At 42.3% G+C, this 72,089-nt stretch overlaps 3 protein-coding genes across 8 annotated transcripts in view; 2 read left to right on the plus strand and 1 right to left on the minus strand.

Annotated features, from left to right (window-relative positions):
• LOC121306699 (phospholipid-transporting ATPase ID-like) overlaps positions 1-1,686 on the plus strand; it is a 44,608-nt gene extending 42,922 nt beyond the window's left edge. For all 3 annotated transcript variants that reach the window (XM_041238566.1, XM_041238576.1, XM_041238556.1), the window contains exon 28: positions 1-1,686. This exon is cut by the window's left edge and continues 190 nt beyond it. In XM_041238566.1, coding sequence (XP_041094500.1) covers positions 1-71 — 71 coding nt within the window. In that variant the 3' untranslated portion in view covers positions 72-1,686.
• A 2,358-nt stretch (positions 1,687-4,044) lies between these two features.
• Positions 4,045-48,596, plus strand: LOC121306709 (iporin-like). Of its 4 annotated transcripts, none has more exons than XM_041238598.1 (12): positions 4,045-4,203; positions 32,309-34,472; positions 37,453-38,136; positions 38,901-39,104; positions 39,733-39,876; positions 40,454-40,530; positions 41,175-41,349; positions 44,115-44,220; positions 45,289-45,335; positions 45,959-47,051; positions 47,503-47,676; positions 48,287-48,596. In XM_041238598.1, the coding sequence occupies exons 2-12, from the start codon at positions 32,429-32,431 to the stop codon at positions 48,465-48,467; spliced, it is 4,929 nt and encodes a 1,642-aa protein (XP_041094532.1). In that variant the 5' UTR covers positions 4,045-4,203; positions 32,309-32,428; the 3' UTR covers positions 48,468-48,596. The 4 variants fall into 4 exon arrangements, with proteins under 4 accessions (XP_041094532.1, XP_041094523.1, XP_041094540.1 ...); XM_041238589.1 differs by lacking the exon at positions 4,045-4,203 and adding an exon at positions 28,083-28,312; XM_041238606.1 differs by lacking the exons at positions 4,045-4,203; positions 38,901-39,104 and adding an exon at positions 28,085-28,312.
• Positions 48,597-51,071: 2,475 nt separating this feature from the next.
• Positions 51,072-56,760, minus strand: LOC121327391 (protein FAM166B-like). Its single transcript, XM_041271417.1, has 5 exons — positions 56,391-56,760; positions 54,642-54,838; positions 53,858-54,178; positions 53,364-53,585; positions 51,072-52,886 (listed from the first exon to the last, which is right to left on the minus strand). Exons 1-5 carry the CDS (start codon positions 56,456-56,458, stop codon positions 52,795-52,797), a joined length of 900 nt encoding a protein of 299 aa, XP_041127351.1. The 5' UTR covers positions 56,459-56,760; the 3' UTR covers positions 51,072-52,794.
• Positions 56,761-72,089: the final 15,329 nt, after the last annotated feature.

Below are 72,089 nucleotides of genomic sequence, written 5' to 3' on the forward strand. Positions count from 1 at the left end.
CCAAGCAGCCAGGAACTGTCCTGAAAACTTATAGGGCCGTTAAGGATACCGCCCTTGACAAAACACTCTAAGCATGCTGCCTCAGCATTTGGACAAGCCACTTTACATTGGGCATGGGAGGCCTTAATTGCTACTAAGCACTCGCATTCCAGTCAACTGTGTAGCGTGTATCTTGTACAATTTTAATAGAAGTTCAGATTACTCTGCCTGTTTGGTAGCTTTTGATGTTATCATGCAGCAGTCCTTGATGACAGCTTTTGAGCCAAATCTGCAGTACAAGTGAACCAATTGTTTTCATTTTGTGAGAGCTATATCGAACAGACACAATACATCTAATCTGAACTCATGCAAACGTTTGGCCAAACCTTCAGATTGACACGTAGATGTTGTGTAGCCTAATTGTATGATCCATAAAATGTTGGGAACAGTTTTTTTAAGCTTTTTACCCCAAAGATTAATTTGCACTGATAATTACAACATAATTAAATGGAATGTACAGGAAGTATTTGTATTTGTTAATTTCAGTTAGCTAATAATAAATTGTACTTTTGGGAAATAAATATAGAGAATTACACAAAGCACCTTGGTCTTATTAGCAGGAAGGCCGATCACTTAAATACTGTATCACTAATTCCTTTTTAGAAACTTGATTGTGTGCCACTCAGTATCATCACATACTACACTGGATTGTATTTACATAATTAAAATGTTCTTTTGCTTTCTGATAGCTATCAGAGAAGGGTTTACAGATAATGTAAAAGGGTAACTGTATGGTTGAACTTCTGTATGTTTGTTTCTTGTAAACAACTGCAGTGGGAGGGAAAACTATTTGCAATTCACTGCTTGAGCCTGGAATACACTGACCTTACCTAGAGTAACCAAAAGACTGTGTATTGAAATGTGTTTCCATTTAACCAAAACTTTAAGTACATAAAAACGCTGAAAAGATACATCACGTTTAAAGTGTAGATTCTCTTTGGGAAATTACAATTTAAAACTATGTAATTTATGGGTTTTTTAGATAAAAGAAAGTGCACAAAAAAAAAAAAAAAAAAATCTGCTTTCAGTTATTATTTTGGCTATTTGCCTGACTTCAGGAGGGGCTACTGAAAAAAGATGACATTTCATTGTCTGTATTGGTTGTGAAATATCAACATTATGTATCGTTTGTCAAATATCAACATTATGTATCGTTTGTCAAATATCAACATTATGTATCGTTTGTCAAATATCAACATTATGTATCGTTTGTCAAATATCAACATTATGGGTTGCTACCTGGTTGCATCAAAAGTTGATCGGAGATACTGGTGGTCAGGCAACTAGCTTCTAACAGACTAGAGGCCAGGCAGAGGGACAGAATCTCATGGCATCACTTCTGATAGTATCAACACAACAGTGGTATCAACAATCCTTCTGTACGTTTACAGACGTCCAAAGAATACTCATAGTTCCTCAAGAGAAACCTGTTTTTGTATCTTTACCAATATTGTTCCGTAAATGTGTAGTAATGTCACAGTGAATGGTGACAGCAATAACTGTGTGTTTGTTTTTTTCATATTAATAAAAAAATGGCTATTTAGATGTCCATCGAAAACTCCCAAGTAATCTGTTTAATTAAGTGACTGTGTATACTGTTTTATAAAACAAGCAGCCAAAATAAATGTTTGATATTTTTTTATGCAACATCTTTGCCAGTACTATTATTTAATAATTGTCCACTAGGGGGTTAAACAGAAAATGTGCATTGTGTTTACAGTCAGCTACTGTACTTTGAAAGATAATGAAGCACACTTTAAGGTTACGAGGGATTTGCTGTTTACATGTGTATAACTTCAGTTTGTCTATGTTATTGCGTAGCCACAAAAAATGATAATTTTGTAGGGAGTGGCAATTAAGTATGTCAGTGTTGTAACTGTACAGCTTGGGGAAGCTTTAGAACCAGCAGAGGAAGACAGGTGACATGCTTTTCATTCATTCTGGAGTCATGTATTAGATAAACTGCAGCCACATCCACCGATCCACCTCCTCATTAACAGTGATGTAGCCTCAGAGATGTTCATTCTGAGTTGAGCTTGTTAAAGTGCAAGGCCCTCTGTCCTCTATGGTATTGTACAACAGAGAAGACTGTCACATAGAACACAAAAGACATCAAGGCCAAACAGCAAGGCAGAGGCTGAGCTTTGAGTCTGAAACCTTGATCTCTGCGATTGTCTTGTCACGCTCTAGCCACTGAGCATATTCTACCAGTATCAGTGGTTTGTGGTTTTATTTATTGATCTCGTGCACATGTTGGAATACACCAGTGACAATACAATATGTTTTTTTCAGTAAAGTATGTATGCAAAATGGATCAATTACACTAATACATTAGTTTTACAATGACATTTAAAAAAATAAAATAAATCATTGAGCATCAAGCCGTTGAAAAATGATATTTTGCCTGTGTCGTTCCATCTGTGGATACATAACACAGCACTGGTACCTATCCTAAAATAGCGCTTTGTTCTTTATATGTGCAGTGTTTAACACAGATAAGTAGGGTGTGGTGTTTGGCATTAGCAATGTGTAGAATGGCCCTATGCAATGATTGAGCATGATCTAAATAACCGTGAAACTGGACTGCCAGAGGCTGTGCCAGTGCAAATTGACACAAGCTACAGTAATAAAATAAAATCTGAATGGCTGTCTTGAGCCAATGTAATGCTCTAGCAGTATTGCAGTCAAATGCAGCTTCTGAGATAGGCCTAGATTTACACTGCAGCTCGTGTAGTTCAGCAGTGTAGTGTATATATATATATATAGTGCCTTGCAAAAGTATTCAGACCCCTGACCAATTCTCTCATATTACTGAATTACAAATGGTATATTGAAATTTCGTTCTGTTCGATGTTTTATTTCAACTCAGAATCAGTTATTGTAAGGTGACATTGGTTTTATGTTGGGAAATATTTTTTAACCCCACACATTAATATTTGGTAGAGCCACCTTTCGCTGCAATAACAGCTTTAAGTCTTTTGGGGTAAGTATGTACCAGCTTTGCACACAGTGTCGGAGTGATTTTGGTCCATTCTTCTTGGCAGATTTGCTCCAGGTTGTTCAGGTTGGTTGGACGACGCTTGTGGACTGCAATTTTCAGCAGATTTTCAATGGGATTGAGATCAGGACTTTGACTGGGCCACTGTAGGACATTCACCTTTTTGTTCTTGAGCCACTCCAATGTTGCTTTGGCCTTTGGATCATTGTCCTGCTGAAAGGTGAATTTCCTCCCAAGCTTCAGTTTTTTAGCGGACTGAAGCAGATTCTCTTGCAGTATTTTCCTGTATTTTGCTCCATCCATTCTTTCTTCAATTGTAACAAGATGCCCAGTCCCTGCTGATGAGAAGCATCCCCACAGCATGATGCTGCCACCACCATACTTCACTGTAGGGACGGTGTGTCTTGAGGCATGGGCAGTGTTAGGTTTGCGCCACACATAGCGCTTTGAGTTTTGACCAAAAAGCTCTATCTTGGTCTCATCTGACCACAAAACCTTTTCCCACATCGCAGCTGGGTCACTCTCATGCTTTCTGGCAAACTCCAGACGTGCTTTCAGAAGATACTTTTTGAGTAACGGCTTCTTTCTTGCCACCCTCCCATACAGGCCAGTGTTATGCAGAGCTCTTGATATGGTAGACACACACACACACACATGTATATATACACACACACACACACACACACACACACACACACATATATATATATATATATATATATATATATATATATATATATATATATATATATATATATATATATATATATATATGCGCTACAGTTACCATTTTCCGGGAGACAGCCCAACAACTACACCACTCTTTGCTCAAATGATATGCCTGTTACTGATACAAGCACTGCTCGATTTGTACGGTCTGCAAAATAAAATCTCCCCCAGCCCCCCACGACATGTAGTACAGCAGCAGCTGTGTGAAGCCCACGGCCAGGCCAGGGTGGGGTGGAGTCGCTCAGTTCTGCTTGTGACGTCACGACGGCCAGCCCAGCAGCAGGTCTACGTTTGTTTCAGTCTGACAGCCGCTGACAGGACAGAAAAGCAAACGTAGCCTCTCATTCCGTGACGGATTATTATTATCGTGAAATAAAACGTGGACGGGAATCGTGCACAATATGCGAGACTAAACGCGGTCTGCTGATGCCTGTACTGTAAGTCTGTTGTTTTAAATGCGTGTTGCTGTCACAATAATACCGTTTTTTTGGTTGGGTATCTGCCTTATTTTCCATCTTACATTAAAAAAAAAAATTGTGACATTGGGCAATATATTTAATATTGTGTCTGTGTATGCTGTATAGACAGTGCTGTATGTTTTGGTATACGCGCACGCAGTTCCCTAATAAAATAACCCGTATTGCATTCAAATCAGCGGTCAATGCTCGCGATTTAGGGGGTGCAGAATGATGTAAACCCTCCTTCATGGATACAGCATACCCAGTGGCTTCAGTTCAATGACAAAGAACAGGCACCTTGTGATCGCATTGCAATTTGCTGAAGGGTGTGATGAGCGTTTGAACAGTGCGGCTGTATGTTCTGTTTTTGTGAATTGGGTTCATGTTAACGCATTGTTCGGGCGAGTCAGGGTGAGCGCAGAACAGGGCGGTTTGTTTTTATTTCATGACATTGTGATGTATTGATTCTTCTGGTGACAGTTTGGCCCGGTCCTTGGCAGCTGTGTTATTTGAGGGTCCTTGGCAGCTGTGTTATTTGAGGGTCCTTGGCAGCTGTGTTATTTGAGGGTCCTTGGCAGCTGTGTTATTTGAGGGTCCTTGGCAGCTGTGTTATTTGAGGGTCCTTGGCAGCTGTGTTATTTGAGGTTCCTTGGCAGCTGTGTTATTTGAGGTTCCTTGGCAGCTGTGTTATTTGAGGGTCCTTGGCAGCTGTGTTATTTGAGGGTCCTTGGCAGCTGTGTTATTTGAGGGCCCTTGGCAGCTGTGTTATTTGAGGGTCCTTGGCAGCTGTGTTATTTGACGTTCCCTATCGTTGTTTAAAGGTCTCGCTTGTTATTTTGTGACCTTGCCACATCAGTAACGCCATGAATAATACATTCAACCTGTATTTTCAGCATGGTGTGGTGGAATACAGTGTGTCAGGGCAGCATGCGGCAGACCTGCTACATTGCAGGAGCATGTTTGGGTTCATTGTCTGGGTGTTGTTGTTGTTATTATTATTATTATTATTATTATTTATTATTATTAGTATAGATAAAATTAAAAAAAAAAAAATTAAATGACATTTTTGTAGTTTTTAAAGTCATGTTGTGTTGGATTTGTGGAAAGGTAAATGAGGTGTGATGATTTGGAGTGACAGCCAGCAGAGCGCACCTGACAGTAGTGATGCTGTCCGTCCAGCGCAGTCTCTATTGAAGGGATGGGTGCGTTACTGTGGACTACCTGCACTCACATCAAAATATCCAGCACCAGACTTTGGAGCATATTTTCAAAGCGTTTCCTCCATTCTTTCATTAACGCCTGTTTTGTGAAAGGAGAAAAAATAATGTTGATACAAATTGAAAAACAAAACACATTTGGAGTCCTTAAGAGAATGTCTAACTTAGTTGTCTTGTTCAGGTTTTGTAAAATTGACAGGTGTTTTACGTCTTTCAGAAATGAGGAGTTCATTAAAGACGGGAGTAAACACTGCAAATATAAAAGTGCCTGTCTCATTCCCACCCTACACATTCCAGATCAATTGAACAAGGTGTTCAGAATTTATAGAAACAAACATCAAAACAAGAACCACAGAAAGCAGTGCACACGTAGCTCGCAGTCACAGATAGTGTCCTAGCCTGAGGACAGCGTCAGTCTGCTCTATTGAAAGCAGCTTGAGTGGACCCAAGTTCAAGCAGCAAGCCTGGCCGCTAATCTGGTGGTGTTCTGAAAGCAATTCTGGAAAGGGCGGGGAGAGCTATGCTACAGTAACTACCACACACAGGCTGAATGACTCAGATGAAATATCAGGTTTCAACATGCCTGAACAACAATTCCTAGCGGTTCAGTTTTTCCAGCACAGGGCTCTCTTTAAGTCATGTGAGCACTGAATTCCAGGCAGAAGGCGTATCATTGTAAAGCACAGCACCGTCTATCCTAATATAACATGTGTAGAGCAGCTTGGCATCACAGACATGTTGAACCGTCACTGCTGCAGGTTGAGGGTCTGCTTTTCTGCTTATTCATTGAAGCAGTCAGTAGCCTCAGCAATGGAAAAAGACACATTCTGCAAAGACCTGGTGAGATCCTGTCCTGATGAATACCTGATTTAGCTTTGTTCATTGTACAGTATTACAATTAGCTTCCTAACCTGCAAGAGTCCCTCAATATAACGAACAAGCTTGTATCAGGATTGGGGCAACAGCAGCGGACCCCCGCCCCTATCTTCTGGAGCTTTTTCCCTTAGGAAGTTTGGGTTGCAGTCCTGCTGAGATTCCAAGTGACGTGACTGTCTCACAGATTGTAAGACACACCCCTGAATTCATCACAGGTTATCATTGCTTGAGAGTGATCACATGGTTTTGTAATAGCCAAGTTAGATACTTCGTAGACACACGTATTGCACAGTAGAGTTGCCATCCCAGTTTCATTCTACTCCAGGGTGGATAATGGTGCATAGGGTTGTAACAATAATTGAGAATATCGATAATCATGATCATTTTTTTGTAAATTTACAGTGTAATCGTAAATCTCGAAAAACTACTCACTTCTAAATCTTTTGTAGTCATTTTTGTATTACTTTTGTAGTCATTTTTGTATTACTTAAGTATAAATACATGTTAATTTGGATTCATATGTTGTTTTTTTCTGACTTTATGTGAACGAAAAGACACAAATTTGCCTGTTTTCTCATTGGAAATAGTGATATTTTGAAATTTACCTGTCCTGGTCACAAATGCAAAGTTTGTGGGGAATAATAGCCATTTTCTATACTTTTGAAGAATAAGCAATTAGGAAATAACACTTACACTGTGTTATTATTGCTACTCATAATTATCCCCTGTATCCAGTGAAGAAGGAAGCAGCACTGCACTGTCTGTGTGAGGCGTAAAGCATGGTCTGTGTGAGCACTGCCTGCACTGGGGGCATGGTCTGTGTGAGCACTGCCTACACTGGGGGCATGGTCTGTGTGAGCACTGCCTACACTGAGAGCATGGTCTGTGTGAGCACTGCCTGCACTGGGGGCATGGTCTGTGTGTCACTGCCTGCACTGGGAGCATGGTCTGTGTGAGCACTGCCTGCACTGGGGGCATGGTATGTGTGAGCACTGCCTGCACTGGGGGCATGGTCTGTGTGAGCACTGCCTGCACTGGGAGCATGGTCTGTGTGAGCACTGCCTACACTGGGAGCATGGTCTGTGTGAGCACTGCCTACACTGGGAGCATGGTCTGTGTGAGCACTGCCTGCACTGGGAGCATGGTCTGTGTGAGCACTGCCTACACTGGGAGCATGGTCTGTGTGAGCACTGCCTGCACTGGGAGCATGGTCTGTGTGAGCACTGCCTACACTGGGAGCATGGTCTGTGTGAGCACTGCCTACACTGGGAGCATGGTCTGTGTGAGCACTGCCTACACTGGGAGCATGGTCTGTGTGAGCACTGCCTACACTGGGAGCATGGTCTGTGTGAGCACTGCCTACACTGGGAGCATGGTCTGTGTGAGCACTGCCTACACTGGGAGCATGGTCTGTGTGAGCACTGCCTACACTGGGAGCATGGTCTGTGTGAGCACTGCCTACACTGGGAGCATGGTCTGTGTGAGCACTGCCTACACTGGGAGCATGGTCTGTGTGAGCACTGCCTACACTGGGAGCATGGTCTGTGTGAGCACTGCCTACACTGGGAGCATGGTCTGTGTGAGCACTGCCTACACTGGGAGCATGGTCTGTGTGAGCACTGCCTACACTGGGAGCATGGTCTGTGTGAGCACTGCCTACACTGGGAGCATGGTCTGTGTGAGCACTGCCTACACTGGGGGCATGGTCTGTGTGAGCACTGCCTACACTGGGAGCATGGTCTGTGTGAGCACTGCCTACACTGGGAGCATGGTCTGTGTGAGCACTGCCTACACTGGGAGCATGGTCTGTGTGAGCACTGCCTACACTGGGAGCATGGTCTGTGTGAGCACTGCCTACACTGGGAGCATGGTCTGTGTGAGCACTGCCTGCACTGGGAGCATGGTCTGTGTGAGCACTGCCTGCACTGGGAGCATGGTCTGTGTGAGCACTGCCTACACTGGGAGCATGGTCTGTGTGAGCACGGCCTACACTGGGATAAAGGGTTGATTTTAAACAATATGCTTAGGCTTTTAACTTTACATCAGGGTTTCAACTGTCTGCAGACAACAAGCAGCGATGTGCAAAACTCAGCATGTGCCTTTACAACTGTATATACAGACACACACACACACACACACACACACACACACACACACACACACACACACACACACACACACACACACACACACACACACACACACACACACACACACACACACACACACACACACACACACACACACACACACACACACACACACACACACACACACACACACACAATGTATTAATGTACATATTACAATAGGTGTGTTTTTATACTCACCTTTGTTCTGGGCACCCACCAGAAATTAAAAATCTTCTTCTAAACTCAGTGATTTTCTGATGGTTGTCATGCTGCTCGAGTATAAATGTGATACATTACAATCATTTTTAATGTTTTATTTATTCATCTGGTAAATCACGTGATATCGTGATAATTCACAGACAATAACCAATAGCTGAAAATGTCATTATCATCCAACCCTAATGGTGCACAGTAATTTACAGAGACTCGAGAGCAGTGTTAGTTTGGTGCCCATGGCCAGGGCAGTCGGCAGCTGTCAGCATGCGTTTCGATATAGAGTTACCATCTATCTGTGTGACATACAGTACAGCGCTCTGAAAGATGAACACTGTTCAGTTTGTATATGATCATAAGTATGCTTGCCACCAAAAGCAAAGACCAAACTAACACTGAGTGTATTCTAGGAGCTGTGATTCAAAGTTTTGTTGATGGGTAAGATATTCTAAGGTCTAGTGTTAATACTCAAGATTAAGAAATGATGCTATAGTGAAAGAATACAGTAAACTGCAAAGTATATTGAGATCAGTTTGGTCTCACTAATGACTGTGGTGCCCTTTGATAATTTGCCTATATATACCAGCGGGCATCCATCACAGATGCATTAGATTAAACTGGCTGCACCATGCTGCAGCTTGAAAATGCTTTTTATAGCTTCTAGATTAAAAAATAAATAAAGCCTGATTTGTCTTTTGAGACGGGTACTGCAGCAGGTGAGGGAAGCAGGGTTTTATGTGAGTTCTTGCCCAATCCAGTCACATGCCTACTCCTAATCTAAGGGCAGTACCTGTCATAGCGCCCCAGGCAGTGTTGGATCAGTGCCGTAATTACTGTTACTACATCCAGCTAAAATCCCCATTACTGATCTCTTAATTAGGGTTTTGATTCTAGAAAGGCTGACATTTCCGCTATTTAATCTGCATTGGCATATATGAGAAATGCCGTTGGATCTGAGAATGCATGGAGTGAAATAGAATGTAAAGGAGCATGCAGAGGCACTGGTACAGCAGTCACTGAGAGAATGATTCCTGTGTGCAGTACAGCTGAGGCACTAGGGATGGAGTTCTCTGTGTAATCCACTCCGGTCTTTCCAGAGACCCAATATTTGTTATATTTCATAATGGTTTTCATATATTTGTGTAGTGTTATATATTTTTTTGTAAGTGTTTTATAAGGTTTTGAAGCCTAGCTGCAGGATTTCAGCTTTAAGCTGCATCAGCAACGCCCGCACTAGAGTCTTAATCAGCAACGAGATGGCATTGACGTGTTACAGGAGCACCTTTGAAAAGGGGTGGAGAATAGGATGGCAGTGCTCATGCATGTGGAGCAGTTTCACACTATAAAAACCTAAGAATCCTTGCATATAGTTTAGAAAACCAAATACAATGTGGATCCTTCAGTATGTGTACTATCAAGTGGAGGTTTGTGTTGCAGATGCATGGAATAAAAAAAAAAAAAAGATGTAAGTTTGCAAATCAGTGCAGCAGCATGCCTGTCTGTAATGCTCTTAAAAGTAACAAAGTGTAATAAAGCACAGTGAAAGCATGGTGAAAGGTAGACAAGTATGGTAAAGTCCAGTGAGGTGTGGTAAAGCATATTAAAAAAGCATGTAAAACCATAGTAAACTACGGTAAATGCACAGTATGGGAAAAGCATGGAAAACTGTAAAATGACTATGGTGAACTTTTCTAGGGGTGGTTCTGGTAAGATAAGCCAGTGTGCAATGCTGTTTTAACATCATTCAAATATAATAAAGACTGTTGCTGGTTATACTGATGCTTTGTTAGCATTAACACAGTTAGGATATTATCCATTAGAAATGTAATAAAGCAGGTAAAAGATGAATTCTGCTGTGAATGTGAATGCATGGAAATGTACAAAACCACCATTCACCCGCTTGGTTGCGTAATGCCTGAAAGCAGTGCGAAGGAAAGTCACAAATGCAAATGTATTATTGGTCTGAATTGCAGCCTTTACTTTTAAAACAGCTGCAGCTGGACTTCTCTTCTACAGATCCTACCCCACAACTTCCAAGTGAAAAAAATATTCTAGAAATTTGTTGAAAATTAATTAAAAATAAAAAGTGAAATAGCTTGGTTGGATAAGTGTCCACCCCCTTGTAATAAATTAGCTCATGTGTAACCAATCGCCTTCGAAATCACACACCATGTTAAGTGGCCTCCACATGTGTTAAATTGTAGTGATTCACATGATTTCAGGATAAATTCAGAAGTTCCTGTAGGTTCCCTCTGCTGGGTAGTGCATTTCAAAGAAAAGATTCAACCATGAGCACCAAGGAGCTTTCAAAGGAACTCCGGGACAAAGTTGTTGAAAGGCACAGATCACGGGATGGGTATAAAAAAATATCAAAGGCCTTGAATATTCCTTGGAGCATGGTCAAGACGATTATTAAGAAGTCGAAGGTGTATGGCACCACCAAGACCCTGCCTATATCAGGCTGTCCCTCCAAACTGGATGACCGAGCAAGAAGGAGACTGATCAGAGAGGCTACCAAGAGGCCAATGGCAACTTTGCAAGAGCTACAGGCTTTTATGGCCAAGACTGGTCAAAGTGTGCATGCAACAATAATATCCCAAGCAATCCAAAAATCTGGCCTGTATGGTAGGGTGGCAAGAAGGAAGCCATTACTCAAGAAAGCCCACCTTGAATCCCGTTTAAAGTATGCAAACACTCGGGAGATTCTGCAGCCATGTGGCAAAAAGTTTTGTGGTCTGATGAAACAAAAATGGAACTTACTGGCCTAAATGCAAAGCGTTATGTTTGGCGCAAACCAAACACAGCGCATCACCCAAAGAACACCATCCCTACTGTGAAGCATGGTGGTGACACCATCATGTTATCAGGATGTTTCTCATCGGCAGGGACTGGGGCACTTGTCAGGATAGAAGGAAAAATGAGTGGAGCAAAGTACAGAGAAGTCCTTGAGGAAAACCTGCTGCTGGAACGGGACTGAAGTTCACCTTTCAGCATGACAATGACCCAAAGCACACAGCCAAAACTACACTGGAGTGGCTAAGGAACAAAAAGGTAAATGTTCTTGAGAGGCCCAGTCAGAGCCCCGACCTGAATTCAATCGAAAGTTTGTGGCATGACTTGAAGATTGCTGTCCATCGATGCTCCCCAAGGAACGACAGAGCTTGAACAGTTTTGTAAAGAAAAATGGCCAAATGTTGCCAAATCTAGGTGTGCAGAGTTGGCAGAGACCTATCCCAACAGACTCACAGCTTTAATTGCTACCAAAGGTGCTCCACCAAGTATTAACTCAGGGGGGGGTGGAGACTTATCCAGTTATGATCTTTCAGTTTTGCATTTTTAATGTATAATTTTTTTCTCAATAAAAACTTTTTTTCCCCTTAACAGTATGGAGTATGGCATGTAGATAAGTGGAAAAAAATCCACATGTAAATGCATGAAGCTCTGAAGCACTGACACAACAGAATATGAAAAAAGTTCAAGGGGGTGTAGACTTTCTGTAGGCACTGTATGTGTCCCGCTTGGTGCTTTTTAAATGAGTACCCAGGTTGTTAATAACTGAGGATTAGCCTGAGAGATGTGGGTTTGGCCTCTTAAAGGGACTGAGAAGGTAGATCCCCTGCGAGTGTTGGGTTAGTAACACCATTATCTGGGGCTTCGTGCCACACGTGAATTCACATGTTTATCCAGGTGCTAGCAGGGACAAATAGGCCGGATATTCTGATACACATTGCTTGAAATGTTTTCAGAAATGATCATATTTTGGATTTGTTCAATAATTTATAAATGACTGCAAAGGAAACCAATGCATAGCCTAAATGATATCTGCAATACATTCCACATATTCTCGAGTGTTTCCCTCCCCTTGTTTTTCAATTCAAAGTGAAAGATTATTAAATTACACTTTGAAAAATCCATGGTCATCCCAGCTGCTTGTTATGAACACTCCCTAACCTCCATCTCCCAGCCTGTCCCTGGAGAATCCCATGCTCCTTTCAGCTTGTTTACTGCTCTTGTTAAGATATTCAAAACAAACGAAAACTGAAAGTACTGGTGCATTCAGGCAGAGCTAGTCGGTGACTGAAAATACATGACGACAAATAGCAATGTCTTCAGCATCGTATTAAATTAGTCAGTCCACTCTGCTGTACTGATTCCCCTCGGGATGAGCTAGTCAGATTGGTAAGGGGAGAGCAGCTTGGGGGAAAGGGAGAGGATTCAGTTTCTGCACAGGGTTGCTTCTTTGGAGTACAAGTGATGCCAGTGCTTATAGTTTCGTATCTCAAGGGTTGAAGGAAGCCCTTTGAAAGATAGACTGATCTGACAAAACAAGGTAATCGAGGGAGGCGTGGTGAAACAATGCGCCCCATCCCATTCGAGGGGACTGCCTTCAAGTAAAGCGGATGTGGGGGAGCTGGAGGATAAAGTTGCAGCTCAGCCAGGCCAGTTTCTTTGAGGTTTAAATAAGTTATTGAGGAGGGACAGGCCCCCATCATCCCTCCCCAAATCTCAGCCTAGGGTTATACAAGTTCAGCAACATGGATTACATTTTGGATTAAACTGGATTGTTGACATGGTTCCTAAAAACCTTGTTACAAAAATCATTGTCAATATTTCATAACTGCAAAGATTAGCCTATATTAGCCTATGACACCACCACCCTGGATTCGTCTTTCAGAAAAGAGAAGCCTGCATGAATAATGTATTAGATGCTTCTATCGTAATATTTAGACGGATTACTACATGTGGCCGGCAGTTCCCACAACTAAAGCAATAGAGAATGCTGTTTTAAACTCATTACTACTCTCAGTTCCTTGGTTAGCCTTGTCAAGATGTAATAAAAGTGAACAATGTAAAATAGGACACAGTTGGGGCAAACTTTGTTGCTACTAGTTCCTCCTGTAATAAAAATGCCGAGTTTGCCCTGACTGGCTCTTCTTTAACTTGGCCACTTTTATATTATTACACATTACAGGGCTTACCATTTTTGGTATATAACTTGGCACCTTGTAGACATGACATGTTTATATGGCTGGACCCATTATGCTAGCTTGGCTCTTTTTGTAAAAGTAAAATGTTTCTGGGCATATTTACATTATATTATTATTTATAATTACAGCAGTCAAAAAAAAAAGGTTTGTTGCATGCTGAGGGGGGATCGATGGGCAGTGTTAAGACAGACGGAGGATCTTTGGTGGTGTACTTATCAAGCCTTGAGTAATATTACTAATTGAAAGAATGTGCTCAACAATTATACAGCACTGACGAGTCTTCCAAGCGTAACAGCTAGAGAGGATGGTGCCCAGGAGGGTCGAGCAGTTTCAAAGTGATACCATTGAGCAACCTGCTGGATCTTATGACTTCAGGAGACTGTGTACAATGCAGATAATCAGCATTAACACTGTCCCACACCACCCTTTCAAAATGCACGCTAGAGTAAATCTGCGTAATAATTTTGCTGTTTGCTATGATGCATTTACCATGATTTACATGATTAATATGTATTTACTGTGCATGCAAGTTCTTGTACTGTAATGTTTCACTACATAAGAACATAAGAACATAAGAAAGTTTACAAACGAGAGGAGGCCATTCGGCCCATCTTGCTCGTTTGGTTGTTAGTAGCTTATTGATCCCAAAATCTCATTAAGCAGCTTCTTGAAGGATCCCAGGGTGTCAGCTTCAACAACATTACTGGGGAGTTGATTCCAAACCCTCACAATTCTCTGTGTAAAAAAGTGTCTCCTATTTTCTGTTCTGAATGCCCCTTTTTCTAAACTCCATTTGTGACCCCTGGTCCTTGTTTCTTTTTTCAGACTGAAAAAGTCCCTTGGGTCGACACTGTCAATACCTTTTAGAATTTTGAATGCTTGAATTAGGTCGCCACGTAGTCTTCTTTGTTCAAGACTGAACAGATTCAATTCTTTTAGCCTGTCTGCATATGACATGCCTTTTAAGCCCGGAATAATTCTGGTCGCTCTTCTTTGCACTCTTTCTAGAGCAGCAATATCTTTTTTATAGCGAGGTGACCAGAACTGCACACAATATTCAAGATGAGGTCTTACTAGTGCATTGTACAGTTTTAACATTACTTCCCTTGATTTAAATTCAACACTTTTCACAATGTATCCGAGCATCTTGTTAGCCTTTTTTATAGCTTCCCCACATTGTCTAGATGAAGACATTTCTGAGTCAACAAAAACTCCTAGGTCTTTTTCATAGATTCCTTCTCCAATTTCAATATCTCCCATATGATATTTATAATGTACATTTTTATTTCCTGCGTGCAGTACCTTACACTTTTCTCTATTAAATGTCATTTGCCATGTGTCTGCCCAGTTCTGAATCTTGTCTAGATCATTTTGAATGACCTTTGCTGCTGCAACAGTGTTTGCCACTCCTCCTACTTTTGTGTCGTCTGCAAATTTAACAAGTTTGCTTACTATACCAGAATCTAAATCATTAATGTAGATTAGGAATAGCAGAGGACCTAATACTGATCCCTGTGGTACACCGCTGGTTACCACACTCCATTCTGAGGTTTTTCCTCTAATCAGTACTTTCTGTTTTCTACATGTTAACCACTCCCTAATCCATGTACATGTGTTTCCTTGAATCCCAACTGCGTTCAGTTTGAGAATTATTCTTTTGTGCGGGACTTTGTCAAAAGCTTTCTGGAAATCTAAATAAACCATGTCATATGCTTTGCAATTATCCATTATCGATGTTGCATCCTCAAAAAAATCAAGCAAGTTAGTTAGGCACGATCTCCCTTTCCTAAAACCATGTTGACTGTCTCCCAGTACCCTGTTACCATATAGGTAATTTTCCATTTTGGATCTTATTATAGTTTCCATAAGTTTGCATATAATAGAAGTCAGGCTCACTGGTCTGTAGTTACCTGGTTCAGTTTTGTTTCCCTTTTTGTGGATCGGTATTACGTTTGCAATTTTCCAGTCTGTCGGTACCACCCCTGTGTCAAGAGACTGCTGCATGATCTTGGTTAGCGGTTTGTAAATTACTTCTTTCATTTCTTTGAGTACTACTGGGAGGATCTCATCCGGCCCAGGGGATTTGTTTATTTTAAGAGCTCCTAGTCCCTTTAACACTTCTGCCTCAGTTATGCTAAAGTTATTTAAAACTGGATAGGAACTGGATGACATGTGGGGCATGTTGTCAGTATCTTCCTTTGTAAAAACTTGTTAAAAGTAATCATTGCACATTTCTTTGCTTTCCCCATGGTATACAGCAGGAGTCTTTTATCATTGCATTAACACCTTTGTTAATTCAGTAGCCATGTGGAACCACAGACTTTCCACAAGACAGTCCATACGTTCCTGTGCCTTTTGTTTGTTGTTATGAAGCTTTAGTGCTCTAAGATTAGTCAGTGAAGATAGTGTTGTGTTCCGGGAGCAATTACTATAAGAACTGATGCTTCTGGCTGGATTTTAATGCAGCAAGATTACATTTATGAGCCAAGTCCATGGCAGTGAGACGGGCACGCTGATAGGCAGCAGTAAAGAAACTGTTCTGTTAATGACTGCAGTGGCAGAGAGGACCCTGTCGCTGGTTCAGCTGCACTGCTGCTTAGTAAACAGGAAGGCTTGCCTGGAGCTGAGCTGACCAGGAGGTCCTGACTGGCAGGGAGGGCTTGTTCGGGGAGTCTTTGTCTGTTTAAGAACGCAGCAGTGCCGGCTTTCCAGGCTACTCCAACGCCATGGCTACACAGACGGGCACCGAGATAAAGCCTCTGTGTTCATGTACACCGAGGAGAAGAGCGTCCGCTCCAGAAGAGGGAACTACTGCACGAAACCCTTCCACTCTAAGACGGTTCTTGTGAAGGCATTGCCTAGCCTATGCTTTCAGGAAAAGGCCAGAGTCGCCAGGAGGACGCTGGGACTTGGCTAGGTTAGTTTAGGGGATTTGATCCCAACAACAGTATAGCAAGGGTTTCGCAAGGTAGGTTCCTGGAGCAGGACGTCTCTTTTAGTTATTTTTAGCTTTGTTTTGTTTGTCTGACACTAGGGCTACCATTGCTGGTACCCTAGCGGCAGCACCCGTGTGTTAATTAAATCTGCGCGTTTGTGTGGCGTGTCAACACTCACTCCTCTGTTTCTGTCTTATTATTATTCACTGACGATCCATGTAAGTAAAAAAGCCCTGAAAACAGTTTTGATATATATGTATACCAGGGTATTTTTATTATAATTATTTATTTGTTTAGCATATGCCTTTATCCAAGGCGACTTACAGAGACTAGGGTGTGTGAACTCTGCATCAGCTGTAGCAGCGTCTCACTCGAAAGAGGGAGCACAAGGAGGTTAAGTGATTTGCTCAGAGTCACACAGTGAGTCAGTGGCTGAGCTACTTACAATCCCTTTTCTTCAATCACCGGACTACACAACCGTGCTTTTACTGTGGCTATACTATGCATTTACCATAGTTTACCATGGTTTTATTTATTTTCTAATATACTATTATGTACAATGCTTGTCTGTGCTTTACCATGCTTTCACGGTGCTATATTACATTTCACTCTGCTTTTACTTTTAAAAGGGCTGTACAACAACCTGCACACCTTTGTATTGTGTTGCAAAAATCTTAGACACGTCCAGGAGCTACAAAATATATATATATACATCAATGTTATGAACATCAACAATTTATTCAAAGCCTCCACTAGTGTTTCCCACTATTATAGCAACTTTGACTGTTATTAATACAGCTTAGCTTGGGTGAGAAGAAAACAAGCTTGTCATTTAGCAATCTTTAATTCACATTGATCAGAATCTTCAAAAACGTCTGACAACAACTCAAAGTAAACTGTACATGAGCAGCTAATATGAAGTGTTGTAAATGTAAACGTGACATGACGTTCTGTAGGTGACGCGGGTTGATTCGATTGTAGTATTAAAGCAGGTTGATTCTATTATAGTATTAAAGCAGGTTGATTATATGGTTTGTATAACTCCCCCCCACAAAATGTGCAAAATATCTAAGAGTTTTGCACAGCAGTGTGTACAGTAGAAGGGCTTCTACTTGCAAGGCTGATTCATTTGTTATGTAGATTGCATCCCTGGTACAGTACATATTCCATCAGTTTAATTCATGACTGGCACGATAGTAGATCTCACAAATTTAATACAGGGTTGATATTGCTTTTTCTCACTAAACAAGTCTCACAAGTGATGTCTCCCTGGGCCAAGCTGCAAAACAGAAAGAAACATGACATGTTCTTCAATGCAACTGTTAAATCCTCCTAGACTTTTATTGCCGGAGCTGCAGGGTGGGAAGAACAGGCTGGAGAGTCTGATTGCAGCCTCATTAGACAGAAGAAAATGTTTTTCAAAAGCCAGTTATCAGCACTGACAGGTCTGACTGTAACATCTTATCCAGAGCAAAAGTGTCCACCCCAATAAAAGTTTCCCATGGTAAATTTGCACAGTAACTTTGCCATTACTGTGCACTTCCATAGTTTACCAATGCTGAATGTGATTTCGCTCTGCTTTATTACATTTTGTTATGCTTTTACTATGGGTTTATCAGGACATTACTGTGTGTGTGTCTGTCTGTCTGTGAGACTATGCTCATCCTGTCATTTCTCCTCACAGTATAGACTGTGTGTGTGTGTGTGTGTCTCTGTCTGTCTGTCTGTCTGTCTGTGTGACTGTGTGGGTGGGAGTGTCTGTGTGTGAGACTATCTCACCCTGTCATTACTGCTCACAGTATAGTCTGCTGGCTCACATGTTCAATGGCTTTGTATTTTACAAACTTACTCCTGAACTCCGGCAATGAAACAAGAGCTTATTGTCGCCCAGCCCTTTCCTGAGCCAGGGTTACTGTGGTTTCCCAGTTTCCCAGGCTGCAGCTATTGAAAGGAGGCGTGATGGCTTGGAATGAGGCTGCTTGTCTGTACTGCATGTCCTGTTCCCTGGACTGAGCGAGACACAGAGAGAGACGCACAGACAGTAGCGGCTCTCACACCCTTCCTCTGAAACTGCACTGCCTTGCTTCTCAGAAAACAACTCACCCTGGACTTTTCATGAGAATAAAGCCAAGGACTGTACAGGTTAAATAATACTGGGGGGCTGAGAACCAGAGAATAATAATATATATTTATTTTATATAGCACTTGTCATTAGAAAAATTCCCAAAACGCTTCACATTAAAAAAAAAAACCAATATATATATATATATATATATATATATATATATATATATATATATATATATATATATATATATATATATATATATAAAGCAATACAATAAAATCTATGCATTGCAGTAAGCCAGTGTATAAAAATGAGTCTTGAGGTGCGATTTAAACACAGATACAGACTGAGACGAAGGACCAAAGAGCAAAGGCAGGATCTATAATAGCTTGTAACTTTGTTCTTGGTGATACGGAAAGATCATTTTTAATTTACTGCAGGCTGCATTGGGGAATGTAGCAGCAAAGCAGATCCTTGGTGTAAGATGGAACCACGCTAGTCAAGACCTTGAAGGTCATCAGCAAGATCTTCAAGTCAATTCTATGTTTAACTGGTAACCAGTGCAGAGATGCTAAAGCTGGGGTTATGTTGTCATGCCCGCTGTTTCTTATTAAAAGAGCTACAGTAGGCCCTGGGGATCAGTACAGGGACTCACCACTGACGACAACTGTGCCAAAACTCTAGAGCAGTTGTCCTCAAACTTGGGTCCTAGTTTGCTCAGGGTGTCCCCAGGAAATTCTGGAATCTTCTAATTTGTGAAACAACATCAGGGATGGAAATAAGACTTATATTGCACAGCAGCTTCACCCATTCCAGGTTTTACTATGAACTTGATTAGACCACTATGCAAGGAGAGTCTTATTTCCAGCTCTGCAGAATAATGTACAGTTGAGCTGAGAGACTTGAATTAGTTTTGCTTTCTTTAACTTTATTGTATGGAGCGTGGTCTTTGACTGTTGTGGTGAGGCACAGGCCTTGTGATGCTTACAAATAATATTATACTTAAACATTTGCTTCACTGCAGTGCACTTGTTCTTGTTTTTGCGTTTTTCTCAATTTCCAGTTTCGGGTCCCTATTCAAAATTGTTTTTAAAGAAGGGTACCATCAGTGAGGCCATGTGTGTTACAGAAACTTGGTTGTCTGAGAGTGATGGGGACGAATATAATATTTGTGGGTATACACTGTATAGGAAAGACAGGTAGGACAGAAGAGGAGGAGGGGTAGCGCTATACATAAGAAACAGTCTTGAAGCCCAGGTGTTAAACCTGGACAAAGAAAATAAAGCCGAATCAATATGGGTCAGAATAACGGACAAAAATTCAAAGGACATAATAATAGGAGCATGCTATAGACCGCCAGATTCAGACGGTGAGCAAAATAATCTGTTATACAATGACATCAGAAATGCGTGTAGCAAAGGAGAAGCCATACTAATGAGGGATTTCAACTTCCCCCATATAAAATGGGAAAACCCGGTGGGTAGCACAAAGGATGAAATAGAAATGGTGGAAATGACAAATGACTGCTTCCTAACACAATTTGTCAAGGCACTGACTAGAGGGGAGGCATGCCTTGATTTAGTCTTTTCAAATAACGAAGACAGAATAACTAAAACAGAGGTCAGAGAACCACTGGCAAACTCAGACCACAACATGGTCTCATTTGAAGTGTTTTTTAAAACCCCAAAAGTAATGACTAAAGCTAAGGTTTACAATTTTAGAAAAGCAAACTATGAAGGTATGAAACAGAGACTAACAGAAGTAGACTGGAGTAAAATAAAGAAAACACCCACAGAAGAAGGATGGTTGTTCTTCAAAAATGTAGTACTAGAGGCGCAAAACAATTACATCCCTAAAGTAGACAAATCTAAATGTAAAACTAAATTGCCAAAATGGTTTAATAGATCAATTAAAAAAAATATTCAGCGAAAAAAGGCACTTTATAGAGCATTAAAAAAGGACCAAAAGAAAGTACACAGAAAGAGTACACGGAACTGCAAACGCAAGTCAAAAAGGAAGTTAGAAAGGCCAAGAGAGAAGTAGAAATGAACATTGCTAAGGGAGCTAAAACCAATTTCAAAATGTTTTTCCAATATTACAACAGCAAGAGAACGTTCAAAGAGGAGATTAAATGTTTAAGAGATACAAATGGCAAAATTGTAGATGAAGAAAAAAAAATAGCAAATATATTAAATGATTACTTTTCACAAGTTTTTACAAAGGAAGATACTGACAACATGCCCCACATGTCATCCAGTTCCTATCCAGTTTTAAATAACTTTAGCATAACTGAGGCAGAAGTGTTAAAGGGACTAGGAGCTCTTAAAATAAACAAATCCCCTGGGCCGGATGAGATCCTCCCAGTAGTACTCAAAGAAATGAAAGAAGTAATTTACAAACCGCTAACCAAGATCATGCAGCAGTCTCTTGACACAGGGGTGGTACCGACAGACTGGAAAATTGCAAACATAATACCGATCCACAAAAAGGGAAACAAAACTGAACCAGGTAACTACAGACCAGTAAGCCTGACTTCTATTATATGCAAACTTATGGAAACTATAATAAGATCCAAAATGGAAAATTACCTATATGGTAACAGGGTCCTGGGAGACAGTCAATATGGTTTTAGGAAAGGGAGATCGTGTCTAACTAACTTGCTTGATTTTTTTGAGGATGCAACATTGATAATGGATAATTGCAAAGCATATGACATGGTTTATTTAGATTTCCAGAAAGCTTTTGACAAAGTCCCACACAAAAGATTAATTCTCAAACTGAACGCAGTTGGGATTCAAGGAAACACATGTACATGGATTAGGGAGTGGTTAACATGTAGAAAACAGAAAGTACTGATTAGAGGAAAAACCTCAGAATGGAGTGTGGTAACCAGCGGTGTACCACAGGGATCAGTATTAGGTCCTCTGCTATTCCTAATCTACATTAATGATTTAGATTCTGGTATAGTAAGCAAACTTGTTAAATTTGCAGACGACACAAAAGTAGGAGGAGTGGCAAACACTGTTGCAGCAGCAAAGGTCATTCAAAATGATCTAGACAAGATTCAGAACTGGGCAGACACATGGCAAATGACATTTAATAGAGAAAAGTGTAAGGTACTGCACGCAGGAAATAAAAATGTACATTATAAATATCATATGGGAGATACTGAAATTGGAGTAGGAATCTATGAAAAAGACCTAGGAGTTTTTGTTGACTCAGAAATGTCTTCATCTAGACAATGTGGGGAAGCTATAAAAAAGGCTAACAAGATGCTAGGATACATTGTGAAAAGTGTTGAATTTAAATCAAGAGAAGTAATGTTAAAACTGTACAATGCACTAGTAAGACCTCATCTTGAATATTGTGTGCAGTTCTGGTCACCTCGCTATAAAAAAGATATTGCTGCTCTAGAAAGAGTGCAAAGAAGAGCGACCAGAATTATTCCGGGCTTAAAAGGCATGTCATATGCAGACAGGCTAAAAGAATTGAATCTGTTCAGTCTTGAACAAAGAAGACTACGTGGCGACCTAATTCAAGCATTCAAAATTCTAAAAGGTATTGACAGTGTCGACCCAAGGGACTTTTTCGGCCTGAAAAAAGAAACAAGGACCAGGGGTCACAAATGGAGATTAGACAAAGGGGCATTCAGAACAGAAAATAGGAGGCACTTTTTTACACAGAGAATTGTGAGGGTCTGGAATCAACTCCCCAGTAATGTTGTTGAAGCTGACACCCTGGGATCCTTCAAGAAGCTACTTGATGAGATTCTGGGATCAATAAGCTACTAACAACCAAACGAGCAAGATGGGCCGAATGGCCTCCTCTCGTTTGTAAACTTTCTTATGTTCTTATGTTCTTATGTATTCCGCCTGGAGAATGTTACTGAGATCTTAAAAGCTCCAATGCCAGTGATGGTTGTTGTGCTTTATCATGCGTACACGGTTCCCCGATATGGGGAGATTTCAAGATGCTTTTAGGGAAATAACAAACCCTGGACCTGCCTGTCTGTCATGTGGAGGACACGATGCCTGCGTTGATTTTGCATCAGTACAAACCTTTAGCATATACTGCCAGCTTTCTATAGATGTTTCAGACCTCATTTGGCTATAACATTAAAAAAGATTACCATAGAATGTTTGCAGTTTCCTGTGCTTTCCGCGTGGTTATATCATGGTTTAGCAATGAGTGTTTTAATATGATTTACCTTCCATGGGCTTTGCATTCCTTACCAATGTCTTCACTATTCTTTATTACACATTGCAATGCTTTTACTATGGGAAACGTTGATGTGGATAATCCCACTGATTTTATATAAAAGTTTGTAACCTTTTGGGTGCTGTACAGTTATTCAGAGATTACGAGGACCCTCTGCATGTGTGTTCACTGGTTATCTTGTGCAACAGACAGCACTGCACAAGAGCCACCCACATGCATCAGCAGCTGCAGCCATGTCTACTGTATAGACTGTATATAAATAACTACAGACAGACAACAACTGCCTAAACGATAAACAAACCGAGATGCGAGATTTCTGCACACTTAGTAAATGGTAATGGTGTACTCGGGCAATTCCACGGGGCCAGATGTACATTTTGGACACTTTGCAGACCGTAGCAACTTGCTTGGTTTCTTTTATGGTATGATAGATGCTTTATTAGTATGGTATGATAGATGCCTCTATTAGGACAGCCTGCCCTCTGAATAACACTGACTTATACACAGCTTTCCATTCCACAAAGCAAAAAACACACGTTTTCCAGCTGTGTGGAAGATACGAATGGAGAGGAATGTTGAGGCACATTCTTTAGTAATTGTTTTGGTTAACTAGAAAACAGCCTGGATTTTGCTCCATCTTTACCAAACTAGCCACATAGCCTCGTATTGAATGGCTGTAACCTTTCAGTCGCTGTACAATTCTTACTGCTGTTTTATTGGGTTTTTAGTGTAAATTGTAGGATGGAGTTCTGGATGTACACTCGTCTTTCTTCCAAAGGTAGAGTGGTAGCTCTCCAAACGGACATGTTCTGATGAGCGCAAGGCATCATCAGAGTTTAGAGAAATCACCCATGCACTATTTTAGAAGATGTACAGTAAGTACATTTGCTTGGCAGTGGATTTCAATGGCCAACCCACTGCATTGCAGTTTAGCACACTGGTTTATTTGGTTTGTAAAGCACCAGACTGCAGTTTCACTTGGTAGTGTTTTAATGAGGTACCAATCAGTGCAGCAAGATTTCAGTTTATTGATCCGTCTGCCTGCCCTGTATACAGCAGAGCATAGTGAGTGACTATGAGAATGAAGAATCTTTGGTTTATTGATCCCTCTGCCTGCACTGTATACAGCAGAGCACAGTTAGTGGCTATGAGAATGAAGAGTCTTTGGTTTATTGATCGCCACTGTATACGCAGAGCACAGTGAGTGACTATGAAAATGAAGAGTCTTTGGTTTATTGATCGCCACTGTATACGGCAAAGCACAGTGAGTGACTATGAGACTATGAGACTATGAAGAGTCTTTGGTTCTCAAGAGTTCAACAAGAGAATAACAGAGTCTAATGTATCAGTGTGCACAGTCATCTACTTAGTCTTTCAGGTAAAACAGCACACCTGTAGTTCCACATACATACAGTGACTCTCAAAAGTATTCACCCCGGCCTTGGACTTTTCCACATTTTATTGTGTTACAACATGGAATCAAAATGGATTTAATTAGGAGTTTTTGCCACTGGTTTCAACACAAAAAAGTGCATAATGTCAAAGTAAAAAATAAAACCTTCACATTGTTATAAATTAATTATAAATACAAGACAGAAAATAATTGATTGCATAAGTATTCACCCCCTTGAGTCAATATTTGGTAGAGGCACCTTTGGCAGCAATTACAGCCATGAGTCTATTTGGATAAGTCTCTACCAGCTTTGCACATCTGGACACTGCAATTTTTACCCATTCTTCTTTGCAAAATTGCTCAAGCTCCATCAAGTTGGATGGGGACCTTTGGTGCACAGCAATTTTCAACTCTTTCCACATAATCTCAATTGGATTTAGATCTGGGCTTTGACTGGGCCACTCCATGACATTGACCTTTTTGTTTTTAAGCCACTCCAGTGTTGCTTTGGCTGTATGTTTGGGGTCATTGTCCTGCCGGAAGATTAATCTTCTCCCAAGTCCCAGGTCTCTTGCAGACTTCAGCAGGTTTTCCTCCAGGATTTCTCTATACTTTGCTGCATCCATTTTGCCCTCTATCTTCACAAACTTTCCAGACCCTGACGCAGAGAAGCATCCCCATAGCATGGCGCTGCCACCACCGTGCTTCACGGTAGGATGGTGTTCTCAGAATGATGTGCTGTGTTAGGCTTGCATGGTCTCATCAGACCATAGAATCTTCTTCCACTTGGTCTCAGAGTCTCCCACATGCCTTGTGGCAAACTAGCTGAGATTTGATGTGAGTTTTTTTCAACAATGGCTTTCTTTTTGCCACTCTCCCATAAAGGCCAGTTTTGTGAAGCACCCAGGCTATTGTTGCTGTATGCAGTGTCTCCCAGCTCAGCCGTGGAAGACTGTAACTCCTTTAGAGTTGCCATAGGCCTCTTGGTGGTCTCCCTGACTAGGCCTGCCCTTCTCGCCTGGATACTTAGTTTTTGAGGATGACCTGTTCTAGACAGATTCACAGTTGTGCCATATTCTCTCCATTTCTTAATAATGGACTTTACTGTGCTCCGGGGGATATTCAATGCCTTGGAAATGTTCTTATATCCTACCCCTGATTGGTGCTTTTGAAGAACCTTATTCTGGATTTGCTTTGAATGTTCCTTCGTCTTCGTGATGTAGTTTTTGTTAGGAAATGTACTAACCAACTGTGGGACCTCCCAGAGACAGCTGTATTTAACCTGAAATTGTGTGAAACACCTTAATTGCATACAGGTGGACTCCATTCAATTAATTATGTGACTTCTAAAGACAACTGGTTGGACCAGAGCTTATTTAGGTGTGTCATAGCAAAGGGGGTGAATACTTAAGCAATCAATTATTTTCTGTTCTATATTTGTAATTAATTTAGAACAATTTGTAGATTTTATTTTTCACTTTGACATTATGGACTTTTTTGTGTTGATCAGTGGCAAAAACTCCTAATTAAATCCATTTTGATTCCATGTTGTAACACAATAAAATGTGGAAAAGTCCAAGGCGGGGTGAATACTTTTGAGAGCCACTGTACCAGACCTATGTAAAGGCCATACAGTACAAGGAACTCCTATTGCTTGTACAGAGCTGTTGTATTGTGGTGCTTGTGACAAATAAAGTCTATTTGTGAGGTTGGCAGGGGTGAGATTAAACATCCGTGCATAAACATTGGTAGACTGATTGCCAGTTTAACCTGCCAGTTTAACCTGACCACCTGAATATAAGTGCAGCACTGGCTGCTAGAGTCAGTTCAAACGGGAACTCAAAGAGAGTATCTGTGTGGGTGAATATTGAAACTCCTGACCAAGCCCTGATGGATCAGAACTTTTTTTATTTATTTTTTTTAACTTCCCATTGCTTGAATAGCAAATGCTTCATTTGCTATTCAAGTTTTTTTTTGCCTGCCTTGACCATTAGCTACACACAGGGCCTCTGCAAGCTGTGTCCTAAAGAGAGGCAGCAGAAGCGATGGGTATGAAGACTGAACTGCTTCGTTATCCACTGAAGTGCTGTCCCGTCCCATAACCACAGGACAGTGGGGAGGGAGTGGGGGTGCTCTGGGGAAGCTGGGGATGCTAACCCTGCTCTGCAGATAATCATGGAAGACTGCATTCACTAGCACGGCCAATCGAGCAATTCACATGAACACTGAAAACAACCACAGGTTTGCTTGTTAAAAGCTTGTTTTCTTGCTTAAGGGCACTACAGTGCAGACCTATAGAGGGACCTTTCCAGTAACCCCCACCCCTCAGCCCTCTCCATCACAAAGGCAGGCTGCGCTTGTTTTCCATGTCTGAATAAGGCTGTGCATGCAAGCTGAGTCCCTGTGGGGTGCTTTAGTGTGAGAAGGGCTATGAATAGTCAAGCAGACTGACAGTGCTGCAGTGTTACAGCACTTACATAACCGACACTTCAATCCTTTGCCTAAACACAGACACAAAATGGCTGACAGATAAGAGTACAGTATATGCTGCTGCTATCAGGGCTGATGTACTGTGCAATATCTCTGCTCTGAAGGCCCTTGGAACAGATTCAATACATTGAGGCATTTTAGCCGTGACAGGCTATATGTTGTTTGTATTTATTTATATTGAGTTACTGTAGGGTGACCATAATGCTCCATGTTCACTGGCAGTGTTCAGGACGGTTTTGTAACTCACATTCTGTAATGCAGCATGGTTCCTGCAGCATGTTATTTCTTAAAGAAAAGAGTCTGGTAAAGGGATCTTTCTGGGAATCCAGAAATGGCCCTGAGATACTGTACCACTGCTACACACAGCTTAGCCATGCCGAGACTGGGACATCATTGCTGTAGAAGGCAGTATTTTTGAATGTATCCTTAGCAGTAGATCAATGCTTTAATTTCTCTATTGAGAGACAGACGGAGGAGCACTAATGCTAATTGGTGCTGTGTGGTTTTTTCGGGTGATGTTAAATCTGTGTGTTCATGGGATTTCTAGAATGGCTGTTTCTATAGCTGCACAGTTTGTCTGCTTGACTTAGTTTCTTGTACTAAATCGATTCAGTTCCCTCGACCCATTTTAAAAACTCATGTCTTTCGATTTTTTTTGTTGCTCTTCGCTGGACTCTCTCAAAAGACAAAATCTCCTTTTTGTAGTGTGGGGATCAAAATTGAACGCAGTCCTTTACAATACACAAGTGGCCACACCAGTGTGTTATATTCAAGCTCGATTTGCCCTCTACACCTTTTTAATGATTTACCACGCTGCCTGGCTACTGGAAGAGTCCGTTTAACTGAGATTTCATTTTTGTGACCAACGTGCAATACTCGTACTCCCTCAACATGGTGCAGTGTACTCCTCTCTGCCGTCATTTCATCACTTCCTTGATTTGCTTTTTAATAGTTCTGTTGTCACCTCTCTATACATCCATCTCTCCCAATTCCCTTCTTTTCCAGTTCTATGTGTCTCACTCCCTGTGTATGGCTCTTAACCTCTCTCCTTCCCTATCTACTCTCTATCACATCCCTGTTTCTCTCTCTCTCTCTCTCTCCTCCATGCCACTCTCTCCCTCAGTCTAATCCCAAGACACATTCCGGAATCCTGGGCCTGGCCAATGCGCATGTCGGTGTCCAGTGTTCCAGAACTCTGCACTGTAGGAGGGGACAGAGCTGATGTGACTGACAGCCCTGGGAATGTGTGTGTGTGTGTGTGCGAAAGAGAGCGCCATCTCTCTCTCTCCCTGCCTCTCTTGCTTGCGTGTTTGTGTAGGGGGGAGGGGGGGGAAACTGTATGGAAGGAGAATGCGCATTACCTCTGCAATATCAGAGACCCAGCTGTTAGACTGAGAGAGAGAAAGAGCTGGAGAGAAAGATAGAGAGAGGGATTCTGTGCAAAGGGAGATGTGTGGGACACTGTGATGCACTGTTCTGTACTGACGTGACAGAGTGGGCGACTGAAGATGTACTGTTTACATTAAAGGATTAAAACAAAATGCAACTGGATTGAAGGTAAGGCAGGCTGGGAGTGGGACTGCCCCCCCCCCCCCCTTTCTTTGAGAAACAGAATAGGGGGCTATGATCAGAGCTTGGTATTCTAGATCACCATTTGGGGGGTCTTACAGTAAATGCCAGGAATATTATTGCTATATTTGTGATTATCACAACTCACTGATTCTGTGATATCTTTGCTGCATGAGAGGTGGTGGTGCAAATGCCAGCAGACATTTGAATAGAAGAGAGTGTCGGGTTTGACTTGGGATAAACTTGTCAGACCGTTAATCAGCCAGGTCAGGCTTTTCACTTGTGGAGGCTTAAAGAGCAGTGTCCTCGTTCTCAGAGGTGTCTAATATTAGACAGGAGAGCATGTTTAGGACGCTTGTGGTGTTTCTACTGGGGCCGGATAGACTGGATTGTAGGCCAGCAATACATTTATTGCACTTACTGCATTCTTACTGGAACACGTTGTCTTACAGCACTGCTTTTGTGGATTCCACCGTTTGGTAAATGCACACCCAAGCATTACTTTATAATCAACTGAACACATTATTGAGTTTGCATGTTCACACATCAGCTGGTTTGCATCATGTGAGCTTCACAAAGCCAAGCATTTTCTAGACTAAAGATGTGTGTTACAACATAGTGTTGCTCTGCATGCTTCTCCTGATCTTTTTCATGCATGGCTGTCTAGTGTTGTTCTTGGCAGATTAGAAAGCAGTGTTTCTCTTCATGTCATATGACCAGATTTGATATGCAAACACCGAACGGGGAGCTGACGTGGTACCTACAAGATTGAACGGAATCCCATTTTGTTCAGTGTATCCCTCCTCCACTTCTTACTTCTCACTGGTGGCCTCTGTGCTGCTTATCTGTATGGCAGGATTGTACTGAAGTATGGTAGCGAGTGGACAAGCCTGTATCAGCTGATATCAGAGAACAAACAACAGCACTTGTCTAGCCAGGTGTGGTCGGACCATGTGAAATTAATGTATTCCAGAAACAACCAAATCAGTTTATTTGTGAGCCTCTTTACAGACTTTAGATGCATGTACTGTTCTATATACAGTATCACTGATAAACAGCACCCTGCAACCATCAAGACAAACCAGTTGAAGCCTGCACACACTGGTATCAGAGAACAGACAGCAATCCTTGTCTAGCCAGGCTTGCTGGGACCCTATGAAATCAATTTATTCCAAAAATAACACAATCAGTTGTTGCTCGATTTGTTAGCTGCTTTTGAGACTTTTAAAAAGCACCCTTTCAAATATTGGAAGGTGTTATATTGATCTGCTGGTTTTGTTTACATGCTGTCTGTAAGGAAGGTCAGGGAAGCCGAAATCTTTGAAAATAAATTGTTCAAACAAAAGAATACAACACTTGTAAGCTGGGCATTAGCCTTCATTACATCTACCCAACAGCACAATGCATGCAACCAAACAACCAACAAAACAAAGGATTTTGCTTCCTTTTTATGTTCTTGTGGCCACTCCCCACAGCATCAACTACCTCTAGTTGGGGAATGGCCACACCTGTGATTGTTGGGAGGGACAGATTTAACCCCATCCCTGCCAACCTTACATTCCCACATATATACTATTTACAGCAGCAGGGCTTCTGCAGTGCCACAGAGGAAGAACTCTAAGGAGAAAGTCTCAGTTAATGGAGTTAAAACAAGATTGAAGACAATCGATTATCTGAGCTAGCCAATAATCGATAATTGAAAATGTCATTATCATCCAGCCCTACACAGTGCCATTCTCAGAATATAAATAGCTCTTTCTTACTCTGAGCAGTGAGGTGAAGACAGGGTGTAGCTGATGACCAACAAAGCGCTCTGTTATTTCGGTATTTGGCAGAACGTGTTAGAGGTTCTGTATTCTGTCTCTGCTGTTTCTAAACAAACACTCATTGTTGGATTTGTGAACCTCTATGGCTTTGTTTTGTTTAGTGACAAGAGAGTGGTGTTATGGAGGCAGAGCTGTCCAGTTTGGATATGACGTCACTGTTGAACGACATACTGTTTTGGTTCCTTTTTTCTGTCGACAGTATAAGCTTGTTAAATTCTATTTTGTCAAATGATCTGAGGACACATTTGACAGTTGACGTGGAGACAGATTCAGGACGGAGGGCAGGAGACACATTTCCACACAGAGTGGTCTGTATGGAATGGTTTGTTACAGCTAATTCCTTGGGATCCTTCAAGAGTAGTCTGTATGTCTTTCTGGGAACAATAAGCTAGGAACTGAACAAGAATCGATGGTCCAATTAATATGTAGCATGAATAACCTCTCACAAAAACAAAGAAAACCATCAGTGTTGATTTTATTCTCATTTTGGTTTGTGAATGCCAGTGCTGGTTTCACATTGTTCTTTCAGTATCATTGTTGTAATTCAGATAGGGTATTGAGAGTGCTCAGGTGTGGTGTCCCCCTCTAATCCCATTGAAAGCTCTGGGTTCTCAGGGTGATTGTCAGTGAGCTGCAGCACGTTGACTCTCAGCTTCTGCTAATCCTGTTTTAGTGACAATGCTCCATCACACTCCACTCAGTGTGCCGGGTTCACAGGGGTGAGTGCCGAGACTCTCATCACACTGGCATTGACAGCGGACAGAGCGTTTGTCTCCTTGGATTGATTTGTACCGAATTCTTGAAGGAGTGTTTGTTTCAAGTTGTGGATGGATATATTTTTGGAATGGGACAAGAAGTGAAGAGTTGTGAACTCTGTCTTCATAAAGTATCATCAGTCCCTGCAGCTGTGTGTTTGGATGTGTTTAAAAGTCTTGATCCTATATTTAAATTACTGAAGTCTTCACACAGAGATAAGAACATGCTGGGGATCAGGCTCAGATGTGTTTTATAACTTGAATAAAAACAAACAAGTACTTTGCCCACATTGTAATTAAGTAGCAGAGAGGTCTTAAAAGCCTTTTTATTGTCTTAAGATTTCTGTGTTGCCTTATTTTTATTGAGGAAGGACTAGGAGGCATTGGGGTCTAGTAGTTAGAGCTGAGATACTGGAAGGCAGTGTGGTCTAATGGTTAGAGCTGAGGGATTGGGAGGCAGTGTGATTTAGTGGTTAGAGCTGAGAGACTGGGAGGCAGTGTGGTCTAGTGGTTAGAGCTGAGGGACTGGGAAACATTGGGGTCTAGTGGTTAGAGCTGAGGGATTGGGAGGCAGTGTGATTTAGTGGTTAGAGCTGAGAGATTGGGAGGCAGTGTGATTTAGTGGTTAGAGCTGAGGGACTGGGAAGCATTGGGGTCTAGTGGTTAGAGCTGAGAGACTGGGAGGCAGTGTGGTCTAGTGGCTATAACTGAAAGGTAGTATGATAATGTACTGGCATAGGATGCTACTTATAGTACATGTATTTTTTCATATCAATCCCTGTACATTAAAGTTCTGAATACGCCTAAGTAGTTTAAAAGGTTCCTCTACAGGTTTTCTTATAAGAATGTTTAAAAAATTGAGCTTGCTATGTATTTGTGCAAATATCAACTGAGTGAAATGATGGGAAAGAGATTCTGTTTCAACATTTCCAGCAGAACAGCCGACTGTGTCATCAAGGCCAGGGCCTTGGAAGAGTCATCTAGGGTTCAAACCACATTGATGCAAGACGTGGTGTCAGAAGTGATTTTGTTGTCATCTTTTTAATTCAGTCGATATGTTCGTCTTGGAGATGTGTTATATAACTACAGTGTCAGTCATCACAACAAACCATGTATCACAAACACAAGCAATCATCTTACAATTGTTTTTGTTTTGTATTGGTCTGTTCAGTTATCTTGAAGAGTAAAAATGTTATTACAAATGTAACAAAAAATGTTAATAACATATTTTGGTAGAAATATTCCTGATGATTTACTAATTATTGTCACTTATAAATTGCTGTTACCTATTGTTACTGAAGACATAAACTGTGAATTCCTAAATTTTTTATAGATCCCTGTATACAGACATGATGTACAGAGTGTGTTCCCCTACTTAATTCTGTCTGCATTTCCCTTTTTAGATGTTTGGCTGATACCCCGATGACGTCTTTACCATGACGTATTGGAACCCGCTGTCTCACGGTCCCCGATGTGTGGATCCTAGCACTGGGCTGCTAATCTGAACTGGCGACACAGACAGAATGGACAGCCCTCCCAAACTGTCAGGGGAGACCCTAATCGTTCATCACATCCCTCTGGTGCATTGCCAGGTCCCGGACAGGCAGTGCTGCGGCTCTGTCACGCGGGCTAGCCCCTTCTGCCAATCTGATCTGGGGCTGACCCGGACCACCTCCCTGCCTGAGCAGGATGTCCAGCAGAAGGAGGCGCTGGTTTACAGCAGCCTTATCCAGACCTCCAGCGGCAGGGGCAGTGTTGTCAGCAACTCCTTTTCTTTCTCCTCCTCCAATAACTCAGAGGAACTGCCCTCTCAGTCCAAGAGCAGGGACCCAGTTGCCAAAGCCAACCAACAACGGCACAACCCCTTTCTCCTGAACTCCGAGGAAGAAGTACAAGACAACAGTCTGGATGGCTACCTGGAGGACTCTTCCTTCCATCTTCACGGTAACAGCAACACCCACACGGGCAAGCAGTCTTCCTTCCATCTGTATGACCTCACATTTGCTCCAGAGCCTTTCCTATTGCACGACGGAGTTGGGTTAGTGCACAAGACCTGGAATGGTGTGGCTGGCAGACCGATCATAGCTGAGGGGCAGGAAGTTGGTGAGACCAACCACGATGCCAACGATGTCACCGCTGGTTCTAAAAATACAGAACGACTGCCAGAGTGCCTGGATATTATGGGATACGACTGCCAACAACGGCACGGCAGCAGCGGCTCCACGCTGTCCATGGACTGTGGGGAGCAGGAGTGGAACGCCAGCCCTCCCGATGATGAGGACCAGCTGAGGAACGGGGAGCGGAGCCAGGCCTGCAGCTGCTGCTCCAGCTCAGACTTCCCTCTGGCATCTTCCTCCCAACGCTGCCATTGCTGCTTCTACAGCTTCTCTGACCCCTCGGAGATGACGGACCAGCAGATGGGCTACATCAGCGACTCCTCCTGCAACAGTTCAGATGGGGTGTTGGTCAACTTCAGCGCCATCTACAACAAGATGAACAACGGTGGGCCTTCCAAGTCCCTCAACCTGAACTCCGGGGACCAGTCCTGCACTTCCTCTATTTGCAGCCACTTGGAAGCTGGGGGAGCCTTCTACCTGGACCTGCACACCTCCCCTACCGAACCCAAGGAAGACTCCTCCCAGGAGCAAGGCAGCAAGACCTGCAGCTGCTGTCACAAACACCAACAGCAGCAGCAGAGTCCACAGGGTCTGGATGCCAACTGCAACTCCTACCACCTCCACTGTGGCGGCGGGCCCTGCCTATCCGAAGGCTCGGACCTCACCTCCTGCTTCCAGAGCCAAGCTCGCTTGGTGGTGGCCACCCAGAACTACTACAAGCTGGTGACCTGCGACCTGTCTTCCCAGTCCTCCCCGAGCCCTGCTGGGTCTTCCATCACCAGCTGCTCGGAGGAGCACACCAAGAGCAGCCCCAGCCAGCCCACAGAGTACTACCTCTTCCAGAAGCCGGAGGACAACCAAGAGGTGATGAAAGAAGAGCAGCCGGAGAAAGAGGTGGAGGAAGAGGAACACACGCAGGGCTCAGAAATGTCTAGGAATGTCATTGAGGGTCAAGTCTATGTCAACATCTCTCCTCCCAACATGAGCAGCGGGAGGACACGGTCCAGGAGCTACGACCGCAACCTGGACAGGTCTCCCTCCTCTCGACTGGGCACTCTGGAACGCATGCTGAGCTGCCCGGTCAAGCTCAGTGAGAGTGCCTCACACTGCTCCTCCTCGCACCGCTCCTCCCCTCCCCGTCGCGTCACCTCTTTCGCAGAGATCGCCCGCAGCAAGAAGAAGAGCAGCAGTGTGGGAGGGGGCTCCCCGCCTCTGAGGACCAGCACAGACTCCTCTGCATCCTTGGAGTTCTCCCCAGTCGGCGAGCTCCATCTCCCCCACCACAGTGGGGAGAGCCACAGCTTGCCGCCCATGCCCTTTGTGCGCTACAACCAGGGCAGCTATGACCTCATAACCTCCACCGGGGGAGGAAACCCCCTTCAACAGGGGCCCCCTAGACCCCTATGTGATGCCCCCAGATCTGCCAGGGAGACCCGGACTAAAGCAGAAGGTAAGCATCTCACTGGGTAGCTGGCAGTGTAACATGAAAGGGTCTTTTTTCTTTATTGCTTATCTTCACCCTCGCTGGAATTTCAGCCTGTTTGAAGATTCCCGTCTCTGTCTTTATGAACATGCGTGCATCACACTTCTGTTTTTACTTGTATCTAGAAAAATGTGGGGATATTTGGAGGAACCTGTTTCTCTGTCTGTCCTGTTTATATGTACATGCGGTGCAGCAAGATTATGGTAATCATGATACTGATAGCTCTGATAGATGTTGTGTTTACAGCTATGGAGGCATATGTACAGTATGTTCCTGGTAGGTACATTTTCTTTCAAGTTGTAGGTCAAAAATAGTTAAAGTTTAGTTTGCTGTTAGGTAAAATGAATTCTTGAAATGCTTCCTGTGTGAGTATTACATGTAGAGCAGCCTGGACCTTGAGCCTGTACGAATGGTTAGCTATTGTAAATCAGCAGGGATGTAAGATTAGCTTTATTGAGACCTTTGTGACTCAGTGACTGTACAAATAAGACGGCTTTATCTTGCTAAAATTATGAAGATTGTACTTAAGCAGTTTGTTTATACAAAGTGGGAAAGCAAGATATAGAAATGTTCCACATACTGTAAGTATTGTAATTTTTCTAAATAAGCATAATAGCAATTACTGACATTGTGTAGGTCTAAGATAATTGTATATACAGTAGCTTGACTTCTTGAGCCCTATTGATTCTGTTTGGGTCTCAAATTAATCACTGATATCAGAAGCTAGTTACACTTTCTGTTTTAAAGTGTATCTGTTTTGTTTAGGTGTATTTTTAAACAACATCTAAATTATTCGTTTCTACTACTGTAACCGACTGGTACAAGCAGAATTGTGTGTTTAGCTCTAACCACTAGACCACACTGCCTCCCAGTCCCTCAGCTCTAACACTATTCCACACTGCCTCCCAGTCCCTCAGCTCTAACACTATTCCACACTGCCTCCCAGTCCCTCAGCTCTAACACTATTCCACACTGCCTCCCAGACCCTCAGCTCTAACACTATTCCACACTGCCTCCCAGACCCTCAGCTCTAACACTATTCCACACTGCCTCCCAGTCCCTCAGCTCTAACACTATTCCACACTGCCTCCCAGTCCCTCAGCTCTAACACTATTCCACACTGCCTCCCAGTCCCTCAGCTCTAACACTATTCCACACTGCCTCCCAGACTCTCAGCTCTAACACTATTCCACACTGCCTCCCAGACCCTCAGCTCTAACACTATTCCACAGTGCCTCCCAGACCTCAGCTCTAACACTATTCCACACTGCCTCCCGGTCCCTCAGCTAACCACTAGACCACCTGCCTCCCAGTAACTCAGCTAACCATGAGACCCCAATCCTCCCAGTCCTTCACTACATGGAAGCACTGTGCAATAATCAAGGAGTACTTTGTTCAAACACTTAATAATTATTGTGTTGTTCTGAACAACATTTTAAATATATCAGACAACATGTACCAGTATTTTTGCATTACAGTTATACAGTTGTAGTTCTTCAGTATAATTTTAATGGCACTGGATATGAAAGTTTTCCAGAAGAATAGACGTGTGAAATGTCTGGAGTTTCAGTAACATAGTCCAGTATGTTAAGTAGTCCCGATACACAGATGTGTCCTGCTCTGCAGCAAGTGACCCTCCCATCAGACTGACTACGTATAGAAACATGCAGTAAAGCACCCGGGCTTTGTTTGGGAAGCGCTCCCTTACAGAGAATGCATCTGCCAGAAAGCAAACCGTGCTATATGAACAGAGCCCCTGGTCTATTGCTAAACGCTTCAGTTTGCTATGGCTATATACTGTCCATGTTGAGTATTATAAACACTGAGGAAGTGTAAAAGTACGTAACTGAAAGCAGGAAAGGTTAACAACAACAGCAGTCCAAATTACTGGTGAGTGCAAGTGCAAAGAAACGATTCAGCCCTGTTCAGAAAGAAAGAAAGGACAAGTGAAATCATTTTCTGTTCTGTTGAAAGCCCATGTGGGAAGTATAATGAAGCTGCAGCAAATGTAGTAGTCTTATGATACGGCAGCTGTGTAACGAGTCTGTGGTTGAACGGCACTGTACTGTAGCAGCAATTCTAATGTTATTACAGTGATCTTGAGTTCCAGACAGGGTGTGCTTGCAGGGCTGGCCCGCTCTGTGTTGTTTGTTGGCACTTCAAGCAGGCTGCTTGTTTTTGTCTGCTCTGGCTCTCAGTACTGTTGCAGTCAGAGCCAGGCCTGTGGAAACGTCAGGAGCTTCTAATGTGACACACAAACACATTGTGCAGTCGTGACCTAGGAGAGCTGCTGCCGAACATGTAGCTGCTTGGTAAACAGTATAGACCTGAACTCCTTCACAAGACTGCGTGTTCTTCTCAACTGGAATTTCAGCAGTGTCAGTTGTTTCTGTGGTTTTGGTGGTGTGTGTGAGTGTGTAAAGGACAGCAGGGTCTCAAGCTGTTGTTCCTGCCTGTATCTTTTGAAAGTATGTTTCTTTAGTTTAGTTTTTGCTTGCATTTAGTGTGCTTCTATACTAATGGTGTTGTTTTCTTATATTTTTGTAAAGTAGTATCTGTTTGATGTTTCTAGGAAAAAATGACAAACCAGCGTGATTACTGTATCAATAGAGTTTGTATTACTAGAGTCATACAACAAATAGTAATGAATAAAAAAAAAAAAAAAAATCTGTAATGTCTGCATGTGGCACCTGTTTACTCTTGAGGGTGATCTTAATGATTAACGTTCAATCATCACATTTATAAAGCAGGTTTCTTTTACTGTGAGTACAATTTCTGCAAAGCATGTTAACTTTTTAAAGAAAAAAGCCACGCTACAGTATTGCTGGTGTGCGTCTGTCTGCTACCCTGCCTTTAACAACATCCCCTCTATTCTCTCTCTGTCTCTTTTTCTCTGTCTGTCCCTGTCTCGCCTGTCCCTCTGTCCCTCGCCGTCTGTTGCCTGTAGGAGGTGCCTCGGAAGGCAACCCAGTAATGCGCTACAGCAAAGAGCAGCGCCCCACCACCCTGCCCATACAGCCCTTTGTGTTCCAGCACCAGCTCAGCAAGCAGCCCTCCAAGCTGCGACCCCTCCTCAGCGACTACGTCAGCCAGATGTACAGCCGTCCCAGCGGGCAGCCTGCCAGGGACAGGGGCTCGCAGAGGGAGGAAGAGCACAGGACGAGGATAATGGCCCCCGAGACGGTGCGCCCATCCCCACTGGGCAGCTACTCCCCAGTGCGCAACTGGGCCCTCAGCTCGGAAACCTGCTCCACCTGCACCCCCACTCCAGACAGGGGGCTATCCTCGAGCCAGCCCCGTCGCAGCCGCTCCTGCCCGCTGTCCGCCGGCCTCCTCCCCGTCCGGCCAAGCACCGGCACGGTGCAGCCTGCCATGGCCAGCCAAACCAGAGACCAAAGCTGGGAGGGGCCAAAGCAGCAGCAGCAGCAGCAGCAGCAGGAGGAGGCAACCCAGCCCTTGAGCAAAGACACAGCCCTCTCCGGATACTGCCTCCATCGCAACTCACTCCCGACGCTGTCTACCGACGGGTGCAGCCCGCTGGGTCACCTGGAGCCACAGCAGAGGAGCAGAAGCAGCGATGGGGTCCAGGCAAGCAACGTGCTGAGCAATGAACCGACCCGGACACCCAACGGTACACAGTCTGTTAACCCATAGCAATAACGGTAGTGACAACACAACTGTCAACCTGTTGTGCTTTCAAATTCACCAAATTCACATCACAGGCGGAAATAATATCCGTGGGACATCCTAAATGTTTATTTCTATACTTTTTAGAAGTTCTTTTTTTCTTATTATTTTCAGTTTCTTCTTCCCCATAAGTAACATTCTTATTTCCTTGTTAATGCAAGTCTAATATTGTATTTATTATTAAACATTCTGGGGTGTATTCAATGACTCTAAACAATGATGATCTAAATGCTGCCATCACGTTGTAAAATTACTTTTTTCTGTGACAACAAACACCTCCAACACTGCAAGCTTCTTTAATGCATTTATTTATTTCAGTAACAACACATTACACTTCAAGGAGTTGTTTTTTGTATTGATTTGAATGGTGGTGGTATTAAGACCCGCCTGTGTTTAGATCAATTAAATAGCCCCCCTACTGTAAGTGTGCTTCTCTGCCCGGTAACTAACCATCTAGCTTGTATCTGCTTCTGCTTTCCTCCCTTTAATTAAATTCTTTAACCCTTTCTTCCCTCTCTATTTCCCTCCCATTACCTCCCTCTCCCTTCTCTCTCTTGCTTTCTCTCACTGTCTGTCTCTCTCTGTCTCATTGTTTGTCTCTATCTATCTCTCTCTCTCTGTCTGTACCTCTCCCTTTCTGTCTCTCTCTATCTCTCTATCTCTCTATCTCTATCTCTCTATCTCCGACCGCTGCGTTGCACCTGGCAGCTCACCACCTGGCAGCTCACCACCTGTCACTGCAGGCCCTGAAGTGGCGTGAGTACCGTCGTAAGAACCCGCTGGGATTGGAGCGAGCGCTGGCGGCCCAGCTGGCAGGCAGTTTGGACACCAGGAAGCCAGATAGTAGACTGGCCCGTCGAAACGTGTTTGATTTCCCTGCCTCAGCCATCCACAGCCACTCCAGACTGAATGGTGCTGCTCTGGAATGTCTCTCTAGAATTGGGGGGGGGGGGGGGGGGGGTTGAGGGTTCCTTAAATCGATTATCTATTCGATTATCTAGTAACATGATATCATTGATCATTTCTTTAGTCTGATCTATCCATAAAAAGATGCAGGGAGCATTAAATTAAGTGGAAATGATTTAAATGCAGCCCTATTGTGCTCAATTATGAAAGAGGACAGTTTTATGAGAGGTGAATAACTGTAAACTAAGGAGAAAGTCCCAATTAATGGGAGTTATAATGGATTATTGTGATTTATTAAATGATTATGTTTGAACTAATTGGAAAGGTTCTCATCGTCCAACCCTTTCTGTTGTTAAGGTCCGGTGTATTTTGTTGCGTGCATCATTTTGTCTACTTGGGATAAAATCTCCTTCCATTTTCTTATTAGTTTTTCTTTATGCCCTGTAGGAATATTGCTTTTTGCTTTAGTTGATAGTATTTTTTGCCTGTGTTATTATTTGCATTGTTTTGCTTGTTGCAGTGCTGTTCTGTGCAGTCTGTGCTTTGCAGACAGGACTCCAGATCTCTGTAGTGTGTGAGCCGGCTCCTCCCTAGCTGACACTGTGGTGTGTGTGTGCTTGTGTCTCTGCTGCAGGTCACTCAGTGAAGCAGCTGCAGAACTACTGCAGCGATTTCTTTCCAGACTACTTCTCCCTGGCAGAGAAACCTCCGGACGAGTTCTGTCTGTCCCCCGACGCCACCACCAAGTCCATCTCCATAGACCTCCTGCAGAAGAAATGTGAGGGAGACGCCCATCCATCCATCTGCAGGGATGGAAATAAGGATCCTATTGCATAGCAGTTTGATTAACTAGGAGGTTAATAAGACATACATGAGCTTGTTGCCTGTACACCCTGGCTAATCAAGCTTGTAGTAAAACCTGCAAGGGGTGAAACTGCTATGCAATACTTATTTCCATTCCCTATCTATCTACCTATCTATCTAGCTGTTTGTATATCTATCTATCTATCTATCTATCTATCTATCTATCTATCTATCTATCTATCTATCTATCTATCTATCTATCTGTCTGTCTTTCTATCTATCTGTACAGTTTATACACAAAGCTATTCCTCAGTTGAGACAGAAAGACTTGGGTCTAGGGTGGGGTGGAGTGTCCAGTGTGGCACATTCTTTCATCAGATACAGCCCCATCAGTGTCCAGTGTGGCACGTCCTTTCATCAGATACAGCCCTATCATATTGGTGGTAACAGGAGACTGCCTGGAAATGAAAGATTCCATCATCCTTGTAGCCCAGCCTGTATGATGTAATGCACTGACGGGAACATGATCTGATTGCTGCTTTCTTCATTAGGTCTGGTAAAGGCTATTAACACTGCAGTGGATCTGATCGTGGCCCATTTTGGAACCAGCCGGGATCCTGGAGTAAAGGTACCACTTTCTTAGTATTTTCCACACTTGACCAGCATAGGTCATCTCCATATGCAAACCCATTGAGCAGTAGTGACCTCTGCTGGTAGGACTAGCACAACTGCAGGCTTCCCACAGAAGCTGCTGCCTGTCAGTGCAGAGGAAGGGCCTCAAATTTCATCAAGCCTCTGTAAGTTTGTAGGAGCTCACACATAAGAATACAAAATAAATATAAAAGTAAACAAATAATTTGAATAGAACTCTGACCTAAAATCATATGAAAAATGAAATGATCCATATAAAATATGTAGCAAAAGTACAAATGCAAGTGGAGCTAGGTGGAGCAGTGGGCTAATTCACTTGCATAATTCACTTGTTGTCTATGCAGTCAGTTTGGTGATTTCAGCAAACTGTATCCCCCAGTGGAATCCACATCAGAAACCATCACACAGTCGGCACTGGCAGTCTGCTTGAGAGTGGTCCTGGACTGAGTGGGGGGGGGGGGGGGGGGGGTGCTCAGTTCAGAATTGAGGTGCACTTGTTCACAGAGCTGAGAGGGAATGCTCATATGGCAAGAACAAAGTTGGTGCTGTAGCCACTCGAGTAATTCACAAGCACCAAAGCAAATAAACCATTCACTAGTCTGAAAGATGTTTGTGTTGCAGGCTAAGCTGGGGAACAGCTCGGTGAGCCCCAATGTGGGCCACCTGATCCTGAAGTACCTGTGCCCTGCCCTCCGAGAGGTCCTGCTGGACGGGCTCAAAGCTTACGTCCTGGACATGATCATTGGGCAACGCAGGAACATGCCCTGGAGCCTGGTGGAGGCCTCAACGCAGCTCGGTAACACTCTTACTATGCACTGGGGCAGGGCGGTCTAGTGGTTAGAGATGAGAGACTGGGAGGCAGTGTGGGTTAGAGGTTAGAGCTGAGAGACTGGGAGGCAGTGTGGTCTAGAGGTTAGAGCTGAGTGACTGGGGGCAGTGCGGTTTAGAGGTTAGAGCTGAGGGACTGGGAGGCAGTGTGGTCTAATCATTAGAGATGAGAGACTGGGAGGCAGTGTGGTCTACAGGTTAGAGCTGAGGGACTGGGAGGCAGTGTGGTCTAGAGGTTAGAGCTGAGGGACGGGGAGGCAGTGTGGTCTAGATGTTAGAGCTGAGTGACTGGGTGCAGTGTGGTCTAGAGGTTAGAGCTGAGCGACTGAAAGGCAGTGTGGTCTAATCATTAGAGATGAGAGACTGGGAGGCTGTGTGGTCTAGAGGTTAGAGCTGAGGGACTGGGAGGCAGTGTGGTCTAGTGGTTAGAGCTGAGTGATTAGGAGGCAGTGTGGAATAGTGGTTAAGAATTGGGACTTTGCTAGCAGAGGTTAAAGTTTCTATAACTGTATTTAATGGCCCTATCAGTTCCTTTCCCTAGTACTGGCTTTATCAATGCCAGTTTTCTCAAAGTGGAGTTCCCTCTTAAACATGATAAACTACTTTAGGATTTAGACCTTGCAATCACAATGGTGGACTACAAGCAAATTCTCGTGCTGCTTTGAGTTCTCTGTAAATATTCTGTATAGCTTTCTTTCATTCCAAAGTAATTATCACTTTCAGCCTCACGACAGCAATCCAGTGACATTTCACTACCTCCTCAGCACACTCTGTATTGCAGCCCATTGCAGTGGTGTGAGAGTAAGAGGGCAGTGATTCCCAAAGTGAACTGCACAAGAGCTGTTTATATTCAACAGCCTCAGCCTCAACAAAGCTGCCAGCGAGCAAGCTGCTGCTCAAAGATTTAGAGACTTGGAAAATACCAGGGTGGCAGAAATGTATGACTGGAGCCTCTGAATTCTACCTTTAGGGTTCATTAAAAAGTTTCACAGTTTTATCACTTTATGTCACATATCATGTCAAAGAGTAGGAAGATTAAAATGTAATTTTCTTTTTTTTCTTTTTGCTGTACCCATACCTTATGATATGATGTTTGCAGTCATTCTGAGTTTTTCTTTTTTCATTTTTTGTTAAGTGCTGTGTTGAGGTTCCTGCCATAGATATAACCAGTGGTGTAGTCGAGGTAGGCGGCATTCACCCACTTTTAATTTGGGCAACATAGCCTTTACCCACTTCTCATATAACGGATACAGAGTTTACTCACGTCTACTCTCCTGTGATACGCAAATCCTGGGTTAAAGACAAGATATTTTAACAATGAGCGACTGTGTTGTGTTGCTGCACGTGAGACTGACAGCTGACAGCTCTTTCAGAACTGTTATGCGAGCAGGGGGGCGTGGCCATTGGACTGCGTGTTGTTTGTGTGTGTGTGTGAGTGTTCTGTGATTGGTTGTTTATGTTCTGTTAGTGTTCTGTTGTTAGGCACACTGGACCTGCAGGGCGGTGCTAGTAGCTTTCATCCTAGCCCGTGAAAGGACGCTCACAGAACTGTTCAGTGAAGTGCACCATCAGGTTTTTGACTGGCCAGTAACAATGTATCTGTTCATGTTTATCTATTCAATCTATCTGTTCAACTCCACCAAACAGTGGCGTTTACCCACTTTGAAAATTTATTTAACTTTATTTAATCCCATTTAGAACCACCCAGAACGACTGCAAACATAATAAAACACGAAAAAACAGAAAATTAAGTGTATGAAGCGCTATTTAAGTGTAGAGTTTATTTGTGATTGAATGCAATATGCAAGGGTGTGTAGGAGTTGTAGTCCTGTCAGAGGTGTGCTTCTCTTTTGAATTCAGTATGCAAGGGTGTGTGGGAGTTGTAGTCCTGTCAGAGGTGTGCTTCTGTTTTGAATGCAGTATGCAAGGGTGTGTGGGAGTTGTAGTCCTGTCAGAGGTGTGCTTCTCTTTTGAATGCAGTATGCAAGGGTGTGTGGGAGTTGTAGTCCTGTCAGAGGTGTGCTTCTCTTTTGAATGCAGTATGCAAGGGTGTGTGGGAGTTGTAGTCCTGTCAGAGGTGTGCTTCTCTTTTGAATGCAGTATGCAAGGGTGTGTGGGAGTTGTAGTCCTGTCAGAGGTGTGCTTCTCTTTTGAATGCAGTATGCAAGGGTGTGTGGGAGTTGTAGTCCTGTCAGAGGTGTGCTTCTGTTTTGAATGCAGTATGCAAGGGTGTGTGGGAGTTGTAGTCCTGTCAGAGGTGTGCTTCTCTTTTGAATGCAGTATGCAGGGGTGTGTGGGAGTTGTAGTCCTGTCAGAGGTGTGCTTCTCTTTTGAATGCAGTATGCAGGGGTGTGTGGGAGTTGTAGTCCTGTCAGAGGTGTGCTTCTCTTTTGAATGCAGTATGCAGGGGTGTGTGGGAGTTGTAGTCCTGTCAGAGGTGTGCTTCTCTTTTGAATGCAGTATGCAAGGGTGTGTGGGAGTTGTAGTCCTGTCAGAGGTGTGCTTCTCTTTTGAATGCAGTATGCAGGGGTGTGTGGGAGTTGTAGTCTTGTCAGAGGTGTGCTTCTCTTTTGAATGCAGTATGCAGGGCTGTGTGGGAGTTGTAGTCTTGTCAGAGGTGTGCTTCTCTTTTGAATGCAGTATGCAGGGCTGTGTGGGAGTTGTAGTCCTGTCAGAGGTGTGTTTCTCGTTTCCTGTTTTTATGTATTTATTTATTTTGTTGCCTCCCCACAGGACCCTCCACCAAAGTGCTGCACAGTCTGCACAGTAAGATCAGCCAGTACTCAGAGCTGACCAATCACAGCATGCGGTTTAACGCTTTCATCTTCGGACTCCTCAAGTGAGTACATCTGAATTGTATTTCGATTGAATTTACACAGCTTTGTTTTCTACAGCATTTTTCTTTTACTGGTGTGTACGTGTTTTTACAGAAGACAAAAAATGCATGATAAGCATGAATGCAACACAGCTATGGCCAAAAGTTTTGCATCAGCTTATAGAATGAACTCATTTTGCTTCATAAAGTTGAGTGAAACCTGCTGAGTAATGTTAGTTAACATAATGGATTACATAGCACGTTGTAGTTTTCCTTATACTGAAAAACTTTAAAAAATGGAAACATATACTGAAAAACTGGAAAATATGGAAAAATATGACATTTCGAAATCTAACGTGAAATACTGTACTACTGTTATGGCTTCAGGTGGACTTTTTCAATATAATTTTGTAGTTTCTTTGAATACATGATAAATAAAAGATCTAAATTAGGTGATGATAAACTTTTAGCCATAGCTCTACAGCCAAATATTATAAAGAGATTATAAAGAGATGATATGTCATACTTGGTACGGGTATGAAATGTGTCATCCTTCTTTGGATTAACTTTGTTTATCATTTTCTGTGTCAGCCATCATGTAAAGCCTTGAACAGAGCCCTGAGAAACATCTGAGAACTGAGAACATGTCTAATCTGAGAACATCCTGTGCACCAGTGTAGCCATTAACCTTACCCCTAGTGGCTGTAAGAAGCAGCACATTTGTTCTGTGTTGCATTTTTTACTCTGTTGCTCTATTTAAATGGGGAAGATACCTGACTGTGGTGTGCATTATACCCAGATTAGCAACTAGATGGCTGCAAACAAATTGGAAAGATAAACCAGGGAGTTGGGACCCTGTGGCCTGGTGTCTTACATGGTGACACATATCCAGCAGAGTCAAAGAAGTACACTGTGTTAATGCTGCTAACAGAGCCAACAGGCACCTTGCAAGCAGGGAACTAAAGTACATTTTAGCAATGTGGAGAAGGAATGCTGCAGGGGTGCACAGGTTCAATGAATCAGACAGGAATGCAATTCTTTTGTTTGGAATTCTCATATAGGTAATTCCCTTTCTTCTCTTTTGCTTTTTAGTATCAGGTCTTTGGAGTTCTGGTTCAATCACCTGTATACGCACGAAGGTAAAATTTCATGAGGGAGCCCTGTGCCTGGAGCAGGAGTCGTGGCTTGTGTCAGTGTGCTGCCCTACTGCTTCTTCTTCGTTTTACTGCTGTTGGAGGCAAATATACGACATAGACAGTGTACTTCTCTTGTGGGGGTATTGTCAGGCAGGGATCCAAGCCCAGAATCATTCCTGTTAACATCCCTGAGGTAGTGGATTGGTCTCTTTTATCAAACAGTCGACACATCACTCTATTGCAGGTCGATCAGCATTCTTAATTGCTGCATGACAGGGCAGATTAAGTGTTATGTCAGCAGAAAATAAATGTCTGTAGAAATTCTTAATTTTTTAATTTTTATATAGTTTTATAAGATAATTTTGTTCCTTTTTTGATTAAGATAATGTGGTATTTGATGCTTAGGCTTATCGCTCTTAAATTGGATGATACAGTTTCAGTGACAGTGACTTTGCTACCTGTGGACAGGTTGCAGAGGATCCTTTGTTACATAAATTAAACCGAAATATAACAAAATATTCTTATTTCTCTCTCTCTTTCTGTCAACCCCACCCATTCTCTTTCCTCCCCCTAATCCATCTATCCCATCTGTCTTTCTCTCTTTCTCTCCCCTCTCATTCTCTAAGACATTGTGGCAGCACACTACCACCCGTGGGGTTTCCTGCCCCTGTCTCAGGGGGTGTGCCAGCCTCTGTTCGAGGACCTGCTCCTTCTGCTGCAGCCCCTGTCCCTGCTACCCTTCGACCTGGACCTGCTCTTTGAGCACCGGCTGCTGCAGAAGGGCCATGAGCAGCTCCGGCGCAAAGAGCAGCTGTGCTCAGCCGGCCAAGGCCTGGAGCAGTCAGTCCGCTCCACCTTCCAGCTCATGAGGGGCTGGGGGGCAGGCTCGGCCAGAGAGGGGGCCCTCGAGTCCCGGAGAGAAGGGGCGGGGAGCGAGAGCGCAGGCCTGAGGGCAGAGCTGAAAGACACGGAGGCCTTACCTAGCAGGATAGAGAGAGAAAAGAGGAAAGGGTTCACAGCGACGGGAGAGGAGTCTTTGAGGGATCCTGGGGCAAGTTGTAAAGGGGATGGGCAGCCGAAGGCAGTGGGAGAGAGGCCGAAGGCAGCCGGCAGAGAGTCGTGGTGGGAAAGAGAGGAAGGTGAGCGTGAGAGGAGGAAGGAGAATGAGACAGAGCAGCAGCAGATGCCCGAGGGGGTGAGGCAGAAGGACAGACAGGCAGGATGGTGGTACCAGCTAATGCAGAGCTCCCAGGTGTACATTGAGAACTCCAATGAGGGCTCAAAGTTCATCAAGTGTGAGAAGAGAAAGAAGCCCGCTGGAGAGGCCAATGGCGGCCACCACCAGGGTTGCAACACCAAGCTGGGAGGAGGGAGGGGAGCCGCGTTGGATTCGGGAGGCAGGCAGGCACGACCACCGCCCAGAGAGGGAGTGGTGGAGGGGGCCGAGGCTATACAGGAGGCAAGGAAGGAGCTGAGCTCCGAGGAGAAAGGGAAGCCGTCGTGGATGGGTAGCCCTCCGGAGTCAGTGCTCCATGAGCTGAAGCAGAGCAAGGACAAGGAGTCAGAGAAGCAGGCTGCAGAGAAGAACGCCCCCCAGGGGCAGGAGAGCCCAGAGGGACTGCAGGGGCTGCGCTGGGGGAGGCTCTTCGGGGCTGGAGTCGGATCTCCAGTCAAGACACAGAGAACAGAACAGCGGCCAGCCAGGACACAGAAGAGCAGGTGAGACACAGGGATTCACAGAGGAGCAGAGAGGAATGCAGATGAGGGTGCTTAATGACAAGGTTATTGTTAATGTATTTTGCCAGAAAATGTATCTGATTTGGATTGCGTACCCAGAATTTAGTCAGCAAGTGGCTGCTTTCTCAAACTAGAGACAATCATTTTTTTAAAAGGGAGGAAAAATAACTAGAAGACAGTTGAAACTAATTTCAGTGTTGAACAGCCTTCTGAATCAGAATCTTTTAAAATAGACAACTGGTAGTTAAATGTTTCAGCTAGTTCCGCAATCAGAGTACAACACAACAATGAAGGCTTATAATAAGCCCACTGCAGTTGCTTAAAGCTGTACAATAGCTATGGGAAGCACAGTAAGGAGCCTCATATCAGAGCATTTTGTGCATACTGTGATTATTTCAATATGTAAGGGCTTTGTTTTGTTTGTCCCTGCCAGGTTGCCGTCGGGGTGGCTCAGTCTGGATAAGTCAGTATTGGACCTGATGGCACAGACAGTGGGGGTGGGGAAACGCAAGGACACGCCCCCTTTGGAACAATCCTCACCCCCAGTAGTGGAACAGGGCCCAGAGCAACAACAGGAAGCACAGGTTCCCAAGCAACAAGCTCCATGGTAACATACACTGATATAACTTCAGGCAGAACCAGGGTCAATCATTGTTTTTTGTTTTTGTTTAATCTGTCATGCCTATCCAGAAAGTGGAATATTGGAAGTGTAAAACAATGGTGAATGATTTGCACACAGGGCTGTGGGGCTGCAGTGCTATATAATGTCTGTTGGCCCAAGCATTGCTCAGTGTATGTACAACAGACAAGAATACAAACTTAAAAAGAAAACAAATAAGACATGGTTGAAAAAAGAAAAACGGGTGCTTGCTATGACTCATTGAGGACATGGAAAACATATATCAGGATAACAAGATACTTATTTCAGCTTTTATTTATGACTTATTTGCTGACAGATCAATTGCCAAAGGTGGCTATCATTTGCATGTTTTATATGTGGAGATCAATTGGGGCGATCCTGGCACCAGCACTGCTCAAACGCTCTGCTTTTACACATTACCTTAGAAAAGGCTTTACATTTCAACTAAGTTTTTTTTTACTCTGGTGCAACCCAGTGCTTTATTGATTTATCCCATTAGTGTTTTCCGTATAAACACACTGTGTTCACCCCTGCTACCATGTTACCTGACCCCCTCTCTCCTCCATTTCCCCAACAGGGAGGTGAGGGCCCTGTGTCACCACATCGCCACCGAGCCGGGTCAGCTGAGCTTCAACAAGGGGGACGTGCTGAGAGTGCTGGGCCGAGCTGAACCCGAGTGGCTGCACTGCATGCTGGGGGAGCTCTCTGGACTCGTTCCCATCATCTACGTCACCCTGCCTGAGCGGGACAGCAACTGAACTGCAGAGCCTGGGGGGGACGACAACCACTACAGCAGAGAGAGCCGAGGCTCTCTGCATTGCCAATCCAAAACTGCCCACTTCATTGTTCTTCAGCCACCATTAAATACTTCAATACATGCACAGCTATATCTGTCTGTCTAGTATCTATATCTATCTATCTACAGTATCTATTTATCTATTTGTCAGACCGGCAAAGTGATCATGAAGGCGAGAGCTTAACAGCACCGAGAAATGAGACGTAGACTTCCAGAAGATTCAGACTTTATACATATTTGTACTGCATGCTCGTTGCTGCAAGTTGGTTACAGTTGTTGAATCAGTTTTCTCCCCCCAGTCTACAGTAGGTTTGCTCAACATCAGTAGTGAAGTAGATTAATATAGCTGAATAATGTTTGTATAGTTACCATTCTTTGTTTCCAACTTGCCCTTCTTGGAGTAACAAACGTATATCTCTTAACGTAGAAATTGTATAAACAGATGGTGATAAGCACAGGTCTCTGGTCAGAAAAGGCTTCTCTTCTGCATATACCGTTGGCTGCCAAAGTAATTTTCTAGCCCTGCTGCACATTTAACATGAATATGATTGTGGGTGTGGTTAAACATGCATCAACTGAAACTCCTATTTAGAAGAACCTTTCTACAGAACCTGTTAATGTTGAACTCATCTTGTTGGGATTGCTTCTCCTCAACTTTATCCGATTTAGTTGGATGGTTCGAGAAAGTTTCAGTCAATCTTGCACTAGATAGATGCATAGATATAGAATAAAAAACGAGACTGCCTTGTGTTTGTGATTTCCCACTTGCGTGGGACAATCTGTTGTATGGATAACTTTCATTGTCAAGTTGGGTCTGTTTTCAGGATGCTAGGGTGCTCAGTCCCGCATTTAGCCAGATGGGCAATCAGTGAGCACTCACAGATGCAGCCCTGTCCCAGTGGGTGCGCTGAAGAGCTTGGAGTGCTTGTGCCAGGATGGCTTTCTGTTTCGTCATTTCCTTGGCTTATTCAAGCAACCCGAGTCCCAGGATGCGGCTTTCGGAGGAAGGAGATCCGGATCCCGTGCCCATGTTGGAAAAGAATTAGGCAGGATCTGGACTTCCCAGGTGGAGGAAACTTTGAAACTTTTGCTTTGCTGGAAAGCTGTGGAGGAACCTTGCGCATGTGTCAGCATGGCAAGCCGTCTTTCTAACTTCCTTGCATCCCATGATGACTGCTACCATGTGCATTCAGCAGGAGGGTTGGGACATGAGGGGGAAAATAGCTAATATATATATATATATATATATATATATATATATATATATATATATATATATATATATATATTGTGTTGCATTTTATTTATTTATTAACAATGTAACTTATTGTGCAGCTGCAGTGGAGTGCAGTAGTACTGTTAAGCTGTTAAGGATCAAAGGAAAGCAGGTACAATAGGGTGGACTGGGAGAAGTGGTGCTGTCCTGAGTGGAGAGGGCTTCTGCACAGGACTCTCTAGAATCTAGTTTTGCCAGTCAGCTACAAACCTTTTGGAGAGCAGGTTGTCTGTGTTGGGTTAGTCCAGTCCTGTTGCCTTGAGCACAATACAGTTGAGTTCAGACCAAGGATTTGGCAATATTTTGGCCTTAACTTAGGATCTTCACTTCAGGAGATGAGAGTTTTAGTCAGGATAAGACTACAATAAGTTCAGGATAACCGGTGTAGCATGCTTACCAATGACCTGGCTGTCTCGAGAGAGACCTCAGCTTGAATCAAACCCAGGACTGAGGATTGGGTCCAGATTATTACAGATCTTAAATCAAATCAGAATCAACAGGGTGGAATGATTATTTAAACATTGGTTAAACTTGGAACATGTAAAGTTTACAGATACTCACTATTAGTTTTTTGGAGTATTACAGTTAGAATGACAGACGCACATTAATGGCATGTACTTCTGTACCAATCACAAAGGCAGGCGGACGGTCCAGATGTTTAGTGCGACAGTCGAGATGCGCATGGTTTTCATGTCGCTCATGCCAGGCTGCCAAGAGCTGGTGATGCTAGCTGATTAACCCTCAGGGAATCAGAGCTGGAATCTGGCTACATTCCAGGAGTGGAAGCACCTGAGCACCCCTCCTCCATACCTTGCTTTCCATTGACTTCCTTGGCAGAAATGACAAGCAGTATTAGATGGGGTGGAGTGGGTGAGACAGTATTGGTGCCTTTTCGGGAATGCAGTTCTGTGGAGTTGGCAGCACTGCCTGGACCTGCACACACACAAGAGCTGAATCCTTTTTAACCGCTTGATGTTTGAGCTAGAGGATCACAGACTACAAAGGGAGAAGCAGGTGTCTTGTTATTTTATTATTATTATTATTTTGTTGGTTGGTATTATAACATTATACCACCTGCTTGTATATATGCCAAGTGGCACTAATGTCTTATTTTACCCATGCTATATAATGTGTATGGCATTATTAATTTATGATGAATAATAATTACAAGGTGCTCATGTGAACACAGCACCACACCCGTGTCTTGTCAGTTCTTTTTGTGTGTGAATACTGTATTAATTAAGAGGGCTGTCCTCACTTTCTGTGGGAATGACATTCAAGCTGCTTGAACTGACCGCTTGAAACTAACTGAATGAACCCGTTGGATGGACCCAAATCAGTTTTATCCTGCAATGTTATCGAAGCAAGACATAGTTCCTCTAAATCAGTCTCTTAACTGTTTCATATTCTAAACCACAAAAAAGCTATTGAGGAGCCTTACCGTTTTAAACAATTTCCACTGTAAATCAAAACGCACGTGCAAGAAATCCACAGTTCCCGTGTATAGAACATACATCACTTTTTTCTGTTTAATAACAGTTACCAAGTACAATCTTGGTTTCTGTGATTTATAATACGTTAATACGTGTGGTGTAGAGTCTCTTAATATAATAGAGATCATTGAACAGCCAGGACCGCTCTGCTTCACATTGCCATCCTCACGTCCAAACTGCACGAGATCTCATATACGCCCTACACACAGTGTATTCACTTACATATATTAAAAGTGTTAAATATTCCAGGCAAATAAAGCTGAACATTTTGTTTTGTTTTGTACATTTTTTTTCTTTTTTAAATAATGCATTTGTAATACCAATAATTAATACAGGATTACACGCAATACCAACACCAGAGCATTTCACCAGGGAACTTCACTGTCACTATCAGTGCTTTACTCTGTATTGAATGTGATATCATAATCAAGTTGGACAAAACTATCGGAATAAAACTTAGAGAACTTTTAAAAAACAACTGATAAGTATAACTAGGTTTCCCTGTATGTCTGTAATTAAAAAAAAAAAAATCATACTTTCAGATACCAGAAAGTACCTTATCATTATGCAATTAAAGAAACAGACCACATTGCAGGAATAACTGTACATTGATGAGTTCCTGACTTTGCTTTGCTGTACAGAAGAGTCAATAGCAGCCAAGGTATGTTTGCAAGGGTCAAGCTTGGTCACCAAAAAACAGGAGTTAATTAAAGACTGGTGCAAATATAGCTCCTTTTGCTTTTAACATACATGTACAGCCTTGTGAAAATGAATAGATTTTTATCATTGAGCCTAAAAGTAAAAATCAAGCAAGAAGTATTTTTGTTGTAGGTTTTAATTATATGTTTAAGCCAATAATTTTGTTAAAAATCTTATTTCATTTACATTTTTTTCAGTTTCACCCACTCCGCTCGACACTATGCTTGTCCCCCCCCCACCAAAATCATGTGCAAACCACTTCATTCACAGTCACGTTTTCAATGACTTTGTACAGTAGGTTGTGTGAATGGGGTACTGGACTACCCAACATTACCTTAGGTAAGGCTGTCCGTCCATTTGGGTCTTTAACCTTGATCACCTCAAATTCTTTGGCCATAATTGCCTTTTGTATTTTGTTAATAAGCGTTTTATAATTAGTAATCAGTTAGTAACGTAATTGTTTGTTCGATCAGTTTAATTTAATCCCTTAATTGTTAATATAGAAATCTGGAAGATAATATACAGGACTGAACTGCAAGTGAGTAGGGTGTGTAAAATGTGTCATGGATTTGTTAAGGCTCTGTTCATGACGACACACCAAGTCGGATATAAAGCGCTGTGCAAAGCAAGGAGGTTAAAGCAAGGATCCTTGCAGACGTGGTGGACAGGCCCCTGTGTCCAGCAGGGCAAGCGGACAACACCAATACAGAATCATGTAACTGCAAACCCTTTAAATAATAACATGAACAAAAGAGCCATCCATTCCACTGTACAGATAGTATCAATTGGATGAACAGGTGAATGTGCTTCAGGGCTTTCCTTCAGTGAGCTGCTACCTGTTTCTGAAGGGTGCTGGAACCCAGGGCATTGGTGGTATGTTGTCCAAAGGTGTGACCGTACTGGTACTTGTATCCTGCAGTGACAACAAGAATGGGATTAGTGAGGAGACAGCTGCTCTTGGTATCATTGTGTAAGAGAACTTCCTACATTTTCAATATTGTAGAAGCTAAATCTGCTCAGATTTATAATCCCCCATTGAGGGTATACGGTATTGGAGGTGCCTGTATGTAGGTCACATTTTATAGTTTCTTTATATATCTGAGAAACAGTTATCCCAATTGTGATGAAACTGGAGATACCTGGGTGGGGCTATATGGAAGCACCTGTCATTTTCAGCTTATATCTATATGGTTGTTTATGTTTTCAGGATACAGGCAGCTCTGATTATTTATTTTTGTGTTATTATTTACAGCTTGTCTGGGGATGTATGTTACTGATATACTGTGCTTGTTACATGGGTAATCTAATTTGAGATTTAATAATTTAACTGGAGGTCTTTATGGTGTTGGCCTGCTGGATGAGACCAGTGCCATTGTGGATGTCTTCTTACCTGGTACGTGGCCAGTGTATTTGGGCAGAAGGCCCAGATTGGAGGGGTAAATCTGTGAGATGTAGGGCAAACTGTGGTCTTCCCTTGGCTGCCGCTGAAACGTGATTGGTCCTAACTCGCTCTGGTTTAACTCATTGGTGAAGTGAACCAGGGCGCGGTTTGTGAGGATGGGATAGCCACTGCCGATGAGGAAGCGAGCCTTGGGGACATACCCTGTAAAACCTGCATGGACAAGGTAAGACTTAACATTTACTCATACAGGATATCTGCAGCCCAGTGCACAACCTCTTGGGGTTGACATGGGGTAAAAGAGAAGGCCAAATGTTGTTAACTAGAGGAGGCCTTTCAGCTTGCTGAGGATCGTCCGGTTCATGTACTATGTGTACTATCATTTTTTGAGATATTTATTAACTTTCCCATAAATTTGCTATAGATATACAAACTTCTTTATACTTGGTGAGCCATTGTCAGTTTTGTGTTTACACATTAAAAACCAGGGCAGAATTCTGGAAAAACAGTACATTTACAAATCCAGCTTGGATCACTGGATGCAGGGCTCTGGAATCGACAAGGCAACCTGGCCAGGGTACTGGTGTCTGTTCTACTGCCTATGATCATGCTGGGTTTTAATCTGTGAGAAGGATTTACTTTGTGCTCCTGCTTTGTGCCCCTCTCAGCCTTCCTGGCGTGCAGGGTGTGAGGTGACACCATCTTGTCAGCTCTGCACTGCCGCTCCCTCTCAAAGTCCGTCAGGGCGTCCCGGCACATTTCCGCGTATGTCTTGGAGAAGTAGTTCTGGCTTTTGGGAATGAACCCTATATAAAAATACAAGAGAATAAAACAAAGTATGTGTTTGTTTTTTTTGTTTTTTTTTTAAATTAGGGTCAGTTGATGTAACCTGATGTAACCTAATGCATAAAACTCCATGAAAATGTCCTAACCGTGAATTAACCAGATTTGTGAATTATTGAATTGTGAAACACGAAAACAATCTTCCAAGACACTTGTCCCAACAACGATACCTACTGTAGTTACCAGCTGGGACAGGATGGTCTAAACTAACCCCTAGGTAGATGTCAAATCCCAGCTCAGCATAGACAACTTTAACATTTTTATTATCAACATGCCTGACATTGCAATTATCAAACACAGTGAAACCTTGAAATTACTGGCCATTCAAATGATGGGACACTTGTAGCTGCCTCTGTGTCATTCGCTCAGTTTCTAAAAGGAAGCGCACCTATGGTAGTTAGAGGTGAATGCAGTGAAAACACAGACCTGTGTATCCGGGTATCATTTTCTCCATCTCCGCCTGGCCCCCGTGATGGCGGCTCCTCCAGATCTCATTTTGAGGGGCTGTCTCCGGGTCTGTGGGTTGCGAGCGGTTCACCTTGGGGCTGGTGAGGAGCCGGGCGGTCAGCTTGCCGTAGGTGTTCCCCACGGTGTACTTGATCTGGGGGCAGTACCCGCCATACCTGCCAGGACAACACACCACCATGCATCAACATAGTTCTGAAGGGTTTTCAAATATACAGTAACGAGGGAAACTACAATGGCTCACTGAAGACAGGGGAGGGTCAAGAAGATCTCAAAGATCTCAGGATATTGACATTTCAAACCCTTATGTCAAGATCACAAGACAAATTGTCCCCCATCTCACATAATTTAGTATTTTGTGTTTGGTTTAAAGGCTGCTTCCTCCTCCCTATCCTTATGCTGGATTGGTTGAGACACAGACAGAGCATAGTATTAGTCATTTCTGAGAGTTGGGGACAGTGATTGGAATCTGCCATGTGTCTTGTAAACTCAAATGGATGCAAATAGCAGAGAATTCACGTTATTCACCTCAGGTTAGTTAGGGTCAGCCAGTTAAAATACAGAATGATTCTCATGCTGCGTTACAAATGCCAAAAAAATTCAAATACAGCATTGAAACTCAGTGCAGCAAATTTGATTCAAATTCCACAATCTAGTGGGGAACCCCAACAGTGACAGTGCCTTGTGCTCTGGGCAGAACAGGGGTCATGTGTGGGAGAACAAGGGGCAGAACAGGGACCACGTGTGGGAGAACGAGGGGCAGAACAGAGGCCAGGTGTGGGAGAACGAGGGGCAGAACAGGGGCCACGTGTGGGAGAACGAGGTTGCACTTTGTTATCAGTATGATATTTAAATCCTTTGCTGTTTTTGTCTAAACATTTTTTTAGCTAAAAACTAAATGGATGCAGACGATGAAAACCTTACAAGATTTTTTTTTTTGTGGTACTCACTTGATGCTTTTACAAGTACCCTTTACCTGAAAATTGTACCTTAAAAAAAGTTAACAAACAAGCAATTAAAACAAAATATAACCAGTCTGCACTAAAAGGTGTGATTTTCTTTGTTTTCTATCATGTTGTGGTACAAACAAGGACTTTGTGTTCTATATTGAATTAAATAATGCATGCCTAGGTCCATCACACATACACTCACACAGGCAGAGCTGTCTGGGTTACTTGGTTGTCACGGGCAACATCTAAACTAAGGCCGAGTTGTCCTGACAAGCGCAGTTACACGAGGTTCAAACAAAGAAAGTCGCGTTAATTACACCGTGTAACAATTTTTTTTTTTTTTTTTTTTCCTGGGTAGTAAGTGTTATTTCATAATTGCTTATGTCTCAAAAGTACAGAAAATCGCTATTATTCCACACAAACTTGTTTTTTGAAATATCACTGTCCTGGTCACAAAAGCAAAGTTTGTGGGGAATAATAGCCATTTTCTATACTTTTGAGGCATAAGCAATTAGGAAATAATAATAATAATAATAATAATAATAATAATAATAATAATAATAATAATAATAATAATAGTAACGGCAACAACAATGTGCACTACTTCAAAAGTTAATAAACTACAAGACTTTTATACCTGGATTCAATTTTACATTTATGCTTTTTTTAAAAAAAAATTTATATGTACTGTATACATAAAAGTTTATAATGTCGTTCCCCTCAAACAATAAACAAATAAACATACTTACACTCCACTTACCCTGGAATGTAATGCGGGTCTCGAGTCATTAATACTGTGCTAATTTTGGGAGGGAATTCGTTCTCCATCCTGACGCTGAAGTCTATTTATCTCAAATAATTTAATTCTTAGTAGTTCAAGAGACCTGGGTTTCTGGTTCTCGCCGACTCGTCAAACCTGAACGCTGACGCCACTGACAGATAAATGTAAAGCATATTCCTGAGTTGTGTGTTTGTAGATGGTTGCTGCTTGTGACTCCCTGAAGCCAGGGAGAGGAGAGAGCGGTGGGAGTGGTCGAGTCTGCTCGCGTTCACCACACAAGCCGCATTAAATAAATAATGTACGCACATTGGCCGACTGCTAAACGGGACAATACTATTGGTGACGTAAAGTAAACTCATTCTATTTCAAGTGTTATTATGGGTAGTAAAATACAACATTAAGACACACAGCTTTTAACTTTGGAGTCCTTCAAAGAAGGATTTCAGTATGTATTTACGAATAAAATTCACTTTCATATTCATAAAACTGTTCAACACTTTTTTTTTTTTTTTTTTTTAACAGCAATCTATTCAAGTTTCATACCTATCGAACTGTATTTACAACAACAACAACAAAACATTTTTAAATACGGTAACTTAAAGCTAGTGAAAGGGTCCTCGACCTCATACACTCATGGTATGCTTCCTAAAACAACCCAAAGGTTGCATCTAAACAGGTGGGCTTGTTACTGTAATGGCTCCTGTCTTCATTTAATTGTGAGCGACTGTTGCTAAGGCCCTAGATTCACAGAACACACTTCAAGTGAAGCTGCTTCTGATTGCAATGTTCAAAACACACTACTGCTACTGTATCACCTATAGAATTAGACACGTAGCTGACACACATCTCAGAAACTGTGCGATTAAGTATGCACCTTCATATTTATTTTTCTTTTCATTTCAGTGCTGTGTTCAGGTGCAGTTCAGGAGCTGCTTCAGCTCTAGCTGTTGCCATGGATACATTTAACATAGACTAGAGCAGCCAAAGCGTCTTTCAAGAAGTAAGCGCCATCTCAGGATCAGACGCCTTTCATTAAGTTTTACTGGCAATACACCGGAGATCACTTAATGGTGCTGGCACTCACTAATATAAAGACACTGATCAGGGAACACTTAATGGTGCTGGCGTTCACTGATATAAAGACACTGATCAGGGAACACTTAATGGTGCTGGCGTTCACTGATATAAAGACACTGATCAGAGATCACTTAATGGTGCTGGTGCTCACTAATATAAAGACACTGATCAGGGAACACTTAATGGTGCTGGTGCTCACTAATATAAAGACACTGATCAGGGAACACTTAATGGTGCTGGTGCTCACTAATATAAAGACACTGATCAGAGATCACTTAATGGTGCTGGGTCTCACTAATATAAAGACACTGATCAGAGATCACTTAATGGTGCTGGCACTCACTAATATAAAGACACTGATCAGAGATCACTTAATGGTGCTGGTGCTCACTAATATAAAGACACTGATCAGGGATCACTTAATGGTGCTGGTGTTCACTAATATAAAGACACTGATCAGAGATCACTTAATGGTGCTGGTGCTCACTAATATAAAGACACTGATCAGAGATCACTTAATGGTGCTGGTGTTCACTAATATAGAGACACTGATCAGAGATCACTTAATGGTGCTGGTGTTCACTAATATAGAGACACTGATCAGAGATCACTTAATGGTGCTGGTGTTCACTAATATAGAGACACTGATCAGAGATCACTTAATGGTGCTGGTGTTCACTAATATAGAGACACTGATCAGAGATCACTTAATGGTGCTGGTGTTCACTAATATAGAGACACTGATCAGAGATCACTTAATGGTGCTGGTGTTCACTAATATAGAGACACTGATCAGAGATCACTTAATGGTGCTGGTGTTCACTAATATAGAGACACTGATCAGAGATCACTTAATGGTGCTGGTGTTCACTAATATAGAGACACTGATCAGAGATCACTTAATGGTGCTGGTGTTCACTAATATAGAGACACTGATCAGAGATCACTTAATGGTGCTGGTGTTCACTAATATAGAGACACTGATCAGAGATCACTTAATGGTGCTGCTGTTCACTAATATAGAGACACTGATCTAGCCTACATTAAATATGTCTAAATGGCAACCAAAGTTCAGGAACAGCTCCTGAATACAAGTGAAATCACCTTAAACACAGACATATCAAAAATAAAAAACACATAATATTTGGGTAATTGCAATAAGAACCAGTAAGAATGTTGCAAACATAGCTATTTATTATGTATTTACCCGATTGGTAATTGCATCTCAGTAACTGTTGATCAGTTGTGTGACACATAGAGGCAGTATTGAAAGCAGAAATACTGTTTGTCAGCCTAGACTGTCATCTGCTAAATACATTGTACTGTAGTATGTACTGTAGTTATTTAGACTGGAGAGTCACTTTGTAAATGATAGTTGGGTGTATGGAATACCTCCTTTGTTCTATGTGGTATTTCTTTACTGATGTGTTTCCCACTAGGGGCAGAGGGTTGCAGGGGGACAGGTTGAATGGTTACACTCTGGTTAGATAATTATTCTGAGAGCTCTATTGAGAAAGGTGCTTTAACTGGAAGAGAGAAGTGACGTGAATTGAAACTGCAAGAAGAATACATTCGTTAAGATAACCCTGATATTTCACACCCATACCTAGTTGCTTTTTAAGTCTCTTGTTGTATGAAGAATCTCATCAAACTAAAACTAATGAGGAACACCCAGCATGCCCTTGGAATAAACTGGCCTACATGTTTATCTGACAGTTTGACAGAGACAGCGGCAGCCCAGCCCCAGATTAATGTTAATTGTGGTCTGTGAAACCAGCCTGAAGTGTATATTTTCTACTGAGGTGTACAGTTGTACAGACACTGTCAGTCTGAAAAAACCAAAGTACCGGTAGGTAGGTAGAGGGCATCTTTTAATAGCCTTGGAGATTCACACCATGCCTGCATTTTGATCCCCTCAGACAGCCCCTGTAATGTTTTTATTTTCTGAATTGTTGGCTTGGCAGATAATCGGAGACGAGCCAGAAGAATAGTAATTAAATACTCATTAATTCACAGTGACTCACAACTGGCTCTAATGATGGCAATATTTCACTTCGGCTCCAGCTTTCGTAGACAGGTGTGTTGCTTTGAGGTAACCCAGGTTATATTAAAAGCAAAATGACATCCTTTTAAGATATTATATCCCTCCTCTCCCCTCTGCTACACACACACACATATACGAACACGCAGACACACGCACAGACAGACAGGCGCACGCTCACAGACACACGGATACACACACGCGCACACACACGCACATCCAATGTTGCCTTTTGTTGAAGGCAGGGGGTTGAGGTCTGGAATGCAACATTCAAGTCCACCCCATGTACGAGCAGCTGAATTGAGATCTGGGGATTGTGCAGACCATGGAATATGACTGAGCCAGAGACAAGACCAGCGTGGTGGAAGGTTGCATTATACTTCATAATGTTTGGAGCAGTGTTAATATCATTTATATAAAAGAAAAGTGGAAAGTGAGGGTGGATTGTTCTTCATTCATTTTTTTTATTTGATAAATTCTTTATCTTTTGAAGAAATTTTGAGGTTTAATGCAATGCCCCTCCTTGTGGTTAAAATTCATTCCAATCCATTCTCCAGGCAGACCCGTGCAGAGCCTGTTCTTCCCACGTCTTTACCTGTTTGATTGAACCCAGGTGTTCATTTAGTATTGATGTTCCTGCTTGCAACAAGGTGCAGGATAGGAATGGACTGAAAGAGCCACACGTGATAACAGTTCTCCACAGGAAAAATAGATCATAGTGTAATAAAGCACAGTGAAAGCACGATAAGGAGAGTTTAGTAAAGCATATTAGAAAACATGTTAAAGCATGGCTTAACCATGGAAACACGGCACATTCACTGTGGTGAGCTTTTAAAGGGAAGTTCTACTGGTTTAATGTACCTTCAACACTGAAACCCTTCTGTTGGAAAACATGGATTGAGAATTGATTAGCAGTTTGCTATGCATGTGGACTGGCAGAGCTATACTGGTGTTCTTTTCTGAAAAGAGACTAATATTGCAGATAGCAGACTGTTTGGTTCAAATTGCATGTACTGCTAACCACTGATAGAGACGATGCGTCTACAAACTGCCCAACAATGACTGCAAGCTAATGAGATAACAATGCTGTGGACTAGAAGGGAACAGGCTCTAGACTTCAGAGAGATCAAAAGAGATAATCCAACTGGCATCAAAGGGGGTCGCAAGGAGATAACAAAAGGCAGATGTATGGACCTTTTGTCTCCAGGAGTGTGAAGAATGCACTGAGTTCAGAGGTTGTCACACTAGACTACACACACAGACACACACACATTAACAATCACACAATAAATTAAATTACCTTGACCACTGGTTAAGTGTCAGAGAAAGGGGAGGTGGACCATCTATACAGAAGGGTATTTAATGTCATGCAAACATTGTAATGATGAGTATTGTGTTTGTCCTGTACCTGGGACCAGACTCCCTGCATATTTCAATAAACCTGGCAACTGATTGAAGAAAAGGACTCTGTGCATTTTCTTGAATCTACTTACTCACCATCTATTTTTTGTAAGTTACTTCATTGGACAATCATTAATAAACAACTTCTTAATTACATTTTAATGTGACCTTTTAATTTTATTTTTACAACATGTATTCCTCAAAGTTGATATAGAATCTTTAGCATTACAGTTTTTTTTTTTTGTTCTGTTTTTTGTGGGCTACCAGTCTTGAATTGCCTTTGTCTTTTTCTTCTTACGAGACACACACTCCTGATCTGTTACATGAACATGTACCTTACTGTTCTGTACATATCTTCCCTTTTTGCCATGTTTTAAAACATAGCCTATGTTCCATATTCTCCAGTCATCAATTTGATGACCGTCAATATTATATTTTAACATATTTGGAGTTGATCAGACTCTCAACAAAACAAAACTAACAAAAAAAACAACACCACTTTTTAGTTTTGTCTTGTTGTTACCAATGTTCCGTGTTTAAAGCTATGCTTAAGGAAGCATACAATTTTATTTTGGTTTATTGCACATTTAATTTACACTTTTGTATGTGCTATTGGGCTTAACTGGAACTTATTGTCTGATTGTTCCTTATTTGTACCACCTAATGTGGACAGTTAAATAAGAGACTTATCCTATTGCCCCCTTATCGTGACATATAAACCAAACAGTACAAACAAAGACAAAACAAGTGTAACAAATCTTCTCAAAAACAAACATAAAACATAAATCCGAGTATGCCCGTACCTGTTGAGCAATACAAGTCCGTGTAACTAGTCCAATAAACTCTACTGGCACGTCATAACACTACACGATTTACTCATGACTTTTTTTAGGATTCCAGAGGTCCTCTTTCATACCTAAAGTCCTAATAGTCAATACACTTTTAATTAAGCAGTCTTAACTAATTGTGTCCTCAATGTACATGAATTATCAAGTAGTCAAAAGTCCTCTTTCATACTTTACCCTTGATTCTCACTACATTCTAAAAACTGCATATAAAACAAAAAACCAGTAACTACTCACCAATGTACGTGGCTATATGTTCAAGCTGAAGTCCTGATTCAAAGATTCTCCACACCGTCTGACCTGAAAGTAGAAACAGTCTCCTTCTGTTTGCTTTGTCCTGGTCCTCTTCATGGGATACAGGCTTGCAAAAAAGGTTTCTCCATAATCAAGTATCAACCCCCCGGTATTTGGAAAAAAAAAGTATCAGGAAACAGTCCACAGGTGGCTCGCCAATGAAGTAACTTACAAAAAAATAGATGGTGATTAAGTAGATTCAAGAAAATGCACAGAGTCCTTTTCTTCAATCAGTTGCCAGGTTTATTGAAATATGCAGGGAGTCTGGTCCCAGGTACAGGACAAACACAATACTCATCATTACAATGTTTGCATGACATTAAATACCCTTCTGTATAGATGGTCCACCTCCCCTTTCTCTGACACTTAACCAGTGGTCAAGGTAATTTAATTTATTGTGTGATTGTTAATGTGTGTGTGTCTGTGTGTGTAGTCTAATGTGACAACCTCTGAACTCAGTGCATTCTTCACACTCCTGGAGACAAACGGTCCATACATCTGCCTTTTGTTATCTCCTTGCGACCCCCTTTGATGCCAGTGGCATTATCTCTTTTGATCTCTCTGAAGTCTAGAGCCTGTTCCCTTCTAGTCCACAGCATTGTTATCTCATTAGCTTGCAGTCAATGTTGGGCAAGAGTTTGTAGACGCATCGTCTCTATCAGTGGTTAGCAGTACATGCAATTTGAACCAAACAGTCTGCTATCTGCAATATTAGTCTCTTTTCAGAAAAGAACACCAGTATAGCTCTGCCAGTCCACATGAGTAGCAAACTGCTAATCAATTCTCAATCCATGTTTTCCAACACCTTCTATTCTCCAGATGGCGCTGTTTGCCTGAGAATCCATGCTTTCTTATAAATCAAACAGCATGCAGTCTCTTAGTCAGCTTCGGGGAAAACCGCATTGTTGACAGATCTAATCACCAAGCTGTTACTCAGAGCTGTCAGATCTGGAATTGAAGTATTTTTTATAACCATCAGAGAGAGAGCACAGATGAGCTGCATGCAGGGCCGTCACTTTCCTAAACAGTTTTAAAAAATAGTATTAAGATTTATTTTAAATCTCTAAGAGAGTGAAGTTGGTGGGACAAATGCATATATTATCTTCCATTTCATTGTCTGATTTAATCTGTGCATTTTTACATTTTCTGTTTGACTCATATGCTTGAATATAGATACAGTATGCAACCCCTGGCTCGTGTATTCTGTAACAAAAGATACCTGCTTTTGTTTTCCTTGTTGCATTTCTGGATAGTAAATGACAAGGATACCGTGGTTACAGTACGCAGGTTTAACCATTGGAAATCTGTGCGTGCATGTGAAAAGGGTTTTCACAGACATGCCACGAGTCAAGCTCATTTACAAGCTGTTGCTGCTTGGAGTGAGTTTAAACACAGACAGGCAGCGGGAGAAACCATTGATTCTCTGTTAGGCCCCAAACAAGCAGAAAAAAATCAGATACTATGTTAACAGCATTGGAGAGAGAGTACGTTTTTCTGTAGTCAATGAACTCCCCCTTCGTGCAAATAGTGATAAAATAGATGATGTGGACCGTTTACAACTGGGCTTTTCAGAAAGCTATTTGAATACACTACAGAAAGATCCCAAATTAGCAGAGATAGTAAAGACTATACCACAAAATGCAAAGTATACATCAAAAGATATACAAAATGAAGTGGTAGAGACATTAAGTAAAATGATTCTTAATCAAATTAAAGAGAAATATATGCTTTCTGATTCTAGTGGGTACTGTATCTAAAGTGATGGGACACGAGATAAATGCAATGTAGAAAAGCTGTCCATCATGGTAAGATTTGTTACTGACTCAATACCTGAGGAGCATCTGATTGGCTTGCTTGAACTGCATCAGTTGGATGCAGAATGCATTACAACTCCAATACTGCAACACCTCTGTGGAGTAGGGTTTATCAGCTGTGCTACGATGGGGCATCAGTGATGAGTGGGGTTAATGGAGGTGTGCAGGCTTTGCTGCAAAGAAAACTAGGAAGGCACATTCCATAAATACATTGTTACAACCATCAGCTGCACTTAGTAATAGTGCATGCAAGTCAAAGTGAACCATGTGCAAAGAGATGTTTTGATCTTTGTAGTTCTCTGTATGCATTCTTTCATCTGCATTACATTACTCAAAAGTACAATGGCCCTTCACTAAAGAGGTTGCTAGAAATTCACTGGAGAAGCCATTTTGAAGAGACCAAAAGTGTTGTTGATAATCAGGCTCTTGCTCTTGATATACTGTCAGAAGTATAATATTGCTTCCATGGATTTGTGTACAGAAGCATCCTGTTCTCAGTTGAAGAGACAGAGCTCCTTTGTTGGAAAGTTCCTTGTTCATATTCTTGGTATTTTAAAGCCAGCCAATGCTGCTCTTCAGTCACAATCTGTTGATCTGTGCTGTGAGGTGATAAATGCATCAGTAGATGGATTAAAAAATCTGTCAAGATGAAGATTTCTGGAATAAGCACTGTAGTGTAGTGTAGTGTAGATGTGCATGCTACAAAGAGACAGAGAGCCATGAGTAAGCAGCTAGACTCTGGAAGTACTGCTAAGTCTGACTGCAGGCTGACATTAAAGAGACCTGTGATAAACATTCTAGACAGAGCAGTGTCAGAGATGGAACACAAATTTTCCCAGAAAAATTTGGATTAATGGAGTCTCTCTCTTGCCTTGTATCCCAATCCAGTACATTTCCTGATGCTACCATGCTAGAGCCTCTTCAGGTGATAGCTGTTGTTGACAAAAATGCAATGGCCAATGAAACTGTTGTAGCTAAACCTATATTTCTTAAAAAACTCAACAAAGATGCAGACTGTACTGCTGTCTGTAAATGTGAAAGCTGCATGCTGCATATCGGACAGGGTTTCAGAGAGGGAGAACTGAGAGCTGCATGCTGCATATCAGACAGGGTTTCAGAGAGGGAGCGCTGAGAGCTGCATGCTGCATATCGTACATGGTTTCAGAGAGGGAGCTCTGAGGGCTGCATGCTGCATATCAGACAGTGTTTCAGAGAGGGAGCACTGAGAGCTGCATGCTGCATATCGGACCGGGTTTCAGAGAGGGAGCACTGACAGCTGCATGCTACATATCAGACAGGGTTTCAGAGAGGGAGCACTGAGAGCTGCATGATGCATATCGGACCGGGTTTCAGAGAGGGAGCACTGACAGCTGCATGCTACATATCAGACAGGGTTTCAGAGAGGGAGCACTGAGAGCTGCATGCTGCATATCGGACAGTGTTTCAGAGAGGGAGCACTGAGAGCTGCATGCTGCATATCGGACAGTGTTTCAGAGAGGGAGCACTGAGAGCTGCATGCTGCATATCGGACAGGGTTTCAGAGAGGGAGCACTGAGAGCTGCATGCTGCATATTGGACAGGGTTTCAGATCGGGAGCACTGAGAGCTGCATGCTGCATATCGGACAGGGTTTCAGAGAGGGAGCACTGAGAGCTGCATGCTACATATCAGACAGGGTTTCAGAGAGGGAGCGCTGAGAGCTGCATGCTGCATATCGGACAGGGTTTCAGAGAGGGAGCACTGAGAGCTGCATGCTGCATATCGGACAGGGTTTCAGAGAGGGAGCACTGAGAGCTGCATGCTGCATATCGGACAGGGTTTCAGAGAGGGAGCACTGAGAGCTGCATGCTGCATATCGGACAGGGTTGCAGAGAGGGAGTGTTGGATGTTGTTTGCTATCATTCCGAGCGGTTCCCGGTTATGTTGCTCCCATTTTTCTCAATAGGGTATATGGCCCTACTACTGATAGTGCATTTAATTTCCTTGTAACAAATTAATACTATAGGACTTTGATTATTTAAAAAGTTCTTAGACAATTTAATTATTCTAGATGTTATTTATTTTAGTGTTCTTAAATACAAATTGTTCTACTTTTTTTTTGCTTTTACACTTCCTAAATGTAAATTAAATGTGCAAGCCATGTAGCAGCCAGGCTACCAGATGATTTTAAACACAGGTTGTAGTTTATTGCTGTTGGTTGTATTAGAAAGGTGATTGAACAATGATACTGTAAAGAATCTCCTCCTAGCATTGATGAGTTATCAATACTGACATCAGCATTCGACACGCACTCGCCTCTCGGCTACAGAGCTTGCTCTTCAATTGAATGGGAGACATTCGTCTTTGAACCGGATGGTTTGTGGTTTGTGTCCATCCTTTGCCTTTCCATTCAATTTAGTGGGCTGACATGCCAACACTGCGTTTGGTGACCATATCCTGAACAGCACAGGGGTCGGATATATGAGAAGGGGGCTTTTCATTGTTATAGGAGCAGATTGTGTGTGTAAAAAAGCCTTAGTTGTGAGGTGGTCTATTGATAAAATGCCTCTTGATATAATTTACGATCAGCCCCCTTGCACAAGGACACTCAGACCCCACTTTCTTTGTTCTTGGATGTATTTCAGTTCTTCGGTTTGGTTTCCAGTAACAACACTAATAAAGCCTCAATAAGCGTGAACCTTGACCTCCCTATGAGGGTCGGTACAAGCGCTGCAGCTGCGCCTGACCCTTCTTTTGCTCAAATCATGATCATCTTCCCATAAAGGATTTGCTGGTGGAAAGCCCCGCATTGTGCTATCGGGAAGAAGTTTGTGAACAAACAATGTGTACTTGACAGCTAATAGAAACCACATGGAAACCTCAACAATACTTGAGCTGCCAGCACCACGCAAGTTCAGCCAAATACAATCCCTTTCTTCATGTTCTTAATTTATATCCATGGGAAAATATTTAGCACAGTAGACAACAGACCAGACTCGTCCTCGTCACAGATGTTTACACATGTCCTGTTCCCTCTGTTGCTAATTCAGCTTTAGTCATTGCACTTGCAGTCAGATTTTTCTGCAAGCTATTACTCATCACATTTCTGCGCTGAGCACAGAATCAAGATATTCAAAGGAGTTTGAACCACATTTTTTGTTCACTTGCTTAATCTTCAGAATTGTCGGCCGCAGCTCTTTCCATATTCTCCCCGGTAATGTTGTTGAAGCCGACACCCTGGGATCCTTCAAGAAGCTGCTTGATGAGATTCTGGGATCAATAAGCTACTAACAACCAAACGAGCAAGATGGGCCGAATGGCCTCCTCTCGTTTGTAAACTTTCTTATGTTCTTATGTTCTTATGTTCTTATAATGTCTTAGCTGTTCTGTAGAAATCTATAGGAATGTATTATTCTAATAATAATAATAATAATAATAATAATAATAATAATAATAATAATAATAATAATAATAATAATAATACATTCTATTTCTGGTCTAAATATTAATTAAAGTACAGCATTTTGTAAGATTGACTGCACACTGTATTGACTGTAGTTTAGCCTTTTTCTTAAACTAGTGTTTAGAAGGACTCTTGTGGTCTATTCCCAAAATGTCCTAACGTTCTCTCTCCCCTCCTCCTTTGCGGCGGCACCTCAATTGAGGGTGGATCCTTCCCCCAGTCCAAACTGTCAATCACCCCTACATGCAGTCCACGTGTGAGTAAAAATTGATTTTCCAGACAGCGATTTACGTGTAAAAAAAATAAAAATGTTATTTAATATTACACGATAAAAAAACAATAAAGAAGGATGTGAGGGAGGGAGTGCTGGAGTAATCAAAAATAAAAGAACGGAAGCCTCTTAATCCTCTTCGTGATCTGCTCAATCCAAAATGAAACAATAACAAATAAAAACAGAAAAGAGCAAAGTCAGTAAGGCTTCCGTCCGTAAATAACACAGTCCAACCCCGCACGTACTTCCCTCCAGCCTTTTTTTCCCCAGCCTCTATTCCTCAGGACCAACCCCGACCGCAGTAGCACGCTCTCTTTAGTATGCAAACCCCGCCCCGGTAGTCAGTGGCTCACCAATCCCAGACTGACAGGTATCCTTAACTTCACTTGACTCCAGTGGCTGGAATTTACATTCTCGTACTTCCGCCCCTCACCAAGGTGCCGCCCCTCATAAAGATGACTTTTGTCATGGTCACAAGACCTTGGTAAGGGAAGTCCCGAGTTGGTTTGATTCCTTTCTGCTGTTGGGAGGCTGAATTGCAGACCGAAACCCCTTTGACTCATCACACCGCCATACCTGAGTGTTGCCTCTCCCTTTGAATTGACTGGGTTAGGGTGGTGTTAGAGAGAGGGCAGAGTGGAGAGGGGAGAGTGCTGCAACCTGGAGATGCAGAACAGACGCATAATGTACACCCAACTGTACCATACATAATAAAGCTGTAATTCCATCAAGTGGTTTCTTGAGATATATAACTCACAAGAGCACAGTGTCACCAGGAATCCAAGATGGAATTACAGCCTGATACTGTATCTCCAGTATGTATGAAAGGTAGATGACAAATGTGATGCAAGCACAATGAGCAGTTAATGAGTAACATATCTACATTGTATACAACTTTACATGAGGGCTCATGTTGAAGTAAAATATCTTTTTTAAGCTACTTTATCAGACACAATAAACCGATGATATGATAACGAAATGGGAACCCAGACTTTACAGGATAATTACAGAACAATTAGTCTGCTGGCTCTAATGCTGTCTGTTGATAACGTTGACCTTTGTACCTATATAAAGACGCTTCTCAATGCTCTCAAAAAGAGATGTTCTCTAAATTCTTTTCACAATCTTTTCAATCGCTTGGTAATACTGTCACCGTTTAAATGTGCTTTCACTAATAGTGTCAAACAACTGGTCACGCTATATTGTAGAACTTTCTTAAAGCTACATATTTAAAATGAATGATCCACTGCACACTATAAAATTATAGAACATGTTTAGGGCTGTATTATCAAAGCTCTCCACTCTAATTCATCATTTTACCAATAAAGCTTCAAACCCAGAAACAAACAATCCACATATTTTACTAAGGGGCTTGCAAGTTAAGTTAAGTTGTTTCTTATTTGCTATAGAATAGCATTTGAAGTTTGGAGTAAGTAGCCTGCAAATCTCACCCATAGTTTTACTTCCATATGGGCTGGACTAGCATTCATGTAGAATTCAGAGAGCACGTTGAAGTGGGCAGCAGTGTTCCAAAGGCAGTGGGAGATGGACAGGGCGAGATAGAAACCCAATGCACAAGCAGAGACTGGCCGTGAACTCTGTACCTGTGCTTGTCTTCTGTGATTAACTGGGGCAAGCTCTTGGAATTGAGATTTCAACAAGCCTATCCCTCCTTCACACAGTAAATATATCAAATACATAAAAACAGAAACTCCAGTGGACTGCTCCTTATCAAGAAAGCATTGACTAAAACAATTCAGATTGTTATGTGATAGCCTGTGGTTTTTGTAGTTAAAAAACAAAAATGAAACATGTCAGCTCTAGGCAATGGAAACCTTCCAGTGAGTACAGCTGCAACTGGACAAACCGCCAGAGAGTTCATTTTCTTAACATACACAGGCAGAGGATCAGAGGAGATGAGCTGCACAAAGGGGATTTCAATATAAACCTCGTTGGGGTGATGTTACACTGTCTAGACTCTTCACTAGTCGTTCGATGTTACATGTGCCCCTCAAAGCACTCTAAAGCTGAGGGAGCAGTATGATTGTAAACAGCCTACTAGAAGTGGGGAAAAAGGCATTTGAAAGAGGCATGAGAGTGGGTGCAAGTAGAGCAAGCCCCTACACCTGTCATCAGTGCAGTTGAGTTAATGATGGACAAGACAGTTTGAGAAGCTTGTCAAGTCTGAATTGTTAACCTCCATTCAGCCAGATGGATCAGCTCATTCGAACACCGCCAGTTGGCACATGCACTGTAAATATTTTTCTTTACCTGACTGAATGGAAAATGCCAACAGGCTACTGTTTATTGCTTCAAATGTCCCGTATAGTGCTTGCAATGAGTCTGTGTGGTTCTGGGTTCTGTTCCAATTTGGAGTTATTAATTATGTCAGGTGAAGGCAGATTTGAAGAACTTGGAATGCTTCAGTATTGAAGTAACATCCAGAACCACTGAGAATGATTGAAAACACTATAAAATAGTAAGAACATAAGAACATAAGAAAGTTTACAAACGAGAGGAGGCCATTCGGCCCATCTTGCTCGTTTGGTTGTTAGTAGCTTATTGATCCCAAAATCTCATCAAGCAGCTTCTTGAAGGATCCCAGGGTGTCAGCTTCAACAACATTACTGGGGAGTTGATTCCAGACCCTCACAATTCTCTGTGTAAAAAAGTGCCTCCTATTTTCTGTTCTGAATGCCCCTTTGTCTAATCTCCATTTGTGACCCCTGGTCCTTGTTTCTTTTTTCAGGCTGAAAAGCCCTTGGGTTGACACTGTCAATACCTTTTAGAATTTTGAATGCTTGAATTAGGTCGCCACGTAGTCTTCTTTGTTCAAGACTGAACAGATTCAATTCTTTTAGCCTGTCTGCATATGACATGCCTTTTAAGCCTGGAATAATTCTGGTCGCTCTTCTTTGCATTCTTTCTAGAGCAGCAATATCTTTTTTATAGCGAAGTGACCAGAACTGAACACAATATTCAAGATGAGGTCTTACTAGTGCATTGTACAGTTTTAACATTACTTCCCTTGATTTAAATTCAACACTTTTCATAATGTATCCGAGCATCTTGTTAGCCTTTTTTATAGCTTCCCCACATTGTCTAGATGAAGACATTTCTGAGTCAACAAAAACTCCTAGGTCTTTTTCATAGATTCCTTCTCCAATTTCAGTATCTCCCATATGATATTTATAATGTACCTTTTTATTTCCTGCGTGCAGTACCTTACACTTTTCTCTATTAAATGTCATTTGCCATGTGTCCGCCCAGTTCTGAATCTTGTCTAGATCATTTTGAATGACCTTTGCTGCTGCAACAGTGTTTGCCACTCCTCCTACTTTTGTGTCGTCTGCAAATTTAACAAGTTTGCTTACTATACCAGAATCTAAATCATTAATGTAGATTAGGAATAGCAGAGGACCTAATACTGATCCCTGTGGTACACCACTGGTTACCACACTCCATTCTGAGGTTTTTCCTCTAATAAGTACTTTCTGTTTTCTACATGTTAACCACTCTCTAATCCATGTACATGTGTTTCCTTGAATCCCAAGTAAGAGGTAAGAGGAAAGTAAAAAAAAAATAATTTAAATGACATTGGAAGCTGCTTACTCTTTATCTAAACAGGATGAAACACATGTTTTAATATGTTAGTATATGCTTTTAAACAGTCTACAGCTGGGTAGGCTGTACTATATCTATAATATAATACAAGAGCCTCCGCTAAATAGAAACACTGTGTCTACAGTACTCTAGCAGCTTCATAAGAAGGATATTAGATGTATACTTGATTGATATAAACCACTGACAACCATTGTGTTGTATTGTTTACCCCGGTGGAAAAATGAATTATGGCCTCTGTCTTGTTGGCTTTCATCCAATGTCTCCAAACAGTTTTATCTGGGTTTGCAGGAGTGTCTTTGTGAATCCCCCTGGTGATGAGGGCACATCTTCCAGCACACCCTCAGGATCAACAGGGTGCATGCAAACCCTGGTAGGCACGTTTGAAACGTCTCAGGGCTCAATGAAGTACATGTTTTTATTTACCTCTGTTTATACAGAGCAGTACGTAGAAGTAATTAAACTTTGATGATTGATTTGGACAAGCCGACCCCAGTAATGTATTGAAATGAATCACATTAAAAACAGATAACAGCTTCTGGTTTTTAACAACGAAGAGGGCAGGCTGCAATGAGTAACAATCAGGGTGGAAGACACATTATTCTGGGGCGTTTGTATACATTATACACAATTACTTTTGAATTAATTTACTCATTTGTAATGACTCTCAGCCCATTGAACTGAATGGAAAGGCAAGGGCTGGACATGCATTCCAAACCATATGGTTCAAAACCCAATGCCTCACCATTCAACTGAAGAGCCAACTCTGTATTGAGAGGCGGGTACGTGTGTCATGCTAATGCAGTATTATTAACTCATCAGCCGCTAGGAGGAAATCCATTACACACTAGAGGATGTAAATATCACACACAT

The sequence above is a fragment of the Polyodon spathula genome, chromosome 2, assembly GCF_017654505.1.
Source record: "Polyodon spathula isolate WHYD16114869_AA chromosome 2, ASM1765450v1, whole genome shotgun sequence".
Classification (NCBI taxonomy): Eukaryota; Metazoa; Chordata; class Actinopteri; order Acipenseriformes; family Polyodontidae; genus Polyodon; species Polyodon spathula.

What these genes read in the sequence shown, in the direction of transcription:
- LOC121306709 (XM_041238598.1), top strand. Translation starts at nt 32,429, where the DNA reads ATGGACAGCCCTCCCAAACTGTCAGGGGAGACCCTAATCGTTCATCAC. An exon ending in GGAGGCCTCAACGCAGCTCG is followed by an intron (nt 41,350 to 44,114) that starts GTAACACTCTTA and finishes GCCTCCCCACAG; the next exon opens with GACCCTCCACCAAAGTGCTG. An exon ending in TCACCTGTATACGCACGAAG is followed by an intron (nt 45,336 to 45,958) that starts GTAAAATTTCAT and finishes TCATTCTCTAAG; the next exon opens with ACATTGTGGCAGCACACTAC.
- LOC121327391 (XM_041271417.1), bottom strand. Translation starts at nt 56,458, where the DNA reads ATGGAGAACGAATTCCCTCCCAAAATTAGCACAGTATTAATGACTCGA. An exon ending in GACCCGCATTACATTCCAGG is followed by an intron (nt 54,839 to 56,390) that starts GTAAGTGGAGTG and finishes TTGTCCTGGCAG; the next exon opens with GTATGGCGGGTACTGCCCCC. An exon ending in AATGATACCCGGATACACAG is followed by an intron (nt 54,179 to 54,641) that starts GTCTGTGTTTTC and finishes ATTTTTATATAG; the next exon opens with GGTTCATTCCCAAAAGCCAG.